The 71,654-nt window shown below is 47.4% G+C and overlaps 3 protein-coding genes across 3 annotated transcripts; 2 read left to right on the plus strand and 1 right to left on the minus strand.

Moving 5' to 3' along the window:
- Positions 1-3,018: 3,018 nt before the first annotated feature.
- MUC4 (mucin 4, cell surface associated) lies at positions 3,019-29,513 on the plus strand (the record flags this gene model as incomplete). The annotated part of the gene is made up of 25 exons (XM_081235361.1): positions 3,019-3,155; positions 4,167-4,217; positions 5,826-5,872; positions 7,217-7,350; positions 8,217-8,381; positions 9,131-9,286; positions 10,397-10,527; positions 12,005-12,093; positions 13,848-14,027; positions 14,211-14,336; positions 15,090-15,209; positions 15,557-15,765; positions 16,507-16,588; positions 17,046-17,213; positions 17,783-17,884; positions 18,283-18,516; positions 19,603-19,740; positions 21,323-21,504; positions 23,071-23,230; positions 24,194-24,373; positions 24,732-24,805; positions 26,125-26,189; positions 26,275-26,507; positions 28,191-28,353; positions 29,321-29,513. 25 exons carry the CDS (start codon positions 3,019-3,021, stop codon positions 29,511-29,513), a joined length of 3,519 nt encoding a protein of 1,172 aa, XP_081091487.1.
- Positions 29,514-38,879: 9,366 nt separating this feature from the next.
- Positions 38,880-44,977, minus strand: MUC20 (mucin 20, cell surface associated; the record flags this gene model as incomplete). Its single annotated transcript, XM_081235362.1, has 3 exons — positions 38,880-39,095; positions 40,601-40,692; positions 43,900-44,977. The coding sequence occupies 3 exons, from the start codon at positions 44,975-44,977 to the stop codon at positions 39,027-39,029; spliced, it is 1,239 nt and encodes a 412-aa protein (XP_081091488.1). The 3' UTR covers positions 38,880-39,026.
- Positions 44,978-50,744: 5,767 nt separating this feature from the next.
- LOC308617610 (bromodomain and WD repeat-containing protein 1-like) lies at positions 50,745-52,703 on the plus strand. Its single transcript, XM_081234829.1, has one exon. It carries the CDS (start codon positions 50,812-50,814, stop codon positions 51,172-51,174), a length of 363 nt encoding a protein of 120 aa, XP_081090955.1. The 5' UTR covers positions 50,745-50,811; the 3' UTR covers positions 51,175-52,703.
- Positions 52,704-71,654: the final 18,951 nt, after the last annotated feature.

Genomic DNA, 71,654 nt, shown 5'->3' on the forward strand with positions numbered 1-71,654 from the left:
AACCACCAGAGAAACTCAAAGCTCCACCGTCACAGATGGGACCACATCCACTCCCTCATCATCCCCACGTGGACCCAATTTTACAGAAGGAACTCCCCAGGAGACATCCGCTTCAGGTGAAACAACCACTTCATCCCCAACCAGTGTGAGCCGCACACCTGCGACAACATCAGAAATGTTGACAGCACCAGCCTCAACAGACAGAAATTTCTCTCCATTTAGTGTAAGCAACACATCTCCTACAACATCACAGATGATGACATCACCAGATTCAACAGTCACCACTGTAAAAAACACAAGGGACACGTGGCCAAATGTAACGACAAATATAACTCCAGTGGTCTCAACGGTCTCAGTGACAACTGGACTAGAGGAACAATCAAGCTTACCCTCTTCCACCACTTCTGCTGAGGAAACATCAGCATCTTCTCAGGACCACCAGACTCAGAGCATAGAAACCACCAGAGAAACTCAAAGCTCCACCATCACAGATGGGACCACATCCACTCCCTCATCATCCCCACGTGGACCCAATTTTACAGAAGGAACTCGCCAGGAGACATCCTCTTCAGGTGAAACAACCACTTCATCCCCAGACAGTGTGAGCCACACACCTGCGACAACATCAGGAATGTTGACAACACCAACCTCAACAGACAGAAATTTCTCTCCATTTACTGTAAGCAACACATCTCCTACAGCATCAGAGATGATGAGTTCATCAGCTTCAACAGACACCACTAGAGAAAACAGAAGGGACACATCACCAACTGTAATGACAAATATCACTTCAGTGGCCTCAGCAGTCTCAATAACAACTGCACTAGAGGAACAATCAAGCTTACCCTCTTCCACCATTTCTGCTGAGGAAACATCAGCATCTTCTCAGGACCACCAGACTCAGAGCATAGAAACCACCAGAGAAACTCAAAGCTCCACCGTCACAGATGGGACCACATCCACTCCCTCATCATCCCCACGTGGACCCAATTTTACAGAAGGAACTCCCCAGGAGACATCCGCTTCAGGTGAAACAACCACTTCATCCCCAACCAGTGTGAGCCGCACACCTGCGACAACATCAGAAATGTTGACAGCACCAGCCTCAACAGACAGAAATTTCTCTCCATTTAGTGTAAGCAACACATCTCCTACAACATCACAGATGATGACATCACCAGATTCAACAGTCACCACTGTAAAAAACACAAGGGACACGTGGCCAAATGTAACGACAAATATCACTCCATTGGTCTCAACAGTCTCAATGACAACTGGACTAGAGGAACAATCAAGCTTACCCTCTTCTACAACTTCTGCTGAGGAAACGTCAGCATCTTCTCAGGACCACCAGACTCAGAGCATAGAAACCACCAGAGAAACTCAAAGTTCCACCATCACAGATGCGACCACATCCACTCCCTCATCATCCCCACGTGGACCCACTCTTACAGAAGGCACTCCCCAGGAGACATCCTCTTCAGGTGAAACAGCTGCTTCTTCCCCGGCCAGCATGAACCACACACCTGTGACAACGTCAGAAATATTGACAGCACGAACCTCAAGAGACAGAAATTTCTCTCCACTTAGTGTAAGCAACACATCTCCTACAACATCAGAGATGAAGAGTTCACCAGCTTCAACAGACACCACTAGAGAAAACAGAAGGGACACATCACCAACTGTAATGACAAATATCACTTCAGTGGCCTCAACAGTCTCAATAACAACTGCACTAGAGGAACAATCAAGCTTACCCTCTTCCACCACTTCTGCTGAGGAAACATCAGCATCTTCTCAGGACCACCAGACTCAGAGCATAGAAACCACCAGAGAAACTCAAAGCTCCACCATCACAGATGGGACCACATCCACTCCCTCATCATCCCCACGTGGACCCAATTTTACAGAAGGAACTCGCCAGGAGACATCCTCTTCAGGTGAAACAACCACTTCATCCCCAGACAGTGTGAGCCACACACCTGCGACAACATCAGAAATGTTGACAACACCAACCTCAACAGACAGAAATTTCTCTCCATTTACTGTAAGCAACACATCTCCTACAGCATCAGAGATGATGAGTTCATCAGCTTCAACAGACACCACTAGAGAAAACAGAAGGGACACATCACCAACTGTAATGACAAATATCACTTCAGTGGCCTCAGCAGTCTCAATAACAACTGCACTAGAGGAACAATCAAGCTTACCCTCTTCCACCACTTCTGCTGAGGAAACATCAGCATCTTCTCAGGACCACCAGACTCAGAGCATAGAAACCACCAGAGAAACTCAAAGCTCCACCATCACAGATGGGACCACATCCACTCCCTCATCATCCCCACGTGGACCCAATTTTACAGAAGGAACTCCCCAGGAGACATCCGCTTCAGGTGAAACAACCACTTCATCCCCAACCAGTGTGAGCCGCACACCTGCGACAACATCAGAAATGTTGACAGCACCAACCTCAACAGACAGAAATTTCTCTCCATTTAGTGTAAGCAACACATCTCCTACAACATCACAGATGATGACATCACCAGATTCAACAGTCACCACTGTAATAAACACAAGGGACACGTGGCCAAATGTAACGACAAATATCACTTCAGTGGCCTCAACAGTCTCAATAACAACTGGACTAGAGGAACAATCAAGCTTACCCTCTTCTACAACTTCTGCTGAGGAAACATCAGGATCTTCTCAGGACCACCAGACTCAGAGCATAGAAACCACCAGAGAAACTCAAAGCTCCACCGTCATAGATGTGACCACATCCACTCCCTCATCATCCCCACATGGACCCACTTTTACAGAAGGAACTCCCCAGGAGACATCCTCCTCAGGTGAAACAACCACTGCATCCCCAGCCAGTGTGAGCCGCACACCTGCGACAACATCAGAAATGTTGACAGCACCAACCTCAACAGACACCACTGTAGGAAGCACAATAGACACATCACCTTCTGTGACTAGCAATTTTCCTCCCTTCAGTTCTAAAGTTTCTATAACATGGCAGTCAGTAGTACAATCAAGTCCACTCTCTACCAGTTCTTCAACTCCAGAAACATCTACAGTTTTTCACACCCACCAGAGCAAAGGCACCGAGACCACGGGGTGGCCCTATACCAGAAGCGCAACCTCTACAGGTGTTTCTGATGAAACATTTACTCGAAGTAAAACAACAACAGTTACTTCCTCATCCTTCAGTGACAGCCACACGACTCAGTCACAAAAAGAACCGTTGTCAACACCAGTAGCTGCCACTACATTAACTGCAGAAAGAACATATACTTCCCCAGCTAGTACTTCTTGGGTTTCGTCTAAGGTCTCAAGAATAGGTGAACAGAAAGAGCCTACCACACACCGCTCTCTGAGCACATCTTCTCAGCAAACAACAGCGGCGTTTTCCCAGCCTCATTGGACACAAGGGACAGAGACCACTGGAGGTACTCACGTCAGCAGCACAAGCTCCAATATGACTCAAACCATTGAAACAGTCACATCCACATCTCCTTCATCCATACTAAGTGGACACACATCTCAACAAACTGTAACAGCAGGCCCAGCAAGGCAGTCAACACCACTCTCTGCCAGCATCTCTCCTCAAGAATCATCAGCTATTTCCCAAATAGGTCCCACTCCAGGCACACAGACCACACAAGAATCCCATACCATGAGTTTATTCTCCCCCGTGATGAACACAGTCAAAACAGGCACGTCTGCAACTTCTTCATTCAAACCAAGTGGACACTCGCTCTCAGAAAGTGTGCCTCAGGACACGTCCACCACAGATGAAGTGAGAACCTTCATCCCAGCACCCCCCAGGGAGAACCACACAACTCAGGCCACTACCACTACCACAGGACTGTGGACAGCACCAACGTGCCCCGACACCACCCTGGGAACCTCAGGCGGCACATCACTTTCCATACCAAACACCATTCGTCAGGCCACCTCTGTGGTCTCAACCGCGGGAGGCCAAGGAGAACAATCAACAGCCCCTGCTACCAGAGCCTCACTTGACACAACATCAGCCATTTCCCAAACCCATCAGACTCAAGGCACGGTGACCACTAGAGAACCACACACCAGTACGTTGGCCTCACTGGTGATGGACACCACCTTGCGGGGCACAGCTCCTGCTTTCTCATCCACAGGAAGCAGCCAAACAACTTCAGGAAGTGCTCCCCCAGAAACATCTACCTCAGGTAAGATCAAGAGTTTCTCACCAACTTCCTCCAGGGAAAGCCACCCAACTCTGTCAACGACCAAACTGTCCACTGCAACCAGTCCTGACACTACTCCAGGAACCACAGGACTGGGGTCCGTTATTGTCTCCAGCACCATTTCAACCATCATCTCTGAGGTCTCAACAACAGGGAGACCTACAGGACAGTCACGCCCAGCTTCTCCCAGCACCTCTCTTCAGGAAATATCAGCCATTTCCCAGATGGCTCAGACTCAAAGTATAGGAACAATCAAAGGACCTGAAACTGTCATTTCAGTCTCCCAGGTGACTGAAACCTTCTCAGCAGTCACATCTCCACCTCCCTCATCCACATCAAATGTACACACACCTCCACAAACTGTTACCCATACACTGTCACCTTCAAGCACCAGCACAACCTTTATCTCAAACCCAGTCAGCGACAGCCACAGGACCCAAACAGCAATGCCAACCATGTCATCTGGGGCAACTGAAGGGACAGCTACAGCCACTTCTATCACCCTGAGAGATGTAGCCTCTCGTTCTCCTTCCACAATTTTGTCCACAAGTGGAGAAGTTCTGACAACGACCCCAGGCTCATTCACCCATGAAAATACGACTGCTGGGGTCATTTCCCCTGTAGGTTCTGACAATAACTCCTTGACAAATACCACACAAGTCCCTACTTCCTCAGTGGGCGAGTCAAGCACACTCACCTCTGAGTATCTTGCAACTGTTCAGACAGTAGCCTCTACTATGCATCCTATTACAAAGCCAACAGATATGGTTTCTACAAGTAATCATAACAGTGTAGCTGGATCCACACCGACTTCACCATTTCCACCGACAAGCTACCTTTCCATCAAGACCACTCCTGATACTTCTTCGGCATGTAAGTATTCTAAGAGTCCATCGCTTACTCTACAGCCATCCACAGACTATTCTTTCTCTGACCCTACTTCTTCTGGTAATGTGGGCACAGCTCAGACCATATCGAGTTTCTATACTTCAACCAGTAATTCTTCATTCTCTCAATCAGCCCCTGGCCCTGCAGTCACCTGGAGCTCCACCACCCTATTCACAGGTCACCCCACTCATCTGTCTGTTACCAGCACTTCTCCACCATCCACAGCATCCTTAAGCTCCACCGTGAAGACTGAGACATCAGGTAGGTGGGGACTCCGGGGTCTTGGTCTCTTACAGTGGCCCAGTTGGCTCAGTTCAGCCTCAAGGAGTGCTTGAGAGAGGAAGGTGAGTTAGCACCGCCAGGCTGGAGTTCAGGTCCACGAGAAGATGAAGTCAGTGGCGGGTATGGTGGGTGAGAAGCTCATCATCCCTTCTACCCCAGGAGATAACTGCTTTTTTGCAGGGAGTGATTTGGGTGTGACCAGAAGACAGACAGGTTTCTAGCTGTCTCTCCCAGCTCTTAAAGTCTCTGACTTGCTTTAACTGGGCTGTTTTCTCTGTAAAGCCCACTCCAGTCTTCTTTCCCTGCCTGCCCAGGAACAATCATAACCTCACAGAAGACAGACAGTGGGAGAAGCACAGCAACATCACTACACTCAACAACCTCCCAGACCCTTACCACGTCCACCGCTGGCACTTCCAGAGGCACCCGTTCAACAGCTGCCCCAGTCCCTATCAAGCCCGAGAAAGGCAAGTGATTCCATAGAGCAGGAGCCTCTCCACCCTGGGAGGGAGAGGATGGAGTTAGATGTGGAGGTTGTAGCTGCGGCAGCTGGATTGGATCTACCAGCGAGGTCCCTCATGGGTCGCTGGGGGAACCAGTTCTGTGGATCTCTCCACTGCCCCACCTGGGCCATTGGAAGTCCAGCCGCTCTCCATACCCCCTTGATAGGGGTGGGTAACTGAGTGCTTAGTCTCAGCCTGCTTGTTCATAGACTGTTGTTTTGAATCAGAAGGGCCTTACAGGGGCAATGCAAGAGCATCAGAGTTGGGTGCTGAGGGCTGGCTTTGCACACGGTGCTGGGCTAGGAGCTAGAGGTACAGAAATGATCAAGGTGCTGTTTAGCAAGAGACAGAGCTGTTGCCTCAGTAGGTGTCATTAGAGGAATAAGCCCAGGATATGAGGTGCACACACTGGAAGGCCCGAGGAAATGTCAGGGGTGGGGGGCGGGGTCAAGGTGAAGAGGAGGCTTCCTGGAAAGAGTGAATAGGAGCTGGGGTAGCGGAAGTGCCCCAGGCAGGCAGGAGGGCCTGAACAGCTGGAATAAAGGCATGGACAGGAAAAGCTGTCCTAGTGTTGCATGGGGAGGAGATCCATAAAGCATTTGGGGTTACCAGAAGCGAGGGGAAGCATGTTGAGAAGCAAGGCTGTCATGTGAGGGAATCTTGTAGATAACAGGCACCAGGGAGGATGTGGCGTGATTTACATTTATGAACAGTGTCATGGTGGCTGGGGTGGGGGATGAATTTGCAGGAGGCCAGGAGAGCAGTGTAGAGACTGCTGCGGTATTCCAAGCAGCACCAGGTGAGGGCTGCCAGTATGGAAAGTAGGAGGCCCATTTGAGAAATGTTTAGGACAAGGTTTCTCAAATTGGAGCCCAAGGACCTCCATGGGGGATCTGATGACAAATTCTACGGGGATGTTAAGTTTATCTAGAGAAATACCACCTTAGGGAACAAGTCTCATTCTGTGCAATGATCTTTCAATGACTCATCTTCACTACATTGGAGGAATTTTGTCTTTTCACCCTTAAAAGAATTTTGAGTACCATAACTGGTACAGAATAATTTGTTGGTATTCTGACAGCAGAACCTGTTTTTCTTCAAACTGGGGAAGGCTGAGCGTACCATTTCAGGGGTAAAATGAGGAGATGGGTTGAATGCAAGTGGAGAGAGGAGTCCTTGATGGCCCCCACTTACGGGAAAAGGGGACAAGGGTAGAGGAGCAGCTTGGGGACACTCTTGGGGGCCCCTACCAGCCCTGATGACATCAGGGCCCATGAGAACTTCCTGCTCCTCTTTGTACCGGCCCAGGCGTTTCCCTCTTCCCTTACGGGCTGCGTGCTGGAGACCAGGAGTTTGTCAAGAGGACTGTGGACTTCACCTCGCCTCTCTTCAAACCCCAGATTGGCTTCCCCCTCGGCTCCTCTCTCCGGGATTCCCTCTATGTGAGTCCCCGACTGCAGCCCAAAGGGCAGGACCCATGACCCACATTCCGCGGGCCTTGCTTCTCCCTCCAAGCCTCAGAGACATCCCTGTGACCATGACCAACCATGACCATGACCGAGCAGGAGAATGGAAGCAACGTTCGTCAGGCACCTACTGTGTCCCTGCCGCTAGCTCAGTTTGCATGCACCGTCTTTAACGATAGGGCACCAGCTGAGGAGGACGGGGAGCTAGGCAAGGCCTCCCCACCCAGGTGGACACTTCAGTAGAGAGGTGCCGGGGCCCAGTAAGCTCTCCACCGTTTTCACGGGCCCTTGTATTGAGTAGGATGCTCTGCTTGGGAAAATTGACTCTTTGATGCTGTTCACATTTTCTATAATTATTTCCTGGTTCCTTGGCCCAAGTATTGATACTTCATGTCTCCTGGAGGAGAGCTGAATGGCAGTCGTGGCCCTCAGTGAGGGGGCTGAGTCAGGACACACTGTGAAAGGGTGACACAGCGATGGGGTCAGGGTATCAATTCTTTTAGCTCTAACGGATATAGCACAAGCTTCAGGGGTAGGGCTAAGGGGATTTACCTGGAGATGTCTGCTCTATGATGATGGGCTGGTCTATAGGTGGGTCTGCCACTGAAGCAGGACTAAACCTACCACCTTAGGAAGGACTTAGGATGTGAGGAATGGCCTAAGGATGACGAGTATTTGTGGGAGAACAATGTATAGGGCCTCTCCCAGCAGGCAGGGAGATAGATGAGACCTTCCAGAGGTTGTTGAAATCTCTGAAGTTCTATCCTCATGCATCCCAGGAGCTGACCCAAGGCTGGGATGCTCCCTCCCTGAATGCTAACCAGAAGAACCTTTGTGCTCAGTTCACAGATAATGGCCAAATCATTTTTCCGGAGTCAGAGTACCAGATTTTCTCCTACCCCAACCCTCCCCTTGGAGGCTTTACAGTCTGGGATCCTGTGGCCCTGGTGGCTCCATTCTGGGACGATGCTGATTTCTCCAGCAGCCGGGGAACCATATTTTACCAGGTGGGCCTTTCAAAGCTCAGCACTCAGGGTCCTGCAGCAGCGAAGGAGAGACAAAAGGCTGTGTGGAAGGCCTTGAAAGTGCTCCAGCTGTCAGAGCCCGGGCTCAATGTGGGCAGGGATTGAAGCTTAAATATGAGGGTGGGAAGGAAGCAGACTAGGACACAACCACGGGAAGACTGCAGGTGACAGAGATGGGGTGCAGCGATCCATGGTTTGATTTTAGAATGAGGTTTTAGGGGTCCATCCTAACGAGGCTGAATCAAGCAGGGACCCTGCGTGTGCTCCTGGGTGGGGCTTATGACTCCAATCAGTGGGAGGTACCAGCTCAATGAAAGCTACCGCAGGCGAATGTGGATCGTGCCCCTGCCACGGACAAGGCACTGTAGAAGGTCCAAAGGTGAAGAAATACATGCCTGTCTTCAAGGAGCCTTCAGCTGGACATAGGGAGGTACAAATGGGCGCAGGTGGTTGCACAGTCGGAGCCAGTTTACGCTAAGAGATGCACAAGTTCAAGTCCAGAAGACTTGGGTTTCTGGGCCTCAACTTTCCACTCCACACACCCCAGGTTTCCCTGTGGCCCGAATTTGGATCTATCTTAAGGTCACAGGCACTAACTGTGAAAATGTAGGCCTGGGAGGGGGAAGGATGGGAGACACAGGTGGACTAAAGTGAGCAGAAAGTGAGGGGTCCCTCAGGAGTATTGAGCTGGGACCCTCATTTCCTTGTCCGTACCTGCCTTCTTTTCCTAGGAATACGAGACTCTCTATGATGAATACAACCTGCTAGTGAGGGACGTGGAGTCTTGGATTAAAAAGTTAACAAACACCTGGAACTACAAAGCCAGGTGGACGCTAAAGGTCACGTGGGTCCAAGTCCCCCGCTATCCTGCCTGGTGGACCATCGGGGTGAGTGGACCAGTGGGCACTTCCCTGTGAACCATCTGGAAGTCAGACATCTTAGAATCCTAGGCGGGACCCACTCTTCTAAACTCCTCTCTGACTCAAGGACAGATGGCTGATTAGAGCATTCCCCTCCCGGCCCACCTCCCCGCCTCCCCATCCCCCATCCCTCCACCTCCACCCCACCCCCCACCCTCTTTCCTGAGCACTTACCATGTGCCAGGTGTGCCTCAGGGCTTCGCTTACATGACATCACACCAGCCCAGAGCACTGGGTATTAGGAGTTGAAACATGGGACATGAAATTTCTGTTAGTCAAAAGTGGCTGCCTATTGGCAATTTTATATGGCTCAACCTAATATTATTATCCACATATTAGAGATGAGGAAGATGATGGCTAGAGAGGTTAAGCAACTTGCTCATGGTCACCCAGCTAGGAAATGAGAAAGCCAGGCCTGGAACTGAGGTTTTTCTGACTCCGCACTCTGGCTCTCAACCGAAATGCATCCAGTGGAAGGGGGCACACCACAGGCTCTCCTTAATCTTCTCTCGGGGGCCTCACCACTCGGACAGTCACAAAGTTATTCCTTGTGTCTGGTCTAAAAAGTCACTCATTTCTTCATTGGCTCAACAAGTTCATTGCTTACCTACTTTGTACAAGCCCAGTGCTTGACACCCACCTTCAGAGAACCTCCAGTCTCACCTGTGTGGTCCTCCACACTATTTAGGGTGAGGGGACGTTGGGACAATATCCTTAAATATCCCAGAGGAAGTTCCTCAGGCCTCTCCCAGCTCTCGCGTGTCTTGGCTAACCTCTCAGTTTGCTGAAGCTTTCTCATACAGACCCTCTTCTAACTGGATTCTAACCCAGAGTCGTCTACCTTCCCTCCCTGGAAAGAAGTCACAAAGAAGGCAAATCCACCATGGCAGGGGCTTTGACAGTTAGGGTGAAATCTGTGCATAATTCCAAACTTGCTTATATTTTAAGCCCATGCCTTTGCTCTGGGTAGGCCAGGAAAACGTGACGTGGGTGTGTGTGGGGGGGGGGTGGGATGGGTGGTGGGACAGCCCAGATCTCTCACATGCATCTCTATGTCTGTCTCCTACCAACCCCCAGACCAACACCTACCAGGCCATCCTTTCCACAGACGGGAGCAGGTCCTACACCATGTTTCTCTACCAAAGCGGCGGTATGCAGTGGGATGTGACCCGGCACCCAGACAACCGCGTCCTGATGGGCTTCTCCAGGTAGGACAGGGAGAGGCTGTCAGCACTGAGCAGATAATTGGAGCCCTGCAGAGCAGGGCTTGCGCTGCACACACACTCCATCCCCCCCAGGACAAGGCAGGATTCCTCCTTGCCAATGCTTCTGACTCACACAGACTCTAGTTCCCACTTTTTGCTGTTTCAGATTAAAAGATCCCTATTCACCCTGCCATTCTCTTTCCTACCCCAATCCCCGTGCACAGTGATAATTATTCCCAGAGTTTTGACTTCTAGGATTTCCACTGACATTAGCTGACCTCTCTCGACTTCTCAAATATCATCACAATAACAGCCAACATTTATTACACCAAGTACTTAATAGGCATTATTTCATATGACTATCACAACAACCTCATGAAGGAGATACTATTTACTACCCATTCTGCAGGTAAGGAAACTGAGGTACAAATAAACAAGTCATTGCCCAAAGTCACAGAGCTGGGAAGTGGCAAAGCAGGAAGTTGAATCCAAAATATAATGCTGAAATCTGCCTTCCTGACTTCTGATGGGCTGAGAGTTAACCTCTCGCCCAGGGGCACCAACAGTTTGTGTGGGGTCAGTGGCAAAGATGGAGAGCAGAGAGGTGGATGGTGCGTGGATGCGGGCGTGGGTTCCCAAGTATGGAGATGGCTCATTCTCTGACACAACAGTTCCGAACCATGGTGTGTGTTCAATCAGTTTTGAAGGTCACATGTAATTTGTTACTGGTAACTGCTGCAAGGGTTTTTCTCCGAGAGTGTGTTCAGGCTCACCCCTAGAATTACATTGCTTTCACCTGCTTTTTGACGTGCCCTGGAGGAGAAAGTAGCGGAATTATCCAACTTAGCTAGGAATTTCACACCATTCTGAGTGCACCCATGGAAGGTGTCATGCCCATGTGCCTCATCTGTCCTGTGTCAAAGGGGAGAAAGGATCCAGAGTCGCTGCTCTGAGGCGTGCACCCAGAGAGGCTGAGGGTTCTGCTCCAGGGTTTCCTCCTTCCTGGAGCAGCGCTTAAACACCACCCCGGGGTGTGTGGCGAGGGGCGGAGCACCCATTGCCCAGGTGCTCCTAACTCAGAGTCTGCTCTTAACCCTCACAACCAGCCGTCCCCTACAGCGCCCCCTCTCCGTCCCCTAGTTGAAGGGAAACTAACAGGAAGGAGGCCTGAGCTGTTTCTTTCACACCCCGTCTCAGGACCAGTTTCCTGCAGTTCTCCGTCTGATGTGGAATAAATTAGGGCCTCCTACCCCTGCCCCATCCGCCTCCTTCCCTCTCCTGCTTAGCGCTGGGAGTCAGTGATTCTGGCTGCCTGACTGACCAACTGACTGAATAGCTGACTGACCAGCTGATAACTAATGACTGGCTGGACCGAGTGGGTGACTGGCGGACTGACCAGCCAGATGAATGAGTAACTTGCCAACTGAGGGGAAAGACTCTGTGTGTGACAGAGGCCAGAGATTCTTTCCTTTGCCTGCAGTGGAGATGGGTATTTCAAAAATAGCCCATTGACATTCCAGCCAGTGTGGGAGAAGTATCGTCCAGACCAATTCCTGGATTCCAACTCAGGTAAACGCGCCACCTTATCACACGAGGGTTTCAAGTCCTCTTCTGTCTCGCACTCCGTGTGCCATGACAGTCCTAGAGGGGCAGCTCCCTTGTATCTCCACCATCCCAAAGGGTGTTTCCAGCACAATCTGACCTCCCACAGGTGGAATCCAGACTTGGCATGGCCCAGGGAGCAGCGTACCTCCTGCACCCTCATGCAGTACAGAGTCTCCTCCCTGGAATGAGCTAAACCCAGGAGGGCTATGAGAGGGGGCCCAGATCCTGAAAGTGAGGATGGGGTACAGCAGGAGGTGGGGACATGAATGAACAGTTAGGACAATTCTCCAAGTGTCCTGTCCCAGAGCTGGAGAGAGAACCCAGGTGAGATCCCTTAATGGATCTACCAAAAAGGTGTTCCAGGGGATCTGACATCCATTCAGTCATCATTTATTGAGTACCTGCTGTATGCTGAACACGGTGCTAAGAGCCACAAGTATGAAAAAAATAAAGACCAACTATGTTGGTCTCAGAGAGCTCTTACTCTGGTAAGAAGGCTGGTACTTTAGGTCCCATGGACCTCCTCCATGACTTGTACTGTCTGGTGGCCCCAAAGGGAAAGAAATTACAGTTTCCAAAATGTGATAGAACAAAAGATATTTTAGCATTAGAAATTAGCCATGTAAACTGTGAAGCATAAATCCAGTTCTACTTGTTCTGTGGCAAGAAATTCTGGTAAACAGAAGCTGAGTCAAATCATGAGTGCCATCTTGTGGAGAAAGCTATCCTATCAGATTAAGTCCCTTCTATCCAGATGCATCTGCTTGTGATGTAGGGGGCGCAATGTGATAGTGGGTGTGTGTGTGTTTTGGGGGAGAGTATCTGGTGTGTTTCCCTTGATACCAGGCCACTGTGGAGAAGATACACGAACAGGTAATCATAAACAATGATCATCTTTTTCAAAACCTTATCAAACTGTAGTTATCTTGATAATTTCTTCTTTTGTGTGGGAACAGGATCAAAATCTAATACATTATGTCCTATTGCATTTTTTTGTACTCTGGAGCCCCATTTCTCACTCATGCAGCTGGGGTGGGTGGTAAGTAACTTACAGTTAATTAAAGGTCTATTTAAATTTCAAACCCCCTTCAGGATTTCTTCTCCCAATTACTTCTCGTTTCCAAGGATGGCATCTGGGCACAGAGGAAGCTTCCTCAGCCTCGTATTGTTGGAGCAAGTGTCTGCTTCATGTGCCACCTTCCCTGTGGCTCCCCAGCTGGCCTCTGAGCCTCAGCCTCCATCCTGGCTGCTTTGGCCACTGGCATGTCTGTGCAAGTGTCTGAGCATGTGGCTGGTGGCTGGTGCCTGGTGGCATCACTCACTGAGATATAGGGTGCATGAGGAGAAACTGGTTTGGGGGGATTGGCAGGTATTGGAGCATAGAGTAGCAGACATGAGGGTAGAGAATGGGATGGACTGAAGCTCAGGGCCAGGGTTTGGCTCTGAGTTGGGTATAGGTGAACTCTCCCTGCCCAGCACTTGTACCAGGGTTTCACCCTAAGATCCAAGATTTGGGATTTTGACTGTCAGTCACATCAAAGGGGTCTTTGGGGAGGAATCCCTGCCAGTCTCAGTTGGGTTCATCCCTCGAAGAGCTGTCCAGAGTTGGGGGAGTGACATACAGAGGGTGTATTTATGAGTTTTGCTTGTCCCTAAAGCTAAATCAGAGCTTGTGGCCCCAGGCCCTGGGATAACCCCTTCTTCCTCTGCTCCCCCAGGCTTCCGAGGGCTGCAAATCTACAAGTTACACAAGGAAGAAAAGCCCAACTACCGTCTCCAGTGCCTGCAGTGGTTGAAGAGACAGTCTCAGTGGCCCAGCTGGGGCTGGAACCAGATCTCCTGCCCGTGTTCCTGGAGGCAGGGACTATGGGACTTGAGATTCCAGCCCATCAACATAGGTGACACCTCCTTCCTGTCTCTCGAGGTACCCCCAGTGTCCCCCACAAGCCCACACCCTCCCTCTGGCCATGCCTGACCTTTCCCTTCCGGGGCACCCTCAGTTCCTCCCTGGAAGCACCCCGACCCCACTGCCGCCACCACCACGGGCATCCTGGGCCTGAGTGTGTCTGGGCTTGTTGCAGCCTGGTCGGGCCTTGGCAGCAGGCACCTGTGCAGCTTCTCCTCCTGGCGAGGGGGCGTGTGCTGCAGCTACGGACCCTGGGGAGAGCTTCTCCAAGGCTGGAGAGTGCAGAGTCCTTGGCAGTTTGGTAAGTGTGTCCACGGAAAACTCAACCCCGCCTTTTCTGGAGCTTTCTGTTCTTCACTGTCAGAGACCAGCTTGGGCTCCACGTCAGCAGTGGGACCCACAGAATGAAGCCTCTTTCCCCATTTCCTCCCAGCTACTTCCCCTCAATTTCCTGATCTTGTAAGATTAGGAAGTTTCCGACATCCCTTCCAGCTGGCATCCTAGGGATTTCTGACTGAGTTCCTCTTGCCCCATCTCCATAGCCCATATCCCCAGCCCAGAGTAGGTGCATCTTTCTAGGGAAGGGGAGGGGCCTGGTCTGACCCAGATTAGCAGGCTGTCTGGGGGAAGACATGGAGTCGTTTCCCACAGAGACCTTCCAAAGGAGCTAGAGAGGAGAGGGTTGGGGGCCCAGGGTAAGCATGTGCTCCCCACCTCCTCCCTGCAATCTCAGCAGCCTCCTTAGTCCCCAGACGACCAGCCACAGCCTCCCATTCCCAGCGCTTGGAGAGTTGTGGGACTCAGCGCTCCGCGCTCCAAGAAAGGAAGGACCCTGTGCCTGCCCACCAGAGGCTTTGCTCCACGTGGCTCTGACAAGCCCACAAGGGAGATAGTAACTGGTCAATGGCCTAAGGTCATTAAGCAGGGTGGGATCTGAACTCACATGGGTCTGATTTGCCAACCATGCCCTTGCCGCCCGCATCAGTCTGCCCAAACCTCCCAGCTGGGCCCTGCAGGTCCCGCATCTCCCCCAACCCGCTGCTCTTCCCCACAGACCAAGAACTGGAGCCACAGAACTGGTGTTGCCGTTTCAACGACAAGCCCTCCTTCTGCACCCTGTACCAGCTCAGGAGGCCCGGCGTCAGCTGCGCTGGATACCAGCCCCCGAGGCCAGGTGAGGCTGCCGGAGCCCAGCCCTGGGGCAGGGCTGAAGTGGAAGATCTGGGGAGGGGTAGCCTCTCGGAGTCTGGACCAGGGTGGCACAAGCTTCCTGGGGCAGCGCTGTGACCACAAGGGAAGGTGGAGGTGTGTGCGGAGTGTGGCATAGGAGGTACTTCACACACAGCCCTGCGGGAGGGGGAGGTGTGGTAGGTGGGGAGGTAATGAGAGGACATGAGGGGGCACACAAGCACAAGACGGCTTTCGGAGAGGGTTAAATGCTCCATGAGCACCTCTCCAGGCTGAAGCCTCCCAGGCCTTTCCCTGGTCTGCCCTGCCAACCTGGTACCTCCTTTGTTCCAGCCTGGATGTTTGGGGACCCCCACATCACCACCTTGGATGGTGCCAATTACACCTTCAATGGGCTGGGAGACTTCTTGCTGGTCCGGACCCGGGATAGAAACTCCTCCTTCCTGCTGCAGGGCCGCACTGCCCAGACCGGCTCGGCCCAGGCCACCAACTTCATTGCCTTCGCTGCTGAATACAACTCCAGCAGCCTGGACCCCCTCATGGTGAGTGGGGCCGGGGCGCTCCGCTCACAGGGAGCCTTTAGCTCAGGGACCTTCAGCTGGAGATTGAGGCCCCGGAGGAGAAAGAGAAGGAAGAAGGGAAGGGAGCAGGAGGGAGGGAGGACGCATCCTGCCAGCGCAGTGGTTCAGATTAGGAGTTTGGGATTAACACACATACACACTACGGTATATAAAATAGATCACCAACAAGGACCTACTATATAGCCCAGGGAACTATACTCAATATTTTGTAATAACCTATAAGGGAAGAGAATCTGAAGAATTATATATATATATTCTTCATATACATATATGTCTGAATTTGTGTGCTGTACACCTGAAACTAACATGGTGTTGTAAATCAACTATACTTCAATAAAAATAAATAAATAATTTAAAAAAGAGTCAACCTGGGAGACACAGGATTAGGGTCCTGGCTGTGAGACTGAAGAAACAGCTTAACTTCCAGTGCCTCTTTTTCCTTAGAGTAAAATGGGGATGATAATATTACCTACCTCACAGGGCCGTTGTGAGATTTAAAAGCTAATCTATGAAACGTGCCTCGCTCAGAGCCTGGCCCATGCCAAGCGCCTCACACATGGTAGCTAGTATCACCTCATGGTCACACTCCCCATCACCTTCACCTTCGTCCAAGCCCCAGGCTCTGAGCTCTCCGCAGCCTCCTTCCTCAGTTTCTGGGCCCACCTGCAGGTCGGGCTTAAGCCTCTGCCAATTCCCTTCCAGGTTCAATGGCTCCTTGAGCCCAGTGACACAATCCACGTTCGGCTCAACAACCAGACTGTAACATTTGAGACTAACCATGAAGGTAGGCTGGGGACAGCCGTCAGCTGCTCTCTCCTGCTACCCTGGGTCAGGATCAGCAGGGTGCCCAGCACCAGGGAGAGGGGAGCTGGGGCGGAGAGGCAGTGGCATCGGGCAGAGCAGCGTGGTCACCACCCCTGCTGTCCCTCCAGCAGCTGGGCCTGAGCACTTTCTTCACCAGAGCTGGGCCTTAAACTTTCCCTCCTCACTTCTCTCCTTCCCCTGAGGCTGTGACAGCCTCTCTACGACAGCCCGTCCTCAGTCCCCAGGGAGAAGGGGGTGGGGTGGGCTGTGAAGGTGTCCTGTGAGTGTGGTTTGGGGCCACTGGAGTAGGACCCTGCAGGGCATCTCCCAGCTGCTCTTAGTCTCCTCTCTGCATCTTGAAATGTCACTACTGCCAAGTCTTGGGTCTCCAGGGCTCCAACGCTGGCTGTTACCTTATTTGTCTCCCAACATTCCAGGCCAGGAGATGTTCAACACCTCTGGGGTTGTAATGACCCGCAATGGCTCCATGGTATCAGCCAACTTTGATGGGGCAGTGACCATCTCAGTGATCGCTCTCTCCAACATCCTCCACGCCTCCTGCAGCCTCCCGGAGGAGTATCAGCACCACACAGAGGGCCTCATGGGTAAGGAACAGGCAGGAGCCTGCCTCTGCAGTAGGAGCTCAGAACCCCCAGCCCGTAAGCAGCTCCACCTCCAGTGGGCCTGTGGACATCACAGGTGGAGTTTCCTTTCTCAGCCTCCTTGGAACAGAGCCTGAGGGTTCAGAGCAGCAGGGAAGGAGAAGGGAGGTAGCTCTTCAGCTACCTCTGAAGCTGACTTCCCGTCCTCCTGAAGCTCCGGGTCCAGGGCAGCAGAGGGGGCATCGAGGATGGGCTCTGGGGAGCATGGGGCCAGCAGCCACCCTTCCCCTCCCTCCCTCCGGCTTCACACCTTCTCACCCTCCCCCATCCCCCACATTCCCTCCCTTCTTCCCCCACTTCCTCCTTCATTTCCTTCTTCCCTGAAGCAGAGAGGCAGGCTCTGAGGCTATAGTCCTCTCCTGGCCTCCCGGAGGACTGAACCGACAACAGATGCAACTGAAGGAGCCTTCGCAGGCCCCCTACTCCCCACATCTCCATGTGACCTGTTGGATGCTCCCCAGGGAAGGGAGGGCCACAGTCCCAGGGTGGCTGACCCCTGCTCTGTCCCTCAGGCTTCTGGAACGGCAACCCAGATGACGACTTCAGGATGCCCAATGGCTCCACCCTTCCCCCAGGGAGCTCCGAGGAGATGCTTTTTCACTATGGAATGGCCTGTGAGTCTGAGCCTCAGGGTCCTCAGGCAGATGGGGTAGGGCCAGGATGAAGGAAGCTGCCGCACTGTCTCCCTCAGGCCTGTGGGGACCAGACCTCTGTCCTCTATGAGAGGGGAGTAGGAAGCAAGAGACCTGAGGATGCTGGTGCCATCCCAGGTTTGTCCCCTCCACTTCCGTCCCACCTGCGTCTCTCTACCTGGAAGAGAGGATGAGGAAGTTGGGTGGCCCTCACTCACGAGAGCGGGGACTTGCAGACTCAGAAGCTGGAAGTCGCTCTGTCCTTCCACATACCCCTCCCCCACCCAAACCATATAAAGTAAGGGTAAGGGGTGGACACAGCAGAAATATAGCTGGAGTCCCACCCTGGTGCCACCACCATCGCACCTTGTGTGTTTTAGGGGAAATCAACGGAACAAGCCTTTTTGGCAAGAGGGACGACCATTTGCCTTCCAACTTCACCCCTGTCTTCTTTTCACAACTGCTGGGAAACAAATCTTTGAATGAAAATTTGACCTCCAAGTGTAATGGAGATAAACAGTGCATCTACGATGCCCTGGCCACAGGAAACAAAAGCCTTGGACTGTACACTGGGATGCTCTTTAGAAGATACCAGCAGATGAACACCACCCTGAGTAAGTGGTATGAGGCCCAGGGAGGCATGTGCAGAGTTAGGGGGCAGATGAGGTGACCCCCTTCCATGAGATTCCTTTAAGCTGCACATTTTTAAAACTTAACAGATTCTTTTGCTCATGTTATTCCTCTGCTCAAACCGTCCCATGATTCCCCAGCCCTGTCCTTATGATAACCTTCAAAGCCTCATCCAATCTGACCCCATTGCCTCTCCTAACTCTTCTCCTAGGACTTCCCCCCTCACTCATTCCACTCCAGCCCCACTGGCTTCTTTGTGTTCTTCAAACATGCCAGGCTCACACCCGAGACACTGCAGTGCTATTCTCTTTGCCTGGAATGCCCTTCCCGCAGAGAGCCACAGGCCCGTCCCTCACCTCCTTCCAGTCTCTATTCAAATGTCACCTTCTCAGCAGTGCCTTTCTTGGCTAGCCTGCCTAAAATTTCACATTCACCCCCACATCCTATTTGCCTTCCCTGCTTTATTTTTTCTCCTTAGTATCTATAACTATCTAACATATTTTCTAATTTTCATAGGCATCTTTTTTATTATTTGTTCATTGCTGCATCCTTACTACCTAGAACAGTTCCAGTCATAGAGTAGATGCTCAGTAAATATTTGTTATGAATGAATAAATAAACAATTGTATGGAAATAGCAGGGCTCCAAAACACAGAGACCAGTGCAAAGGTTTTACTCCCTCTCCATTTCCTGACAAATGCAAAGCCCATCAGACGTTACCCTCATGGTTTACAGCCCTCTTCCAAAGGTAAAACTCCACAATGGTCTGAGCAATGCTGACCTCTGATTCACTTCATACCATGCCCAGAATAGCATTCTGATCAGGAAAGAACTTGAATCCTGCTTGAGGAGAAGATAAAAGAGAGAATAAAGATTTGGGTGTGTGGGCAATACAACCACAAACTTCTCTGCATGTGTCTGAGAGCAGGTACACAGAATAATTCCTTCTTCTGGAGGTAGGTCACAGCCGGGGCAATGCCTCACACAAGAGAGAGGACTGAAGAAACAGGAGGCCCAGAAGGCAAGAGAGTATCTTGCCTCACACCTCGCATTCCTTCTTTGTGTCTCAGATCAGTACCCCCCCTCTATTGAGGGTCCTGACGTGATGGAAGCCTACATGGGACAGGCCAAGCTGTTTAATTACACCAGCAGCACTAAGGACGTCACATTCACTCTCAGAAACAACTACACTGACTTCAAGTTCTTTGGTAAGAATCCTTGGCTGGGGCTGTAGCAGATGAGGTCAGAGTCAAGCTTTGGGTAATTTTGCATTATTATACCCTGTGCAACTTCATGTCACTTTTCCATTGGAATATCCAGGACCCACATTTCTTGGGAATAATCCCTATAATTCAAATAGGTGCCCCCAGTGAATAGTAGTGATGGGCTTATGGAGATTTCGCTGGCTAGCTAGACTGCCTCTGGGCATGTACAACTGATTCCAAGATCATTTCATCTCAGTCTTATAATATGCAATCATCCTTATGCAATCAACAAATTATTAGAATAAATATAACAACTAACAAATACTAATTTAAAACATTTTCATATCTATTGAAAGAAGGATACCATATGGAACGAGATTTAAAGGAATGCAAATAACTTCATTTGGTACCTTTCTCACTATTTTTATGTTTGTCAACCATGTTTACTTCACTTTGCCTCTCTTTATCTGCTTTTCTGCTCTGGGACCAAGCAAAGCTTCATCTTTCCCTCCCAGGAATGGTGTGAAGACCCCGTTTCAGGCCTGTAACCATGGTCTGGGTCAAGAGTCAAAGCCCAGGGAATTCCCTGGCAGTCCAGTCGTTAAGACTCAGCACTTTCACTGCCGTGGACCCGGGCTCAATCCCCGGTTGGGGAACTAAGATCCCACAAACCACGAGGCACCGCCAAAAAAAAAAAAAAGAAAAGTGCAAAAAAAAAAGGAGTCAAAGCCCACAGGATGTAGCTTGGCTTCTGTTGCCAGCACTAATTAAGCTGGTGACTGTTCTTTGCTAAAACCAAAGCCCTTGGGGACATTATTCTGGGCTCTGAGCACCTCTCTGACTCATTGTCTTTCTCTGTGCATAAGAAGGGACTGCTTTGGCTGTACCCTGTTGCTCCATACAGCATCCTCCCAGGTGCCAAATTAATAGTATCAGGAGATTTTCTCCTCCACGGGGCTCCTATCCTGAAGAGTGTTGGCCTGGAAGTTATGCTCGTTTGTTCCCTCCTATCAGCTCTTCTCAATCTACTGTTTTAAGGAGACGTTCTTATTTTCTTGAAAAACATAAGACAGGTTGGATCAGAAGAGTCCTTATTGATAGGTAGCAGTGTTTCACTGTAGTCTGGTGTCTGAAGGTGGCTGGTCAAAAGTCCAGGCAATGAGAGCGGCGGGTGAGAAATCAGGGCAAAGGATGAGGATGCCATGGAGCTGAAGTCAGTTTGGCCTGCAGTGTAGCCTGGGGAAGTGTTGGGAGGATCCTGGCCTTCATCCTCCATCCCCCCTGGATGTCCCATCCTGGTGCAGGCCTAGGCAGCGTTGCCTTTTGGCGTCTCTTCAGGGGGAGCAGCTGCCTCCCCCTCTGTGAGGTTCCACCCTACGATCACTGAGTTGGGCTGGTGCTACCTCCAGGTTGGAGCGTGATCAGGATCACTCCAGGAAACCAGCCTTGCTCAAGGAAATGCCGGAAAATAATTGGAGGAATGTTCTGAGAGGGGTGGGGGAAGTCCAGCATCAGCACTTGGGCTGGCGGAGAGTGGAGCAGTTGAGGCCTCCAGTTCTCAACAGTCTCGTCTTCCCTGGGGCAGAGAATGGGACATTGCTATGGACACCAAAGTTGCTGGGACCATTTACTCTGGAGATTCTAGCAAGAAGTGCCAAGGACAACTTGTCATCTGTACTCAAGCCAAGAACAGTGGTCTGTGCGTGCAAGGCAGAGAGCCAGTGTTTATACAACCAGACCAGCTGGGTGGGTGATTCCTCCCTGGAGGTGAGTGGTGAAGAGGGTTGGGGGGAGGTTTCCAAGTTGAGGGAAAGGAGGTGGGAGCTGAAAAGATGTCGTCCTTCAGCTCCTCTGTGCTAATGTGTGTGATGGGAGGCGGGTGGAGCTGTGGTAGGTGAGTAGAGCAGACACCAATCTCGGGCCACAAACTTACAAGTGTAAGAAATAGAACTTCCTTTACTGCTTATAGCTCAACTGAATTTTTATCTCCCAGCTCCCATTGAGCCAGGCTGGCAGGAAACTTCCACCTCAGTCTTTCTTAGAGTTGCCCAGTGGTTCCCAGCTCCATGGTTCTGGAGTAAGACAGTAAGATGTGGGTAGGAAGGTGCCCGTGTGGTCCCTGGGCCTGAGTCTACACGGATCACAGCTCCACGCACCCTCCTCCCTTCAGACATAGGGGAGTGCTCTCTGGCTTCTGCGCCTTGCTCAGACACAGGAAACCTTGTGCAGAGTGGCTTAGGGTCCCATCTGCCTAGAAGCACTGTGTAGCCATTTCTCTGGGGCTTCATCTTCATGGTGTTGGGAAGAGAAGTACAGATCCCTCTGATCTTGGTCCCCCCAAAACCTTTTTTTCCCCTTTTACTCTCTTCCTCCAACTAAAAGAAGCATCTCTTTTGTAGTTTGAAGAAAATCCTTCTCCATTCAAGTTTCTAGCCACGATACTTGGCCTAAGTCCATGAATCTGGCCCCATCTGCTTTTTTTTTTTTTTTTTTTTTACTTTTTGGAGGAAGTCAGAAAGGAAAGTGTTTGGCTGGCAATACCCCACTACCTCCTTCACCTCTTACACACACACACACACACACACACACACACCCTTCTCCTGAAGCATGAGCAGAGAATTCCTACTTGAAAGGGAGAGAGGTGGAGGAGTCCAGGAGGCAGAAAAGGAAAAGAATACAGAGTGGGGGGGAAAGGGATTAAAATCAATATATTATTTTAGATATCCCAAGATATCCAGTCTTGGCAGTACCAAGTGTTAAAGGGTTCCATTTCGGGGAGCTTTCCAGCGTCATCTCAGTAGGCGAGATAGAAAAGAGAGATGAGGAACTTGATGAGGATCTGGACGATTCCCCTCCCTGTGCCCTTGTTCTGGTTATTGCGCGCTCTCACTGTGCTCAGCAGCGAGCCTCCTTCTTCTTGGTTGGGAGTCAGCAAGGGAAGAGAGAGCAGGAAACTGCAGCTTACGTAGGATCCAGTTTTCCAGAGACTGTAGAATATTTATTTATTTAGCCCCTGTCTTACTCTAGGAAGGGTTTCAGGCAAGGAGATTTGCTGTGAGAGGGAAGAGGCTGGGATCCCGGGGCAGGGGCCAGGCAGAGGGCTCAGGGAAAGGATGGTCCAGGGAGGCCACGTGGCCTGGAGGACAGTCTGCCTTTGACAGGGACGTGCAGGCCCAGGGCCTGTTCAAGAAGCTGCTCAGTGGATACTGGCAGAATTAAGACAAGGACTCAGGGTCCATGGGTTCTCAGACCTGAGGGGTTGGTACAGCAACACCCCAGAAACCCTTAATGGTTCAGCCTCCTGACCGTCCAGTGATCAGCAACCTATTCCAGGTGGCCGACTGCAAGTGTGACGGGAGCACCTTAGGCCGCTACTGCAACCGCTCCAAGGACCCCTGTGACGAGCAGTGCTTCCCGAATGTGAAGTGCATTTCCGGCAAGGGTTGCGAGGCCTGCCCCCCGAACCTGACTGGGGATGGACTTCACTGTGCACGTGAGCTGGGGACCGGGCCTCGGCAGGAGGAGGTTCTGGGGACAGGTGACATCTCGAGGGCCTAAGACAACTGGGCGAACCATTTCTCCCCCCTTTCCAGCAAGTCTTTAGAATGTTCAATACAGGTGGGTATGGTAAGGAGGTAAGGTGGGCATGGCAGGGTGTGAGGCCGAAGGAGAAGAGATTGTACAGGCATGGAGGAGGGGCCAGAGCTGAGCAGCCCTGAGGCACTGTTGGGGGAAACCCAAGGCAAAAGACTGAAGATGGCCTGGAGAGGGGAGGGAACTTTTAGCAGCAGCCAGGGAGCCAGAAGTAAGCTGGGGTGGGGCCCTCAGGCTCCTGGGGGTTTTCAGAGATGCAAGGCCCAGGGTCTCTGCATTTCCCTAGTCAGGACATTGTGTGAGGGGGGGATGGGGGTGGGGGTGCTGCCATGGGCATCTGGTGGCAGGGGTGCCTCGTCTTCCCTTTGGGTCCTCCTTCCACCATCTGTTGCTCGACCTTTGAGCCATCAGAGTCATGAGGGCATCACGGTGAGGCCTCCACTAAGCCCCCTGAAGCGCCCCAGTGCAATCTAGAGACCACTGCATCTTCTGAACAGAGACCAGAGAGGTAGAACCACAGCCTTATAAAGGCAGAAAAGGGGATGGAAGTGAAGAAAACAGGCTGGTGGGCTTTCCTGAAAGAGGGTCCTTTCCTGATGGGAAGGGTCTGATAAACACTCCATTCCCTCAGCAGAATTGGGAGAACGCTTACCTGGCAGGGGAAAAAGGGTCGCCCGGCAAAGAAATGTCTGGAAAAGGAAGAAGGATACTTTGGGGTTCAGAGTGGCCCACAAGCAGAGTGCAGTTTAAGTGGGCTTTGCGGCAAAGAAATCAAGCCTGTCCTGGGAGCAGCTTTCCCTGGTCCAGGGGCCGCCCCTTGCTGCTGAGCGAGGTGTTGCTGACCTCTCTGCTCCCCCTGCAGCTCTGGAGAACCCCTTCCTCTGTCAGAACAAGTCCTGCCCTGAGAATTACTGCTACAACAACGGCCACTGCTACATCTCCCAGACTCTGGCCTGCCAGCCCGCCTGCATCTGTCCCCCAGCCTTCACCGACACCCGCTGCTTCCTGGCTGGGAACAATTTCACTCCAACCGCCCGTCTAGGTACGACCAGATACTCCACCATCCCCACTTCTCTCTCCTTGGGGGATGATATGGGGCTCTGGGGGCCAGACTAAGTCCCTCAAACTCACAGGACACAGCTCCAAATTTCCCTCAGGTGGTGGTAAGTTGTAGGCTGTGGGAGTGAGTGGGGGGCAGCTGGCACAGCATGAACCGCGGGCCTGGGCAGTCTGCTGAGGAAAGACCAAAGGTGACCTCACAGCTCAGCAAGACAAGAGTCAGGGAAGCCTTGACCGTAGTCCAACATGCATTTGTGTGAGGGTCAGCAGACTTGGCCACTTCTGCTGATCCTTCTGGTAAACCTGTGAGGTGATTATGAACCTCCTTCTCCCATCTCCAGAGCTTCCCTTAAGGATCATCCATCTCTCGCTCATTGAAGACGAAGGTGCCTCCCAAGCAGATGTCAATGCCTCGGTCAGTGCTGCAGGCCAGCTCTGGGTGGGAAGACGGGTCTTGGCTGGTTCAGGGAGGGATCTTAGCCATGGCTTGTGCATTCTGCATCTCATAATCTGTCTAGATTCAACTGCCAGAGGAGGCTGGAGCCTCCTGCCCCAGGGAAGGCTGGGGGTGAGGAAAGCAGGAAGACCTAGGACAGAGACCTCCAAGGGGGTTAGAATGACCAACTCGCAATAAATAGGGTCCAGGGTGGCCGAGTCAATGCAGCCTCTCCTTCCGAGCATCCCTTAAGACCTGCCCTTGGATATTATATGGAGGAAACACAAGAAGGCATTTCACCTCCAGGAAGCCTTCCCTGACTTCGCCGAGGAAACTGGGCCTCCCTCTCCTTGGCTCCCATGCCCCTGTCCATTCCCCAATCACAGGCGAAGTAGCAAAGTAGTTGAGTTATTGAGGCTCTAGAATCCTACCCAGGTTCAAATACTGACACTACCACTCACTAAAGCAGGTGTAATAATTAGACAAATTATTTGAACTCCCATCTGTAAAAATAAAAGTAATAACAGTACTTATGTCAATGGTTTGTGTCAAGGTTTAAATGATAATGTAGGTAAAGCACTCAGCACGGTGTCTAAAACACAATGTATTAAAAAAAATTATCCAAATGATTATTGCTACTATTCCTACTACTACTACTACAGCACTCCACACTCTGTATGGTAAAATCTGTTGACATTTGTCTACTGCGCCAGACTATGGGTCTTTGAGAATGGACTGTTCCTAAGTCACACTGACATCCCTCGCACCTGACCATCCCCTAGGACTGGCTAAATATAATCTCTGTTCAATATACACGTGGGGAGAGAATGAGTGGGTAAATCGGGGATCAGAGGCAAGGTAGAAGTCATTCATTTCAGATTCTCCCCTTGTGAGAGGAAGTGGGGGTGAGGATATGTAAAGTTCTTCACTCACCAACAAACTTCTATTAAGCAGGGACCTGTGCCAGTCACCAGGCTAGGCTGGGGTGTGGGGATGCAGAAGTGCATAAGAAACATTCTGGTGTCTTGGGTCCTCATCTTCAAAGAAGGAAACAGGGAGTTCCCTGGTGGCCTAGTGGTTAGGATTCCAGGCTTTCACTGTTGTGGCCCGGGTTCAATCCCTGGTCAGGGAACTGAGATCCCACAAGCCGTGGGGTGTGGCCAGAAAAAAAAAAAAAAAAGGGAAGAAGGAAACAGAAAGGGATGAATATGTGCATTAAAGTGGGAAGGGTCTCCTCTCTGGATTGGGCCTCACCCTCACTTACACCCTCCCACCCCAACTCCCATCCTCTGCACTAGGTGGCCTATAGACTGAGGAACCTGGATGTGCGGGCCTTTCTCTGGAACAGACAAGTGGATCGAATGTAAGTGAGACTGTCCCCACCTGGTCGCCGGGTCCTCCCCCAAACTCCTCACCCCTTGGCCCCTCACTCTGCCCCTCCCATACAGTGAACCCCCAATAGCACTGGCCTCAGGAAGCTCCCTTCACCGCTGGAGCATCATCTCGGAGTTCCAGTACCGCCCTGGGGGCCCTGTCATCCACTTCCTGAATACCCAGCTGCTAGACGCAGTGGTGGAGGCGTTCTTAACTCCATGGAGGAGGTGGAAGAGAAGTGCGGGGCCCAGGAACAACGTGACCTTCCACCCCGTCTTCAGGAGGGACGTGTACAGTATTATGGCTCGTGAGTCACTGTCTTGGGGACAACTACTGGGATAGCTGAGGGGGGAGGTAAGCAGAGGGAGCCTGTCACAGATCTGCAGCCCACACAAATCCATGGCTGAAATGTGTTCTACAGCAAGCCACAGACAAAAATTAAGTTCATTTAGTTTTTTTTATTTGTAATTTTTGAGAGAAATTGTGAACATTTTACCCACCAGCCTTCTAAATTCAAGACCAGGTGCACAAAATACTGCTTGATGAATCCCCACGTGTACAGTTTCACAGAGCAATTACTCCAACTGCTGCTTTCCTGACCATCACTGCTAACGGTTTTCTTTCCACAAAATTGTTAATGATTTGGTTAAAAGACCATTGTACTTTATAAACATAAACAAGGACATTCTTTTTGCCTTTGCCCTCCAGCTGGAGATATTAAGTTGAAGGCTGGAGACCTAGCCCAGGGGCAGAGATATCCCCTCCCTGAAAGAGTGTGACCCCATGCAAAAGCCATCCCCAATCTAGGCCTCCACACTCCCATCTGGAAAATGAGATGGGATTTCTGAGGTCCCTTTCAACTCTGACCGCCCCTAATTATCCCGGAACAGGAATGAGATATGTTGGCAAGCTTGCCAGTGAAGGAAAGGAATAGCCCACCGTATTTTGTGAGTCAGAGAACAGGGCAGTGAGTATGTCAAACCCAACAGAAGCTGCTGCGTTACTTGGGTCCAGGACCAAGCCAGAGCTTCTTTTAGAATCCAGGCTAAGCCTCCTCCGTCCCAGGGGCAACGATGTGAAATTCTCCAAACTACTATGTGTATGGGTGGTAGGGGGGTTGGGTTGGGGTTAAGAGGACACCCCAGACCTGATTGTGCCTTTTGTTAGAGAAAACAAACAAACAAACATCCCACAATTTTTATTATACAAGTACAATGTGTTTATTGTAGAAACTTTAGGAAACACAAATTAACAAAAAGAAAAAAAAATCACTTGTAATCCCTGTCCCCAGAGACAAATCCATTTTGCACCTATTTTTCTGAATTTTCTTTTAGGCATAGGAACCTTCACACATATAAATTTGTTTACAATAAAGGGATCAAATCATGCCGAATGTTTGTTAACCTCCTCATTACTGAAATAATTGTGAACATATTATATTGTATACACGTTCCAATTTCATATATTATTTTACAATATGTCTTAATATAGTGTGCTATAATAGATTTTAAAAAGAATGTTATACTAATAGTGACCATTTAATGAGGGCTTCCTGTGTCAGGCACTGTACTGAATACTCTGCATATACTATCTCATTTAAAATTTACAGCAAGGTAGTTTCCTTTTAAAAATAAGGAAACTGAGGCTGAAGGAGTTAAGAAATTTCCCCTAAACCACACAACCAGTTAGTAGTAGAGTTTGAATTTCAACTGATCGCCTTTTGCTGATTTCAAAGCATATGCTCTTAACCAATGCATTTTTCATACCGTGGTGCTTATCAGTTGCACAATATTTAACAAAACCACTCCTGTTGAACATTATTGCTCTTATTAACCATGCTGCTCTGGTCTTCCATGAACATATGTAGTTTTCATGTGTGTTTCCAATTATTTCTCAGGATAAGTGCCTGAAAATGGAATTCTTGATCCAAAAGGTATAGATCTGGTGTTTATCGGTTGCTTTCTATACTCACTTTTACCCTACCTGACAGTGAATGTGAGCACGCTGGAAACTTACTTCCAATGCAGCGGATACAAGGGCTACCATCTGGTCTTCCACCCCCAGAGCGGCTTCACCTGCGTGTCTCCCTGCAGTGAGGGCTACTGTGAGCACGGAGGCCAGTGCCAGCACCTGCCCGATGGGCCCCGATGCAGGTGGGCGGGGCTGGGGGCAGGAGGCGGAGGGCAGTGCTGGGAATCCAAGCTGCAAGGGGTCCAGAAATGCCATGGTACCTCATGGTGTCTGAAAATTTAGGATGGTTCCGTTTGTAATTAAGAGAAAGGGGATCAGAGGGAAAAGGGACAATGGAAAAGATGTGTGCATGCCTTAACTGTGCAGATGAAAAAGTTGCTATATTACCTATGCAACTCAAACCAGCTACTGGGTAGATATTATGACCACTTTAAAGACGAGAAAACTGCAGCTTAGAGACGATAAGGAGTCTGCCTAAGGTACCCAGCAAGTTAAGTAACAGGATCGGGGTTCCAAAGCCAGACTCTCCCACCTGATTTTGCTTCTTGGGTGGACAGCCTTCTGCCTCGTTGTGGAAAAGGAACCCACTGTCTTGTGTCCAGGCCCGGACCTGCCCCTCCTTAAGAGTAACAGTCAGGGGAGGCCCTCTCTGTCCCACCGGTTCATCAGCAGTCCGAGGGGCTCCCGTGAGGGGAGTGCACTAGGTCGCAGGGCTGCCATGGAGAGGGGCAGCGCCACCTGGGCCCTCTTGTCACATCAGTGCCCTCCGTCTACGCTTGTTCCCACTGCAGTTGCAGATAGGCCCAGCCCTCTCTGCTCCCGGGTCCAAGTAGGGGGCGGGTGGAGCCTAGCACCGGACTCCAGCTCTCCGGGGGCAGGCAGGCTTTGTGACTGCTCATGTTCACCTGCGGCCAGCCCCGCCCCCTCCCCAAGTCCCTGTGGAGGCGACCTTAGATGAATTCACCCCCCCCCCATCCCCGTGCGCCTTGGTAGCCCAGTGGCCTCCCCTCAGCTCCAAGTCAGGGCTGACTCCGCCCCTTCCCTAGAGGGGAGCCGAGCCTGTCGTGGAAAACCTCCTCTGGCCCGACAGAGAGGAGGGATGGGGAGGCTGAGCACCCTGCTGACCGTGTCCCCTCTCTCTGTCCCCAGCTGTGAGCCCTTCTCCATCTACACGCCCTGGGGCAAGCGCTGTGAGCACCTGAGTTTGAAACTCGGCGCCTTCTTCGGGATTCTTTTCGGGGCCTTGGGAGCCCTCCTGCTGCTGGGGGTCGTGCTGTTTGTGCTCCTGCGCTTCTGGGGCTACAGGAGCCGTTTCTCCTACGCGCTGGGCTCCGAAAGCTGAGGCCTTGCCCCAACCGGGCTGCGGTGGCCTATGATACCTCAGGAGCTACCCCAGCCTCACCCGCACACTCTCCCAGGCGTCGTGGTTTAGGGAGACTGGAAAAAGTAAGGTGACTGATGAGGATTCAGGATTCTTTAAGAAGAATGAATAATGGGAATGAATAATAAAGACCACACCGTGTCAGTACAGGAGACACAGAGGCTGGCAGGAAGAGGCCATAAAGGCCTACCATATAAATAGATGGATTCTCACACAGACATACCCACACAGAGGACACTGACCTACAGAAACACTACGTGCACACACCAGAGTTGTTGGGGTGATGGCTCTAAATTAAAAACCAAAATACATTTGCACACAAAAGTCTCCAGTTTACTTCTAATTAAAGTCTATTTAAATAAAATCCCTCTTTTTGTGTTCCCAAAGCCATGGATTTCATTCATGATTTTCCTCTGGTGGCTAAAGGGCCTGATACAGAGGGTGGAAGGAGCAGAGGTCGGTTGGACCCAGTCCTGCTTCAGCCCTCAGTTACTCCATGTTGGGAAGCTCGGTTACTCAAGCCCAGACTTGGATCTTTGCTTCAGTCTCCACATCCCTTTCTTTCCCTCCCCCCAACACAAGCCAAGGCCTGGCCCTCTGAGGAGGATGGTAAGGATACCCCCATATGGAGTATCCCCAACTCTCTCCCAGGACCCCTCCCCGCCTTGCTGGTCTCTGCCCATCAGTTTCAAGAGGATAAGTATGCAGTGCCTTTTCCTGTCTGGAGTGTTCCCTGGAGGAAGGATTAAATCATTTCAGCTCCCTTTCCAGGAACCACCCCATCCTTAGATCTAGGGTACCCAACCCTTGATACATTTTCTCTGTCCTTTCCTGGGCCCCAGTTGGAGTCTTTTGAGCTGCTTCACCCCATAGTCCCTCAGTCCCACTCTCTCTGCTTTTCCCAGGAACCTGATCAGTTTCCACCTCATCCTTCTCTCTTAGCAGGCAGAACTTTACACATATCTGGTATAACAACTCCAGTGACAACTGGTCCACACCTCCTGTGTCCAGAGCACCTCAGTTCCAATCCTGTGCAGAAGCTGGGTAGTTGCCTTTTGGTCCTATATCCCAAATGCATGAAGAGAGAATCTGATTGGTCCAGCTTATGTCAGTTGTCCATCCCTGGTCCAATCAAGTGTAACCACAGAGTAGGAAAAGAGGTCACATGATACAAACCTGGTGATCAGGCTCAGACTTGTAGGTGAGTAAGTGGTGTTGGGAGAAGTTCCAAGAGAAACATGATTTCTGATCTGAGTAGAGACTCCAAACTGTCTGCTTTACATGGAGAATGACTTCTCCCAGCAGGTGAAGTGCCTCCCAATATGTACAAGTCTGTCGTTTTCCCCTCAAATGCCCCAAGTGTAATCAAGTCTCTGTATAGAACCACATTCATTTAATCCCAGCATTCATTCATCAAGAATTAAGCACATGGGAATTCTCTGTTGGTCCAGTGGTTAGGACTCTGTGCTTCCACTGCAGGGGGTAAGGGTTCGATTCCTGGTCGAAGAACTAAGATCCCACGTGCTGGGTGGCGTGGCAAAAAATAAAAAAGAATTAAGCACATAGCCCGAATACGTTCACTGGTGAATTCTATTGATACCTAACATTTCAGGAAGAAATTCTACCAACTCTATAATCTCTTTCAGAAGACTGAAACAGAGGGAAGCTTCCTAAATCGTTCTGTAAGGCCAGCATTTTCCTAATACTAAAACCAGAAAAATACATCACAAGAAAATAAAACTATACACTAATCTCTCATTAGCATAGATACAAAAATCCTCAACAAAATATTGGCAAATCGAATCCAACAATTAATAAAAGGAGTTATACACCACAATAAAGTGGCATTTATCTCAGGTACGCAAGTCTGGTTCTACATTTTAAAATAAATTAATGTAATCTACCATGTCAACAGACTGAAGAAGAAATCACATGATCATATCCATAGATGCAGAAAAAGCATTTGACAAAATTCAACACCCTTTTATGATGAAAACTCTCAACAGACTAGGAATAGAGGGGAACTTCCTTAGCTTGATAAAACACACACACACACACACGCATACACACACTCTACAAAAAAATCCTACAGCTAACATCATACTTAATGGTGAGAAACTCAAAGCTTTCCAGCTAAGATCAGGAATAAGGCAAGGATGTCCCCTCTTACCACTGTTTTTCAACATTGTACTGGAAGTCCTAATTAATTCAATAAGACACACAAAAAATTCTTTTTAAGGTATAAAGATTGGGAAGGAAGAAATGAAACTGTCATTGTTCACAAATGACTTGATTGTCTATGTAAAAAATCTGAAAGAATTGATTCCAAAAATCCCTCCTGAAACTATTAAGCAATTATAACAAGGTTGTAAGATACAAGGTTAATGTACAAAAATCAATTGTTTTCCTATATACCAGCAATGAACAAATAGAATTTGAAATTAAAAGCACGTTACCATGTCCATTAGCAACCAACCAATAGAATTAAATACTTAGGTATAAATCTAACAAAATATATACAAGGTCTATATATGGAAAACCACAAAACTCTGATGAAAGATATCATAGAACTAAATAAATGGAGAGATATTCTATGTCGATGGATAGGAAGCCTCAATACTGTCAAGAAGTTAGTTCTTCCCAGCTTGATCTACAGGTTCAATGCAATTCCAATCAAAACCCCAGCAACATTTTTTATAGATATTCACAAACTGATTCTAAAGTTTCTGTGGAGAGGCAAAAGACCTAGAATAATCAATTCAATATTGAAGGAGAAGAACAAAGTCAGAAGACCTATACACCTAATTCAAGACTTACTTTTAAGCTAGGTACTTTATAAACTATAGTAATCAAGACAGTGTAGTGTTATTAAAAGAGTAAACAGATAGATCCGTGGAACAGAATAAAGAGTCCAGAAATAGACTCACATAAATATAGTCAACTGATCTTTGACCAAGGAGCAAAGGCAACACAATGAAACAAAGACAGCTTTTTCAACAAATGGTACTAGAACAACTGAACATCCACATGCAAAAATATGACTCTAGACACAGACTTTATACCCCTCACAAAAACTAACTCAAAATGGAACAAGATATAAATGTAAAATACAAAACTATAAAACTCCTAAAAGATAACATAGGAGAAAACCTAGATGACCTTGGGTATGGTAATGACTTTTCAGATACAACACCAAAGTCATGATCCATGAAAGAAAGAATTGATAAGCTGGATGTCATTAAAATTAAAAACTTCTTTCAAGAGAATGAGAAGACAAGCCTGGGGGAAAATATTTGCAGAAGATGCATCTGATAAAGGACTGTCATCCAAAATATTCAAAGGACCGTTAAAACTCAACAATAAGAAAACAAACAACCTGATTAAAAAATAGGCAAAAGACCTGAGCATAGACCTCACCGAATAAGATATACAGATGGCAAGTAAGCATATGAAAAAATGTTCAAGGGCTTCCCTGGTGGCGCAGTGGTTGGGGGTCCGCCTGCCGATTCAGGGGACACGGGTTCGTGCCCCGGTCCGGAAGGATCCCACATGCCGCGGAGCGGCTGGGCCCGTGAGCCATGGCCGCTGAGCCTGCGCGTCCAGAACCTGTGCTCTGCAACGGGAGAGGCCACAACAGTGAGAGGCCCGCGTACTGCAAAAAAAAAAAAAAAAAATTCCACATCATACATCATGAGGGAATTGCAAATTAAGATATAAGATTCCACTACACGCCTATGAGAATGGCCAAAACCCAGAACACTGACAACACCAAATGCTATAAGGATGTGGAGCAAAAGCGATTCTCATTCCCTGCTCCTGGGAATTCCAAAATGGTGCAGCCACTTTGGAAGACAGTTTGACAATTTCTTATGGAGCTAAACATACTCTTACCATATAATCCAGCGATTGCACTTCTCGGTATTTACATAAAAGAGACTTACATCCACATAAAAACCTATACACGTATGTTTATAGTAACTTTATTCATAATTGCTAAAATTTGGAAGTCGCCAAGATGTTTTTCAGTAGATGAATAGGTAAATAAAATACGGTACATCCGGACAATGGAATACTACAGAGCACTAAAAGGATATGAGATATCAAGCCATGAGAAGACATGAAGGAAACTTAAATGCATATTATTGCATGAAAGAAGCCAATGTGAAAAGGTTACATAGCTTATGATTCCAAGTATATGACATTCTGGAAAAGGCAAAACTATGGAGATAGTAAAAAGATCAGTGGTTTCTAGGGGCTTAAGAGGGAGGGAAGGATGAATTGGCAGAGCACAGAGGATACTGAGGGCAGTAAAATTATTCTGTACGTCACTACGATGGCAAATGCATGTTATAATACATTTGTTAAAACCCATACAACACCAAGAGTGAACCTTAATGTAAACTATGGACTTTGGATGCTAATGATGTGTCAACCAACATAGGTTCATTGATTGCAACAGATGTAACAGATGCTCTCCGATGGGGGATGTCAATAGTGGGGGAGATTGTAAGTGTGTGTGTGTGGGAGGGGCTATGTGGGAATTCTCTTTTGGCTCAATTTTACTGTGAATGTAAACTACTCTGAAAATAAATTTTATTAACTTAAAAAATAATAAAAATTTAAATCAAAAGAATTAAACACACATGCCACTGAGGAGAGACAGCATGGGGGGTGGGGAGTTGTCCAACAGTTAGAGAGAAGGGAATGTAAAACAAGGAGCGAGGGATGCCAGAAGCATGGTGGACTGGTGAGACTGCCATGTACTGACCATTGCAATCCCAAAACTAAGCTATGCGATGAGGACTTTGTAACGTGACTTGAGGTCAGGTAGGGGAAGGCTCTCTTTTAGGGTAAGGTACAAAATTTATGTCTCATCCTCAACCCAGTGAGGACCCTTGGCAAGGGATTGACCCATGCTGTGCAAGACATGATTATTATAGATACTTTGTGTCATCAAACCTGCTAAAGGGAAACCTGATAGAACAAAAGCAAGGTGGAAATGGGGAGCAAAGCACCCAAACCTGAAGTCCTTCCTCCCCTCATCCATGTTCAGACACTAAGCTTCTTCTCCTCCCACTGAGAAATGGAGGTGGAGCAGAAAGACAGAATGTGTGTCACGGACAATCCTGCCAGAGGCAGTGGAGCTGTCCGTAAGCCTAAGAAAAGCTGGGGGCTTGCCACAGCAGAGGGAAACCCACAGACTGGGAAAAGGGAAGAGGTGGGGACACTGGTGGAAGTGGAGGCATTAAAAGTAGGGTTGTCAGATTTAACAATAAAAATACAGAAAGCCCAGTTAAATTTGAATTTCAGATAAACCACAAACAATTTTTTACTATAAGAATGTCCCATGAAATATTTGGGATATCCATATATTTTAAAAAGCATTCATTGTTTACCTGAAATTCTAATTTAACTGGGTGCCCTGTATTTTATCTGGCAACCTGGTCAGAACGGCTGAGGCGCTGGGCATGTAGAGAGAGGGAGTCATGAGAAAGAGGGACGGCGCCTGAGGGGGACAGCCTCCTGGCTGGGAAGGAAAGGCTTCCTCTGAATGGTACGTTTAGATCAAGGACACAGCTGAACATTTTCATCAACTCCCCGGCTCTGTGATTCTGTCACTTATGCACCTGGAATAAAGAACTGATGGGCTCTGCTTCAGGGTTCCAGGCACGTGTTGGCTTAGCAGAGAGGAAGGAGAGACCACACACCCCTACTCCCGGTTGGTGGTAAGCAGCTGAGACACCCTCAGTGGGCACTGGGGGAGCAAAGGGAGCTGTCTGGGGAGATGCTTGGCCAGAGACACAGATTCCCCTGCCCAACCTTCCCTGCTCTCAAAGGAACCTTTCAGAAACACCCCTGAGCCAGCTTTTTTTTTTTTTTTTTTTTTTTTGCGGTACGCAGGCGTCTCACTGTTGTGGCCTCTCCCGTTGCGGAGTACAGACTCCGGACGCATAGGCTCAGCAGCCATGGCTCACAGGCCCAGCCGCTCCGCGGCATGTGGGATCTTCCCAGACCGGGGCACGAACCCGTGTCCCCTGCATTGGCAGGCGGACTCTCAACCACTGCGCCACCAGGGAAGCCCTGGGCCAGCTTTTAATGACCAGGATGATGCATAATCGATCATTGGTATGATATACCAATGTACTTATTTATTGATACTAAAAAACGTGCCCACTCACTTCAATTTGTGGTGCACCCTCGGGATTAGTTACCATTCACTGCTTTCCACTAACTGGTGGCCAGTCCCGCTCACAAGGGATGAAGGAAGGATGGGCTGTGCAGAAGCTTCACTTGAAGCCTCTTGTCAGAAAAGTTCGACCTCACGCTGTCCTCAACATGGCCTTGTGTTTTTGCCTTCTGAGTCTGTGCTGAGTCACAGGAGACTTTAGACAGGTTGCCTTGTTTAGATCCATGCCCACCTTTGTCTTTATGAAATATGTGGCATTTTCATCTCATATATATACACGTTTGAATCTTAAATAACTGGAGAATTTTCTCCAGGCACTTCTGGTTCTTGCTGGTTTAGTAACATTACTTCTGCTAACTTTGGTCATTTCCAGTAATTCTCTCTCTCTCTCTCTCTTTCTCTCTCTCTCACACACACACACACACAGAGAGAAGCATAATTATACACTTTAATTCCTAAATGCTTTTAATTGGTGTATCCCATATTTTACAGATTTTTTTGGCTTCCAATAATAACAGTAATCAGCACTGTATGTACATGTATGTCTTTATAGGTATGTAATTAAGATTAAATTATCCACTTTATTAGGTATCATCTGTTTGAATAAATGCAAAACAAGAAAAACTATTAAAAAATTGGGTTTCTGTAACAGCAGTGTTATATAAACTTCTCTCAATTCATGCCTAACTCTAGTGCAGCTTAATAATTAAATCATTAAATTTATCTTCTGTTACTTCAACACTGAATGTCATTTTCTTACCTTTCGGAGCTCAGTGCCCATATTTCATGGTCATCTGCTCACATGGCCCGTCCTCTAAGTCATTCAGCAAACATTTGAGTGCCCTCTGTGGCTCTGTGCTAGTTCTGTGGCTACAGGGATGGATACTATATGGTGCTCTCTCCTGATTTAACAAACTTATAATAAATAAATCATGACATAGCATGTTAGCTCCCCTTTAGGGAATTTGAGAAAAGCCACCATGAGGAAGTAGTGGATGACCTGGGCTTCTAAGCATGAGTAGGAGTTTTCCTCCCCCTACTAACTTTAATCCATGCGGGAAGAGACATCTTTGAATCCCCCAAGGCACACAACATAGTCTTTCTTCTGTTGTAGGTACTGAACAAATATGCCGAGATGAATGTTTGAATTATTTTTGTCCAATCTACTTTATAAAACTCATTCTGCTCCACTCTGCAAGAGGAAGGGAGTCAAGTGAAAACACACACTCCCCTTATTCAAAGCAATATCCAAGTTGTCTTGTTGTTTCCTTCTTTTACTCAACAAATATTTACTGAGAGCCTTTTTTGTACCAGGCACTATCCTAGATGCTAGGGATGCTGCAGTGTGTAAACTCTTCCATTCTAGATGAGGGAGACAGATAATAAACAGGACAAATAAAACATGCATTACGTTAGGTTGTGATCAGTGTTATGAAGAAAATCAAAGCAGAGGAGAGTGGTTAGGTAGACCCACTGAGAAGGTGAAGGAGGTGCAGGAGTTAGCCAAGAGGATATCTGGAGGAGAAGAATTCTAAGCAGACTGAGCAATACATACAAAGGTCCTGAAGCAGCAGCATGCATTCAGGGCCTGACACATTTGAGGAATAGCAAGGAAGTCAGTGCGGCTCGTGTGCAGTGAGCAAGTTCAAGAGGCTGATGGAGGAGTGCAGACTGTGAACAGTTTTGCAGAATTGTAGGAACGTGGCTTTTTCTCTGAATGAAATGGGAGGGTTTGGAGAAAAGGAGTGGTACAGTCTGCCTTACATTATAAAAAGACAGCTCTGGGGCTTCCCTGGTGGCGCAGTGGTTGAGAGTCCGCCTGCTGATGCAGGGGACACGGGTTCGTACCCCGGTCCGGGAAGATCCCACATGCCACGGAGCAGCTGGGCCCGTGAGCTATGGCCGCTGAGCCTGCGCGTCTGGAGCCTGTGCTCCGCAACGGGAGAGGCCACAACAGTGAGAGGCCCGCGTACAGCAAAAAAATAAATAAATAAAATAAAAAAATAAATAAAAAGACAGCTCTGGCTGATGTACTGGGACTAGATAGGGAGTGGAGGGGGGGAAGGTAGAGTCAGGGAGGCTTGATAAGAAGATACTAGTCATCCAGGTGAGAGATGATGGCAGCTTGGACCAGGGTGAGAGCAGTCAGTAGAGATGGTGAGGTGGGCTCATGTGCTGGGCATATTTTGATGACAATAGAGCCAACAGAATTTCCTCATGAATTGGATATAACATGTGAAAAAAAAAAGAAACAGAGGAATAAGAAATAGTTCCAAGGATTCGGGGTCGACAAACTGAAGGATGCAACTGACATTAACTGAGATGAGGAAGATGCAGGCAGAGCACGTTTAGGGGTAAGGTTAGTACATTGATCTTGGAAATGTTGAATGTAAGGTACCTCTTGGTGGAGATCCACTCAGACCCACCCACGTGGAGAGGCTGAACATACACATTAACAATGGTTGTATTACGTACAACTAGACAACTCCAGACAACTAGAGGTGGGATTTTAGACATTTCTTTCTTTCTCTTTCCCCCCTTCTCATTTCCTTTCCCCCCACCCCTTGGTTCTTTCGAATTTCTCAATAATTTAAATGCAAGTTTTACTTGTACAATAGAAAAAAAATAAGCCAAGTTTAACTTTTAAAAACAACATGACTTATGAGCTATGGGGGAGGAATAATTGAGTATCGCTTGTGTCGAAAACTTGAAATTCAAGTCCATTCAACAAGCATTCTCTGTGATCCTACTACAGGCCAGGTGTGCTGCTAGGTTCCAGGGATACCGAGATAAACAGACGTGGTTCCTGCTCTGAAGGAACTCACAGTTCAAGAGGCTCCAGGGCCAGCCTCAGTCAGTGCTGTAATCAAGGTCCAAACTGAGAACCTGGGGAGCATGAAGGAGGGAGGTAGCAGTGAGGGTGCACAAAATTCCTGTACCATAAAAACGTGACCCTGGGCCACACTGAGTGTAATTTTAATGTAGGATGGAAGCACACAGCAGGTGACAGATGGGTGATCAGGTCAATCTTTACTGAAACACAGCACACATGCCAGGGGAAGTCCAAGGACATCTCTAGAACAGGCGAAGACCCCACCCCCTCCCTACACACGTACACCCAAGCATATGTGAGCCAGGGTCCCACTGCCATGAATGGGTAAGGCCGTGGCTTGCTGATCTACATGGGAACCTTCCAGGTAACATGGCTCCAGTCGTGCTGAGGCCCAGGCCGCTGGCAGCACTGCCTGCTTTCACACATGGCAGTGCCTGATCACAGCTGATGTTCTTCAGCTCCTCCTTACACGCAGCAGGGAGACTTGGATGGGAGACATAAACACATGCAGTTTATGGTCGAGCTGGTGGACAAAAGGGAACATATTAGGAAGCCAGCAGCACTTTCTGAGCCTCTTGCGGGCTGGGCATAGGCTAGGTCCTTCATGCCATTTAAACCTCACAGTAACCTTAGAAAGCAGGTAGTACCAGCCTCATTTTACAAGGAAGGAAAGTAATACGGAGTTCCTTACCAAAGGTCACACAGTTAGGAACTGGAATTCACACTCAGGTCTACGTGGCGCCAATGCTTGTTGTTTGTCTGACCCCTGAGCCTTTCGCCAGTGGCCAGCTCCCCACGAGAACTGACACCCAACACCTGCATGGCCTGGTTCCTGCACCTCTGCTTCTGATCTGCTCCTATCTCCCTGGCTTCTTTCTGACCCCTGAAATAGTTTCCAGTTTGAGGGGCTCAGATCTGACATATCCTTGGCTTCTTTCTTCAACCAGGATTCACACTTGCTACTTGGATTATCATATGCAGTGGGAATTTGTCACTTATTTGGCTCTCCCACTTAAAAACCCCATGCCATGTTCAGGGACCTCCTTATTATGGGAGTCCTGATAGGCCCCGTTCCACTAAGAGAACTTCTAGGGCCCAAATCTTCCCTCTTCCCATCATCCCCTGGAAGCAAGATGGGGGCACAAGAGTTAGGCTGAGCTGACTCATTCTAACCTTCCAATGACTCACACCATCCCCCAAAACCCTAACCCTAGAATTCCACCACTAGAAGCTTTGTCCAGGGATCTGAGTTTTAGGAGAATTTTCCCAACTTCTACAAATGTCATTTTGGTCCCCATCTAGAGCGTACATCTATGGGGGGTTTTTTGTTTGTTTTTTGTTTTCTGTCTAATATCCCTATTTCCTTTGGGGCCTTTCCTTCCCACTCCATGGGGTTCAGGTCGGGCTGTCAGTCATGGTGGCCCTTCCGGGTCAATGAGATCCGTCCTTCCCTAGTATGATATGCAGATCTTGGGAGAGGTAAGCACCTTGTGAATCTAGGGCTGTCACAGCCACCTTTCCTTACATAAGAAGAGACTCTGAGGAATGAAGGGAGAAGAGCTAAGAGGGGGAGAGAAAGAGAAAATCCTGATGATCCTGTTTGAGCTTCTGGATCCAGCCATAACTGAAGCTGGACAGCCACTTCTAGGTTTCTCAGCCAATACCTTGCCTATTGTATAAGCTACGATGAGTTGGGTTGCTGCCACTTGCAACTAAAGTCCTGCCTATCTGCCCATTTATAACATTGACCTTCCCCCAGGGGCCTGAAAGCCTGATCTTCCTAAAGCCTGAGGAAATTGGGATGAGGGAAAGAATCTTTCTTTACATAGCAGAGAAGGGGAATTCAGAACTCAGGAAAAACAGGCAGAAGCAAAGCCAGACAGGGATTTTTAGATCTCACTCCTAATACTCCAGAAGAAACTGGACCCTCCCAAGTGTACAGTATCTTCTGTATCCTGCAGATCTTCCCCAGGGTCTCCGAGAACCTCTCACTCTCCTCTACCCCCCGGCACAGAAAGTGCCACTCACCTGCTGCATCAACCTCTCTGCCACTCTGGGGGCAGTGAGGTCTTCTGGGGAGGCCACGCTCAGCCTCAGGAGGAGGAAGCCTCCATCCTCACCTGCAAGTTGAGGACAGTAGGAAGATGAAAATATGGGTAAAAAGTCATTTCAGGAATCAAGATGTGAACTGTGCTACCCAGTCTCTGTCCCCACGCTGCATATGTGTACTCACACTCGTGTGTAAATGAGTCTGTGTTCACATAGGATCTTACCTCTACTCACTGCAAAGAGAAAGGAGTCCTCCTCTCCAGTAACTGGACCCATCGTGGAGTCTTCCCAACAAGAGGGAAGGAAATAATGTCTAGAGGCCCCATCCACATTTGGAGAAGTCAAAAGAGTAGTGTGAGGAAGGAGAAATGAAAGTGGATCTAGAAAGTTCTCAAGGCCTGGAGGCCCGGATGGGGCTGTTGGGAAAGGGGCCAGCCTGGGAGAAGGCTGCAGAGAGGCTGGTCTCTGAGGGGATACACTCAGCCAGTGCTTCCAGCTCCAGGTTAGCAAAGGTCTTTCAATCCAGCCTTCCTGACTTAGCAGCTTGTAGGCAACTTCCGTCTTTTCTTGAGCCCTAATCTGCCTGCCTTTACCTGTCACATTTTAGTCGTTTCTTCCTATTAGAATACTATTAGAATTGATCCAGCAATTGCACTCCTAGAAGTTTATCCTACAGAAAATAACACACATGTGAAAAATGTGCTATTTACTGCAGCACCGTTTGTCATAACAAAATACTGGAAAAGACCTAAATGTCCAAAAAGAGTCATGTACCACAATACTCATTGCAGCTCTATTTACAATAGCCAGGACATAGAAGCAACCTAAATGTCCATCGACAGATGAATGGATAAAGAAGATGTGGCACATATATACAATGGAATATTACTCAGCCATAAAAAGAAACGAAATTGAGTTATTTGTAGTGAGGTGGATGGACCTAGAGTCTGTCATACAGAGTGAAGTAAGTCAGAAAGAGAAAAACAAATACCGTATGCTAACACATATATATGGAATCTAAAACAAAGGTCATGAAGAACCTTGGGGCAAGATGGGAATAAAGATGCAGACTTACTAGAGAATGGACTTGAGGACATGGGGAGGGGGAAGGGTAAGCTGGGACAAAGTGAGAGAGTGGCATGGACATATATATACTACCAAATGTAAAATAGATAGCTAGTGGGAAGCAGCCACATAGCACAAGAAGATCAGCTCTGTGCTTTGTGATCTGCTGGAGGGGTGGGATAGGGAGAGTGGGAGGGAGGGAGATGCAAGAGGGAAGAGATATGGGGATATATGTATATGTATAGCTGATTCATTTTGTTATAAAGCAGAAACTAACACATCATTGGAAAGCAATTATACTCCAATAAAGATGTTAAAAAAAAAAGACCTAAATGTCCATCCATAAAACACTGGTTAAATAAATTATGGTAAAACAAAATACTGAGAAGCCATAAAAAAGAATAGCCTTGTCTCAGAGATCTGTGTTTAACACATGCTCCATTTGCATGAAAAGGAAGATGAGAGATATTATTCTATATCTATATGATATAGTATCTATGTCTATATTATATCAATATAATATGTAGAAATCTTTCATCTTCCTTCTTATGCTTCCATATGCATATTTCATGTCCAGAAGAGGATTCACAAGAAAGTGATACCATCAGTTATGTATGTAAGGAAAATTGGGGAGTTGGGGGACAGCAATGGGAGAAAGACATTTTATGGTGTACTCTTTTGTACTTACTGAATTTCAAATCATGTGAATGTATCATCTAATCAACAAATAAAAGCTTTTTAAAATAAAAATATATTAATAAATTGAGCCTTTAAAAATAAAAGCACAACAGGAGACCGAGTTTTGGAATCAAATAGACTTTCACTTGGAATTCCACTACTACTTTTTTACCATCTTTAAATCTATTTCCTCCTCTGTCAGGTGGGGGGTAAGAATACCCACCTCATAAGGTAGTTTTGAAGGTTTAGTTAGAGGAGATAACATGCAAAGCTCATACAGTAGTATACTGCCTGGCATCAGAGAGAAACTTCAGCTGGTGTCAATGCTCACTAGTTGTGAAATATTTTTATATCACCTCTGCCTGGAATACAAAAGATATTCAGTAAGGTGGTTGTGATTAATATTTTTATTTCACCCCCCCAAAAAAGGCAGTGCAAGCTGAGGATACTGCAGGGATGAGGCACGAGGAAAGAGTGATGGGAAGTGGAGGTGAAGGCTATAGGCTGACTGGGACCTGGGCTGACCCAGCAGCCACTGACAAAGCACCTCTTCCCCGAGAAATATCTGTTGTCTTAGAGATGTAGCTTTCTTTCTTTCTTTTTTTTTTAACATCTTTATTGGAGTATAATTGCTTTACATTTTTCTGTTAGTTTCTGCTGTATAACAAAGTGAATCAGCTCTACATATACATATATCCCCATATCTCCTCCCACTGCGTCTCCCTCCCACCCTCCCTATCCCAGCCCTCTAGATGGTCACAGAGCACCAAGCTGATCTCCCTGTGCAATGCAGCTGCTTCCCACTAGCTATCTATTTTACAGTTGGTAGCATATATATGTCCATGTCACTTTCTCACTTTGTCTCAGCTTACCCTTCCCCCTCCCCATGTACTCAGGTCCATTCTCTAGGTCTGCATCTTTATTCCTGTCCTGCCCAGAGATGTAGCTTTAGACTCCCAAACCTTTGCCCTATTTATTTATTTATTTTAAGTCACCATTTATGGCACCAATCCCAGCAAGTGCATCCAGTGAGCTCCATTTTCATGGGGTCCCAGCTGCTCAGAGGGCAGCAATTTGGGCCAGATGCCCACATGGTATGGCCCTGGCTGAATCAGAGGCATTCAGATAATGAGGGCTGTGTCTTTTAAGTAAAATTTGGCTCCTTGCCTGGTGCACAGTAATTACTTAACAGTCAACTCCATAGAATGGCAGAGATGCAAAGGACTTCACTGCAACCTCCTCCAGCAACTGGTGGAGAAACTGAGGCCCAGAGAGGGAGAGGGACCTGTCCTAGGTCACTCAGGTTGTTAAAGGCAGAGACAAGATCCCAAACCATTTCTCCACACTTTTTCCATACACCACCTTAATTCTGCTCATTACTGATTTTGGCAAGAACCACTAGAAGATCATGAAGAGGTGACATCAGAGACAGGGCTCAGAATAGGCCCCCAGATCTTTCCTTTCTCCCTACTCCCTAAACATGCAGACTCCAAACCCCAAATCCCCAAAAATCACACATGGGAGAAGCCGTTCACCTGCAGTAACATCTGTCAGACTTGTCTGAGCACTGGTGGGCGTGGCTGTTGAGGGTTTCCCTCCAGCTGTGCTGGCTGTCTTCAAGGTCTTTGCTGAGGCTGTGGTCTTGGCTAAGGTGATGTTTGTTTCTTGGCTGCTGTTGGCTGTAGCCAGATGGACAGAAGGAAGAGGGCTCCTGCTGTTGGGAACAGGCTCACTGAATGTGATGTCTGTGGTAGAAGTCTCTGAGGGGGTGGAGCTCATGATGGTCGTTACTTCAGACAGGCTGTAGACTGTAGTTGAGAACCCAGCAGGGGAAGTCACCTTGCCTACTGTTGATGCAGTCCCTGTGGAGACTGTAACTGCTCCTGAGACCTTGGTGTGCCTTGTTGTCTCAACAGAGAGGGATGAGTTTTCTTCCAAGAGGTTCATGCTAACTGTCACCAAAGTCCCACTGGGGGCCGTGGCCTTGGCTGCTGTTGTTTCCATTTCTGTGGTGCTACTGATGGTGAGTGTGATGTCAGGTGTGGCTGATTCTGTGGCGCTGGCTGTTGACAAGGTCTCAGCAGAGGTTGTGGTCCTGGCGAGGTGTGATTTTACTTCAGTGGAGTCAGGCAAAGCTGATGTCTCAGGGGTAGGCAGGGCCTTTCCTCCCGTGGGGCTGCGATCTATGTCTGAGGTCCCAGGGATGCTGGCAGTTGCTTCTATTTCTATAACACTGCAGTTGATCACCTCGATGTTGCTGATGTTGTAGGTAACCAAGACTTTAGTCAGAGCAGCGATGTCAAGTGACAGGGCTTGTGAGGCGGTGATGGCTGGAACTGAGCTGTCAGAGGAAGCGCTGCTCTCCGAGGACAAGGTCTCAGCTTCTGTAGAGGTGTGAGCTAATTTCAAGAAGACTACCATTATTCTCCTTGCCTCTTCAGAGCTGTCGAAATTGCAAAGGGTGTCAAAGGCGGCTTTCGAGAGCTCAGTGCCTGTGACGGTCTCAACTGTGGTCATTCCACATCCCGTGGGGCTGCCACTTGTGGCTGATGTCTCCATAGGAGTGGTGATCACAGCCGAGGACTTGGAAGGCATTATTTTTATGAGGGCCATGGTCTTGTTTTCCCTGTTCTCTGTTACTGAAATGGTGCTGCCTGGGAGGAAGGTCCTATCAGAGGTCTGGGTGCTTAGGGTTTGAGTTTCCAAAGAGATATGGTTTGACATAGAGGTCTCGGTGAGGTCAGTGGTCTGGAAGACTCCCTCTGAGCTCGTCCTGACCCCTGGAATCACAGCAGGCACTTCTGTGTAGCCTGATTCACTGGTGCTGGGGCCTGTATTGGGTAAGACCAACTTTGTGAGCTATGAGTCCCAGGGCACTGACTTCACACAAGCTCTTGTGCTTATGCCCAGGGCACTGCTGGGAGGAAGGTGGGGAGGGGGACTGCTTTTACCCTATTTTTCATCTATATATTCAAGGAAGAAGAGGCACTATTGGGAAGACCAGGCCCACGTAGCAGCCATGGAACTGGGATTGCCCTGACTGATGTCCTCTGATGGCCCACATGAGGCAAGCAATCCCCAGAATCTAGTTGATTATTGGTCTGAAACCATCTGAGTGAATGTGTAGGGCCAGGATCCAGCTTCAAGGGGGAGCAAAAAAGGCAGAAGACTCAAGTGAGCCAAGAACTGCAGAGCAGGGACTGCGACTCTTAGAACTTTCTGGAAGAATCTTGTCACTTTTTTTTTTAATGTTTATTTATTTATTTATTTTCTTATTAGTCATCCATTTTAGAGCCCCCCCCCCTTTTTTTTTTTTTGCGGTACGCGGGCCTCTCACTGTTGTGGCCTCTCCCGTTGCGGAGCACAGGCTCCGGACACGCAGGCTCAGCGGCCATGGCTCACGGGCCCAGCCGCTCCGCGGCATGTGGGATCTTCCCGGACCGGGGCACGAACCCACGTCCCCTGCATCGGCAGGCGGACTCTCAACCACTGCGCCACCAGGGAAGACCTAGTCATCCATTTTATACACATCAGTGTATACATGTCAATCCCAATCTCCCAATTCATCATACCACCACCCCCTTGTCACTTTCCTATCAATTCTCTTCTCATCCAGTGACTGTTTCCTCATGGAAGTAAAACACTTCAACCACAAGAAACATCTGTGGTTTTGTGTTGAGAGGTAGCTGTGGGGATTGGAGGAGGGGAATTTCCTGGACAGTGTGGGTGATGGCTGCTGCAAAAAAGGGAAGCAGGCAGAGTCCCCGGGGCTCTAGCAAAGGAAAAGGGCAAGCTGCCCACCTGCTCAAGGCTCTCCTGAACGCGGGCCTTAGACGGCAAGGAGGGACCCCTGGAACTCCGGAAATGATGAACCCAGCGTCTTCCACAGGAAACAGGGAGCCGGTGACGCAAACGTGTACTTTTTAGAAAAATGCGGCTAGCATGTCTCCCCAGGGCAGGATGTCTCTGCTCACTGGACTGACACTCTGAGGTCGTGTGAGTGGAGGGCCAGCAGGCATGCATTGCCCGGGGGAGGCTACAGCAAATATTTAGGAGCTGACACGGGTGCCTCTCCTGTCTACAGAGGGAGAGGGGCTCTCTCTCTTTGTAGGCCATGGTGCCTCTTAAGGAGGGTTGCCAGATTTAGCAAATAAAAATACAGGATGCCCAGTTAAATTTGAATTTGAATTTCAGATAAACAAGGAATTATTTTAATGACAAATTTTTTTCTTTTTTTTTTTTTTTTTTTAACCAGTACGCGGGCATCTCCCTTTGCGGAGCACAGGCTCCGGACGCACAGGCTCAGCGGCTATGGCTCACGGGCCCAACCGCTCCGTGGCATGTGGGATCTTCCCGGACCGGGGCACGAACCCGCGTCCCCTGCATCGGCAGGCGGACTCTCAACCACTGCGCCACCAGGGAAGCCCGACAAATTTTTTTAGTATGTGTAATTTTCCATGTAATATTTAAGACATACTTATACTGATAAACTCATTACCTGAAATTCAAATTTAGGTGGACACCCTGTGTTTTATCTAGTAACCCTACTCTTGGAAGGAAAAGATGAAAATATAAGCATCCTTGTTCGGGGTTCTTATGGTTTAAGATGGTCTTTCCTGACACCTACTGGCCCCAAAGTACCCAAGGACCCAAAGGAGGGCCAGGACCATTTGGTCACCTCTACCCAGGGTGTCAGGACAGGTCCTCGGCTTGACCTCTTGTGTCTCCCATTGGATAATGAAGCATCACTGGGCCAGGAGGCAAGAGACTGGGTTCTACTCCCAGGCGTGTTGCCTACCAGCTCTGGAGTCTGATGATTTACTGGTGCAAATCCTGACTCTGTCCCCTACCAGCGAGGGTCTCATACCTGCCTTGCTATGGGGTGAGGACCAAAGGGGAAGGGGAATGGGGAAGCCCTTACATTCCAAAGCCTGCAGGGGGTTATTAAGTATCCCTCCCTGACCATGTCGTTTCAAGGAGTCACCTGAGAGCACACAACCTACTTTCATATAGCGAGAGTTTCAGGCTGTACCCACATGAGAATTAGGTGGTCATGGCATTCCCTCTCATTACCTGTTCAGTGCGGTCTACCTACACACACAAACCACGATTTTACAGAAATATGCTTGCTTCTCTCCACTTCAAAGCCCGAGATACTTCTCTGAGCCTCTCAGTCCCCACAGGTGGAGGCAGAACCCTTCTGCGGCCGCCCACACAGCCTGAAGCTCAAGCTGTGGGGTCTGGCCACTGACCTCCCCTCACACATTTTCTTCCTTTCTTGGGAGCCTTGTGGGGTCACCCTGCGGTGAAACCTCCTCACGCTTCCCAAACCCATAGCCTCTTCATCTCTGGGGCCCTCACAACCCCCCACCCAACTCTCTTACCCACTGGGGCTCTTCTCAAACAGAGCAAAGCCCACCCTGGCTCTTTACAGCTCTAGAATGCTGCAGCTCTCCTGACCCATTCCTCAAATCAAACTGGTGGAGAGGAAAGCATGTGGACTTTGGACTCTGAGTTCGAGTCCCCTCTCTGCTGCTTGCTCAGCTGCTTACCAACCTTGTGACCCGGCCAATTCTCCCAGCTCCACGCCTACATTTTCCCATCTGTGGAATGGAGCTGGGGTACCTATTTCATAGGATTGTGAACATTACATTAAATTAAATGTCAAATGTGCAGCACAGGACTTCCCTGGTGGCACAGTGGTTAAGAATCCGCCTGCCAATGCAGGGAGCATTGTTTCGAGCCCTGGTCTCGGAAGATCCTACTTGCTTTGAAGCAACTAAGCCCGCAAGCCACAACTACTGAGACCACATGCTACAACTACTGAAGCCCGCACGCCTAGAGCCCGTGCTCAACAACAAGAGAAACCACCGCAGTGAGAAGCCCGCGCACAGCAACGAAGACCCAACGCAGTCCAAAAAAAAATTAGAAAAAAAAATGTGCAGTACAAGCCTGGTATAGATCATGAGTGCATGCAGGAGGCAGTGTGGTCCAGGGGTTAGGTATGTGTGGAATAAAAGCCTGGTTCTGCAGACAAGTTACTTAATCCCGGTAAGAAGACTCAGTCTCCTCACTGCGGGTGGGGGGCTGGACGAGAGTAAGAATGAGAATTGTATCTCTCTCTCACAGGGTTAATGTGAGGATTAAAAGGATAGTGATGGCTGAGTAGAGTTGCCTGTGCTATACAGTGGGTTCTCATTAGTTATCTATTTTATACATAGTATCAGTAGTGTATATATGTCAAAATGTCATCAAACTGTATATATTGTGTTACAACTTTTTTCATTCAATAAAACGTTATGGGTATATCCATGTCAAAAAAAAAAGTGATGATCACAAAGAAAAAAAAAAAAAAAAGATAGTGGTGGGAGTATATGGGAAATCCCTGTACCTTCCTCTCAATTTTGCTGTGAAGCTAAAACTGCTCTGAAAAATAAAGTCTTAAAAGATAACATGGTAATGATGTGTCAGTGTAGCTTCCTCGATTGTAATACATGTACCTCTCTGGTGAGGGATGTTAATAGCACAGGAGGCTGTGGGGAGGTGGGCAGAAGATACATAGGAATGTCTGTACTTTCTGCTCAATTTTGCTGTGAACCTAAAACTGCTCTAAAAAATAAAGTCTATTTTTACAAGAGATAATTCATGTGACAAGCCTCGCACAGTTCCTATTACAGATCAATGTTCATTCTCTTCTTTCATAAAAGCCTGTCTCTCTCAGAATCCACCCTCCACAAGCAGCCTGTGACAGTCACACTTTTCACACAAAAATGGGTTTTTGAAGGAAATTCATGCTAGAAAATTAACTTGGAGGAGAAAGAATCTTGTCAAGCCACATTCTTAGGCTTTAATCAGATTTATCACCAGCCTGCACCTCCCTGACCCCCACAATCTCCCCGCCCCACGTACTCACACCCACACAGGCATAAAGACAAACCCACAGCAACCTCATATTTGTATGGACTGCAGAGTCCCATGTGCTTAAGCTGACCCACTGCCGTTGCCTACTATCAGCCATAGTAATACTTCATGTATAGCTTTATGGTTGACGATAACTAACCCGAGAGAGCTACCCTCACCCACAAAGGGCTGCAGTACAGAAGCTCCCACCCAGAGTTAGAAGAGAAGCCCACAGGCACCCTCTTGCCTCCTTACCTGCAGAGCTCCCAGGAGCCCCAGCCACCCAGCAGAAGAAGAAAAGGGGCAGAGCCAGGCCCCCGAGAAAGCCCATCCTAGCTGGGGCTCCGGCCACCATTGCCCAGCAGATCTGCCCACTGCCTCTTGCTGCCACCTTTTCCTGCTTGCTCAACCCGCGGAGCAGGGGCGGGCCACCTACCTAGGTGTGGCTGGGTAGTTTCCAGGATGCAACCAGGTGATCACAAGTGCACAGGCTGAGAGCTGGCAGGTTGTGTGTCAGGGCTGACAAGGAGCTAACCCTCCTGCCGCCCTTGCCCACTGACAACCCCCTCTCTGAAGTTTGGTTTGAAGCTATGGAATCATTTCCACAGTGATATTCATCCCCTGGGTCCTGTAGGCAGGGAGGCCATGGAAGATGGTGTTTCACATACATTTCCCCCTTCCCACAGCCTTTCCCCTCTCCCTCTCCCCTTGTGCATGGGGCTTTGGCTTCTATTTAGAGAAACATGGGTTTTATTCCTAATTCTAGATTTACTAGCTCTATAATCTAGGGCAAATTGAAGAACTTTCTGAACCTCAACCTCCTGATCTGTAAAATGGGCATAATCCTTACCTCACTGGGCTGTTTCATGAGGCTCACATGAGATAAAAAGGCTCTAACAGTGCCTGCTACATACTTGGTGCTTGTTGAAAACATATACATTTTAGTTGCTCAATAAATGAGTGAAGGCCCTGATGTCCACTCAGATCCTCAAGCAACAGAGAGAAGGAACAGCCCCCTGAAGTCTGCAGGAGACAGCTCTCCAGTGTGGGGCAGGACTCTGATCCCTAACATCCTTCCATCTTTACATCCTGTGATCCAGCATCCCAGCCAGAGGCAGGATCATGTCTTGGGCCAGACTGGAGGTGTGGGGTAGGGAGAGCACAGCTGGGAGAAGGGAAAGTGTAAGTGTGCTGGTCTGTGTCCCCAGGCCTGGGAGGAGGGACACTGAGGGTGATTACTTAGGGAACCTTGGGGATTTGGCCACAAGACGGGGAATGAGGCTGCAGAATGTATTTCCAAATGCCCTAGTGAAGAATCTTATCCCCTCAAAGGGCCAAGGACATAAGCTGTTATGGCCACAGCCAGTGGCCAGACAAGGTATCTTGGGGATTTCAGGGCAAGAGGTTTGTGATGAAAGCAGCTCCAGAGTAGAGGAAAGCTTGCTGAACAGGTGTCAAGAAATCACAAAATCTGGCCGGCCCGGTCAGGCCCCGGCGCGGCCTACACGCTTCGTTCACCCGCTCCCGCCCCGGCTCCGCGCCCGGCCATGGCGGAGTCCTCGCCCGCCCGACGCCCGGTGCCCCTCATCGAGTCGGAGCTGTACTTCCTTATCGCCCGGTACCTATCGGCCGGCCCGTGTCGGAGAGCCACCCAGGTGCTGGTGCAGGAGCTGGAGCAGTACCAGTTGCTGCCGAAGAGGTTGGATTGGGAGGGCAACGAGCACAACAGGAGCTACGAGGAATTGGTCTTGTCCAATAAGCATGTGGCTCCTGATCATCTGTTGCAAATCTGCCAGCGCATCGGTCCCATGTTGGATAAAGAAATTCCACCCAGTATTTCAAGAGTCACTTCTTTACTTGGTGCAGGAAGGCAGTCTTTGCTACGTACAGCAAAAGGTACCTTAATTTGAAGCAGTGTTCTGCTTTGTATTATTAGCTTAATAATTATTATAATTGTGAAGTAATGTAAGCATTGTGGAAGAAAGGTGATATGTAACTAAAAACCATGCTGTGGACTATAAAATTCTCTGCATTTAGCCTAGACGTTGAATTTTATTACATCAGTGTTTAATGGGTCCTTCTGCATTTAAAAAAATGATAAAGGTATAGATGTTAAGCTTAAAAGCTTGAATTTATTCTGAGATGTGTTTGAGGTTTTATCAATGTGAGTTCTTATTTTTCCATTTTGTAGCTCACTTATAACTTCATTGAATGTAATTGTATGTGTCTAATAAACTCTTTAAATGCTAGAAGTATTTCATTTGATATTTAGATTCTGAAGCCCTTTTATAAGGGGAAATGATTTTCTAAATTCGGTAGCAGTTTGAAAATGAGCACCAAAAATGTACAAATGCATGGTTCTTTTTCACCAGTTTAATTTTTTTGCGAAATTATGTGGTAGCAAAATGTTTGGAATTGCTGTTCTTTTTCTGTTAGCTTGGTATAAATTACTTAGACTCAGTATATGTCTGTGATATGATCTTTGTATACAACGTGGCTTGACTGCTAATGGGCAAGAATGTTGGCTCTTCTGATCCTGAGTCTACGACAAGTTCCTCCCTCATGATTATTTTTAAGATCTGTTGCTGATGTGATGCTCCCTCTTAGATGCTCCACCAGTATAAAGTTTGACTGAGAAAGAACAACCCTTCCTCTTGGTTCCATGCCAGACTGGTTTGTCAGCTTTAGTTGTTTCTCGGTGCTCTGTGGTCATGCCACGCTGTGGCTTGAATCAGGAAACTGTTCATATTCTTCCTTTTTCTGTGTCCCTATTCACCTTGTAATTATTCTGTTTTAGGTTGTTACATAGTAGTTGCCTGGGTAGCCTGTTCTCCTGTTTTCTTTACTTGTGTCAAGCTCTATGTCGTTTTGTGATGAGCACTGCTTTAGAACTGGCAGACCTTAGAAGAAACTTCAGCAAGCTGTCCTAGGGTAGGGACCATATTTCTCTGTTTTGTACTAGTGACACAAGAGGATGCCTTGTAACTGCTCTTGGATAATGATAGTGGTGATGAATTCATTCATATAACACATGATATGCCTGTTAGTTTGGGGCACCCGAGGCTCAGTAGAGGGTTTATATGATGCCTTTCTTACCTTCCTCTTTCAGTTGTGAAGAAGCACATTTCTAGCACAGCATAATCTGTGTTCTGCTGCTATCTCCTATAGAGGGGGTAGACAGTTTTTCTTAGTATATTTGCTAAGAGGGGTAGGACTTGAGAATTAGTGTTCAGACTCAAAGATCCTACATATGCCCTTTTGTAAAGGATTATGTATGATCCTAAAACAAGAGGAAAGCCATTTAATTTTGTCAGTACTTTCTAAGGAGATTAAAATCATGGTAATATTGGCCATCATTAGTTTTAAAACTCAGTAACATTTCAGTAAGTTAATTAAGTCAGGATTTTCATATAAACCAAAAAAATTAAATTTTCCTTACAGAAATTTCTGGTTTTGGAAAGTTGGATCAGCTGTGATTAAGACCTTTATCATGAATAATTGTATGGTATAATTCTGCAATGAAAAATAAAAACCTGTTTGGCATTGAGTGGGACTTGGAGTTGAAAGATCTGGTTTTATGGTCCATCTTGACTAATCATTTGCAGTGGATCTCTTTAAAGGTCCTGGAACCTTTGAGCCTCAGTTACCTCACTTGTAAATTGGCAATGATACCTACCTCACAGGGTTGTTGTGAGGATTCAATGAGATAATGTATGTGGAAAGCACTTTGTAAATTGTAAAGTGCTACACAAATGTTAGTTGTTGTTGTTGTATCTGAGATGTCTTAAATTTTTTTTTTCCTTCAGAAATAGTCTAATAAACCTCTAGGGCTTTTCTGTTAAAAAAAAAAAAGAAATCACAAAATCTCACAGCTGGAAGGAAATTTAAAGTGGAATCAGAAGGTCTAGGTTTGGGACTTCCCTGGTGGTGCAGTGGTTAAGAATCCGCCTGCCAGTGCAGGGAACACAGGTTCGAGCCCTGGTCCGGGAAGATCCCACATGCCGCGGAGCAACTAAGCCCGTGCGCCACAACTACTGAGCCTGCGCTCTAGAGCCCGCGAGCCACGGCTACTGAGCCCGCATGCCACAACTACTGAAGCCCGTGCTCCTAGAGCCTGTGCTCCTCAACAAGAGAAGCCACCGCAGTGAGAAGCCCATGCACCACAACGAAGGGTAGCCCCAGCTCACTGCAACTAGAGAAAGCCCGCATACAGCAATGAAGCCAAAAATAAATAAATTTTTTTAAAAAAAGGTCTAGGTTCTGTTTCCAGCTCCTTCATTGGTAGTGGCCCAAGAGCTCTGTGTGATCTTGGACAAGTTATTTGCCTTCTCTGGGCCTCTGTCAATAAGACCTCTGAGGTCCTCTTGGCCATGAAGTCTGAGGTTCTGCGTTTGGTGTGAGCCACTGTCTTCTAGAACTTCACCCTCCGTTGGGATAAAGGGCTCTGTGGCCTGGAAGGAGAAGGGAGTCATTCTAGGGCACGGGGGTGGGATGAGGGGAGGAAGACTCTATGAGAAGGCACTGAGGGGTCCGTCTGGGACACAGCCCAGCACTTGGGTTCAGGGATCTTGGACCCCAGTTCCAACCACACTGTTAATCCGTATAGTACTCCTGCCAGGCTGAGCCCTTCCACCCTCCCATTCAACCTCAGTCCTTCACTTTATAAAATGGGAGAATGGATTTCCCCTTGGGGGGTGGGTAGGTGGGGAGAGGAGGCCCCAGGGCCATACAGTGACCTGAATTCTGTTTGACCCGATCTAGTAATGACTGATCTGGTGTGACTCTTCACCCTTGAGAAGACAGAGGAGAAATCCAGCAAGAATGCAACTCCTTTCAGCCGCCATATACATATGGGAACATATGTATATGTATAACTGATTAAATTTGTTATAAAGCAAAAAAAAAAAAAAAAAAGAATGCAACTCCTTTCAGCCGCCTCCCTCCCCTCCTGGCCCACCTGTCTGCCCCACCCTAGCGGGGAAAGGGACTTCCTCATTCTAGCGGCCAGTGGCTTAATCTACAGACTGAGGTACTCCAGGTGCCCTTGCACTCCCACCACAGACTTCCCTTCTCCATTTCCTTTCTCTTCTCATCCTCTAAGTGATCAACAGCTCAGCTCTAGCCCAGTTGTCTATGATGAGATCTAACCAGGAACCTGCTAGAAGGGAAGCCTGCTGAGTGTTTCCCTGGGTTTTGCTGAATTTTGTCTGGTCCATCTTCCCCTGTATCTGGGGGAATTTCCAAGCCTGGACACATGACTGTTGGCCCTGGGGGCATAATAGTCTTATCCAGAAAGTTCCTGGACATTTTGTTCAGCCCAACTCAGCTCTCACCCTGAATGAGCATAGGAGGCTAGTTTTATTAATTTAGCAGACATATATGGAGCACCTACTAGATGCCAGACACTGTTCTAGGCACCCAGGATACATCACTGAGTAAAACAGATCCCTTCCCTCATGGAAATAACTTCCCAGTGAAAGGAGATGGCAAACATTAATAAGTGAATGATATAGGGATGAATATTATGGAAAAAAGAAAAAAAAAGACAGCTAAGAAGAACCTGGTGTGTGTAGCGTGGAGAGGTGAGGGACAGATTAAAGTATTAAATAGCACCATGGGATCTGAGCAATGACTCCAAGCTGGTGAGAAAGTTAGCCAAGTGGATACGTGGGGAAGAACACTCCAGGCAGCGGAACTGCTAGAGAAAGATCCAGAGACCTAAGGCAGGACCTAGTTCAAGAAGCACAAAAGAGGGCATGTGGCTGGAGCCACGTGAGAGGGCAGAGTTGGGGGGCAGGGGAGCAGGATGATAAGGCATAGGTGACAAAGGGCCTTGCCAGCCTTGGGCGCTGGGTTCTTGGAGTGAGGTGGGAGCAGCCCCTGGGGAGTTTTGAGCGGAGGAGTGATGGGTTCTAACTTGGGTTTTAGAAGGACCACTCTGGCAGCTGTGGTCTGGAATAGAAACTGGAATAGAGTTGGGAGGCTTTTGCCCTAGTCCAGGTAAGAGAGGAGGGTGGCTCTGACCACAGTGGTACCAGAGGAGGTTGGAGTTGGTCAGATTCTGGATATATTTTGAAAGTAGAGCCAACATGACTTCCTACCAGATCGGTGTGGGCTGTCAAAGGAAGAGAAAAGTGAAGAAAACTACAGACTTCTCAGCCTGAACAAATGGAAGGATGGAGGTGTCACCAGCGCCACTTGGGTCTGTGTCTGTTGGGAGGAAAAACTTTTTCCTCTTCCAACCTGGGTCCAGTGACTGGAGGCCTGCAACTTAACAAAGAAAAGACAGATGAACAGGAGAAAAGACAAAGTTTATTTACACGTGCACTAGGGAGCTGCTTAGTAATGAGTAACTCACTGAATAACCAGAGACAAAAGTTTCTACACCACACTTAACAAAGGCATGGGGCTTAGGACCTCTGTGGGAAAATACGGAAGATTCTATTGGCAGTCTGTCTCCATGGCAGCTAAAATTGGCTGGAAAATCCCTTGGAGGGAGATTTGTGGCAGCTGTATTTTTAGAAGGCTCTGTTTTAGTCAGATAAGGGAAGTTCAGATCACACTTCTTTCTGCATCTTCTGTAGGTCAAATGTTCCCTCTTTAAAATAATCTTTATACCAACTCTGGGGGTCTGAGTGGGTCCCCACAGGTTCAACATGTGTAGATAAGGAGAGATGGTGGGAATCATTTAAGTTTGCAAAGCCGGGTGAATGGACCCCTCCATACCCTAGCTCCTATTTCCTTGGGTTGTAGCATAGAAACCTCCAGGGAGCCCTCTCTTCTTTCATTTCTTTTATTAGGGTACAACCAACATATAGGTAACTACGCCAACCTCAAGTAGTATACAGCTTGATGAATTTTTACATGTGCTTACACCCAGGATGTATTCACCACTCAGATCAAGATATAGGACACTTTCAGCATCTCAACAGGTTCCCTTGTGTTCACTTCCAGTCAGTATCCCTCCAAGGACCATCATTCCCACCTCTATCACCATAGACTGGTTCTGCCTATTTTTGAACTTCATATAAATGGGATTATGCATATATAATTTCTTATATCTGGCTTTTTTCTCTTAACATTATGCCTGCGAGACTCACCCATTTTGTTGTATATAACGGTATTTCATTCTTTTTTTATTGTTAGGTAGTATTCCATTGTATAAATATACCACAATTTATTTATCTACTTTCCTAATGATGGACATTTGGATTATTTCTAGTCTTTCACTATTCTGAATAACACTGCTATCAACATTCTTGTATATTTCTTGTATATATATATATATATATATATATATATACATACATATATATATGAGTGGAATTGCTGGGTCATGTGTTTATCTTCAGTATACAGCATCAAACAGTTTTCCAAATTGATTGTGCCTGCTTATACTATACCAGCAATGTATGAGAGTTCCAGTTGCTCCACATTGTCATCAACACTTGGATACCACAGGTCCTTTTAATTTTAGACATTCTTGTGGATTAAAAGAATCACCTGTAGGGGCTTCCCTGGTGGCACAGTTGTTGAGAGTCCGCCTGCTGATGCAGGGGACACGGGTTCGTGCTCTGGTCCGGGAAGATCCCACATGCCGCAGAGCGGCTGGGCCCGTGAGCCATGGCCGCTGGGCCTGCGTGTCCGGAGCCTGTGCTCCACAATGGGAGAGGCCACCACAGTGAGAGGCCCGCGTACCACAAAAAAAAAAAAAAAAGAAAGAAAGAAAGAATCACCTGTTAAAACTGTGATTTTAATTTACATTACAGGAAGCCCTCTGCTTTCTCAGGGCTTTGCCCAGGTGGTATGCCGCTGCCAGGGAAATGACTTTCACAGGGAAGATGTTTGAAGGACACAGGGAGGGAGGATGGAGAGCCAGGTAGAAATAAAATTTGCATGCACATGTGCACACACCTGCACACTTGACTAGCGAGGAATCTGTGCCAGTACTGGAACATCTATGGGGACCCTGGTTGGGATGGGGGATAATGTAGGAGAGACAAGTGAAGGAGGAGATGGAGTTTCTGGGCATTTGGAAGGAGAATGACCACTGACCCAAGAAGAGGAAAGAGCCCACAAATCCGCATCTTTGGGCTCTCTATGAGGCCCACAGGATGATCCCAGCTGGAGAGGCCACATCCCACAGAGCCTCACCTGAAAAACTCCTCCTGGCAAGGAAGGGAGATCTCAGGCTCTGGAGGTAGGAGTGGGGCTTTCCCAAACAGGGCCCCGGGCTGTCTCTCCCTGAGGCTAGCAGGAGATGAGGCCAGAAATGTGCCTTGGGGCTGTGTGGTGGATTCTGCATGCCATGCATGGGAGGTTAGCCTTATTCTAGAGACAATGGGAAGCCAGTGGTGGTTTCTGAATGGAGAGCTGGCAGAACCAGAGCTCTGCTTTGGGCAGTACAATGTGGTACAATGTGAGTTGAGACCAGTTAGGGCAAGAGGACCAGGACTGTGAGGCTGTGACCTAGGACTTCGGCAGTGGGACGTAAAGGGGGCAGATGTGAACTGTGCTGTGAAGTAGAACTAGAAAGACTTGGCACCTTGCAGAAGAAGACCAGGGGCAGAGAGAAGTAAAAGATGACCCTGAGGTTTAGAGTCCAGGAGGCTGGAGGACAGGGGACCATGCACAGGACAGGAGGAAGAGCAGATTTGGGAGGAAAGGATGGGCTTGGCAGACCCTAAAGCCCCTGGCATCATTTTTCTAGTGCTCTGAAATCCTGCACACGAGGAGACCCCAGGGAGGCCGCTCCCGGCACACCAGAGGAAGGTACCCTGCCCCTCCTGTCACAGTGGGAAGAGAAGGGGGTGGGCAAGAGGCCACAGGGCTCAGGCCAGGCTATTTCAGGACTTACAGGCAGTACTATGGAGCCCAGGAAGGAACACTGAGAAGACGGGCAAGACTTACTTAGCCACAGGGCCGCTAGGTTCTTACTTTCTACTTTCAAGAAATGTTTGTGGGCTTCCCTGGTGGTGCAGTGGTTGGGAGTCTGCCTTCCGGTGTGGAGGACGCAGGTTCGTGCCCCGGTCCGGGAAGATCCCACATGCCGCGGAGCGGCTAGGCCCGTGAGCCATGGCCGCTGAGCCTGCGCGTCCGGAGCCTGTGCTCCGCAACGGGAGAGGCCACAACAGTGAGAGGCCCGCGTACCGCAAAAAAAAAAGAAACGTTTGCTGTATTCAGTGTAACCGTCACAAAATAATAAATACTGGGAGCCCAATTTCTGTTTTATAGTTTGTATGGCTGATTCTATGCACATTTAACAGCGTTTATGACAACAGCAGGTTTCCGTTTTTCCTCTGGTTGAACCAATGGGGAAGCACAGAGGGTGGCAGCTGGGAGACAAGCACCTCTGGGCCCAGTGATCATGGCCCCAGGAGGGGAGGCTGAGATTTGTTCCAGGGCTCTGCTGGCACCGAGTGGGGGAGGAGCTTCAGGGAGGCGTCAGGCTGTCTTCCTGAGTCCCTTCATGGAAATGGAGAGGCGCTGGTTTGGAGAAGCTGCCAGACCTAAGTGAGCAGTAAGCGAAGGCCTGTTCCCTCTCCAGCTTATTTACATTTCTCCAAATAACTGCTCTCTCACTGTTCATCCACCAAGAACCAGGCCCTTCCCCAACGGTCCTACAAGGCAAGCTCTAGGACACAGATGAGGAAAGGGAGGCTCGGAAAGGCTCAGAAGACTGAAGGCTTGAGGTCAGCCGGGATTTGAACCCAGGTCTGTCTGGCTCTCAAGTCCAAGCTCTTTCCATTGCGCTATACTTCCTTTCTTTCTGCCCAACGCTGTAATATGCTCGGGTGGGGGCTGAGGGCTCTCCTCCAGTGCTGCACAGAGAGCTGGACAGGTCAGGGCTGAAGCCGGGACACAAAAGGAAAATAAAGAACAGAGGATGATTTAGGGCAGAGAGCAGCAAACCACAGTCTGTGGACCAAATCTGTCTTGCTGCCTGTTTTTGGTATAGATCACAAGTTAAGAATGTTTTTTACATTTGTATATGGTTGAAAAAAGTCAAAAGAAGAATATTACTTCATGACACATGAGAATTATATGAAATTCAGTGTCAGTGTTCATGGGCAGGAACCCTGTCTTCTACCCCCAAACCGTGGCTGCAGCGGTGCTGCGCCCAGCTCAGGCTCTTTGCCCCCTTTGGTAATTGCTCCTTGACTTTGGGGCTTGGAGGCCAGGGAGGCAGGAGCAGGTTGCCAGCCACCCCTTCTAGGAGCATCTCCAGGGCACTCACCATGCTCTGCATCCAGTCTAGATTGCTTCTGGCAGGGCTTGGGCGGGTTCTCCTTCCTCAGCACCACCTGCAGCACCATGCTGATAGTTTGAGGAGAGGAAAAACACAGGTGAAAGCTCCTGTCCTCATCCTTGCCTCCCACCCCCTGCTGCTGCCCAATACCCCCAGCACCTCTCTGCAGACTCCTGTCTGCCCTCAAAAGTCTACATGGGACAGGTCAGGAGGCATCTGTACTGCAAGAGAAGCAGGGACAGTTAGGTGCAACACAGCCATCCTATTTCCCCACCCTATTCCCCAGTCACCAACAGCTGAACCTCTCCTTGTGGGACCAGCAAAAGTGGCTCAGAGGGGAGCAGCAGGTGGCAAGGAGCAGTGGGGAAAGAAAGCGAGGAGGAATGTGTAGGCACTTTTGATATGAAATGGACAGAATGCCAGGATCTTGGGAATGTCAGGGACCTTAGAAGCCATCCAGTCCACACCCTGGCCTTGGCCTGAAGTACATGCAAGGGGCTTGCCTCTGTCAATCACAGCATCCAGCTCTGCTGGGGGTGGAAAGGAGCCTGCATGTGAGTTACCAGTGTTGCAGAGGGCATGGTGATCTGGGCAGCAGTCTGGTACCACATGGCAGAATTCATCACAGTAGCAGCTTCCTCTCTCACAGTGGTGATCCATTCCGAGGCAGCAGAGGGGCTGGGGTTGGGAGCAGCTGCCTGGAGAAAAAGGGACATTAAAAAGAGACAGATTTGGGCTTCCCTGGTGGCGCAGTGGTTGAGAGTCTGCCTGCCGATGCAGTGGACGCGGGTTCATGCCCCGGTTGGGAAGATCCCTCATGCCGCGGAGCGGCTGGGCCCGTGAGCCATGGCCGCTGAGCCTGTGCGTCCGGAGCCTGTGCTCCGTAGCGGGAGAGGCCACAACAGTGAGAGGCCCGCGTACCGCAAAAAAAAAAAAAAAAGAGAGACAGATTTAACACATGGTGCTGGGACAACTAGATATCCATATGCAAAAGAATGAATTTGGACCTCTACCTCACACCATATATAAAAATTAACTGAAAATGGATCACAAATCTAAATGTAAGAGTTAAAACTGTAAAACTCTAGATATTGTCATGACCTTGGATTAAGCAGTAGTTTTTCAGGTATGACACCAAAAGCATAAGTGACAAAAGAAAGAAGAGATAAAGTAGACTTGATCAAAGTTTTGGGCTTCTAAGGATACTATCAAGAAAGTGAAAAGACAACCCATGGGATGGGAAAACATCTGCAAATCATATATGCAATAAGAGAATTTTATTCAGAATATGTAAAGAATTCTCACAAACTCAACAACTTAAAAAGACAAGTAACCCAATTTTAAAATGAGCAAAGAATATATCCAAAGAAGATACACAAATGGCCAATAAGCACATAATAGGGTGCTCAACATCACTAATCATCAGAAAAATGCAAATTAAAATCACAATGAGTTACCACTCCACATCCACTAGGATGGCTAAAATGAAAACAAAAACAAGTGTTGGTGAGGATGTGGAGAAATTGGAACCCCACACATTGCTAGCGGAAATGTAAAATGGTGCAGCCACTTTGAAAAATTGTTTGGCAGTTCCCCAGAATGTTAAATGTAGAGTTACCATATGACCCAGCAAATCCACTTCTGGGTATGTACTTAAAAGAATTGAAAATATATGTTCACATAAAATCCTGTACATAAATGTTCATAGAAACATTATTCATAATAGCAAAAAAGTGGAACTCATTCAAATGTCCATTAACTGATGAGTGGATAAAAGAAAATATGGAATTTCTATACAATGGAATATCATTCAGCCATAAAAATGAATGAAATGCTGATACATGCTACAACATGGATGAACCCTGAAAATATTATGCTAGACGAAAGAAGTCAGCCACAAAAGGCCATGTATTATATGATTCTATTTCTGTGAAATGTCTAGAACAGGCAAATCCATAGAAAGTAGAAAGTAGGCTGCCAGGGGTGGGAGGTGTGGTGAATAAGGGTGTGACTGTTAATGGGTACGGCTTTCTTTGGGAAATGTTCTAAACTTAGGTAATAGTGTTGGTTGCACAACTCTGTGAATATACTAAAAACCATTGAATTACGTATTTTAAAAGGATGACTTTTACGTTATGTGAACTGTATCTCAATAAAGTTGTTATTAAAAGGAGAGAGATGGGCTTCCCTGGTGGCGCAGTGGTTGAGAGTCCGCCTGCCGATGCAGGGGACACGGGTTCGTGCCCCTATCCCGGAAGATCCCACATGCCGCGCAGCGGCTGGGCCCGCGAGCCATGGCCGCGGAGCCTGTGTGTCCGGAGCCTGTGCTCCGCAACGGGAGAGGCCACAGCAGTGAGAGGCCCGCGTACAGCAAAAAAAAAAAAAAAAAAAAAAAAAAAAAAAAAAAAAAAAAAAAAAAGGAGAGAGAGCTAAGAGAGAAGAGTGAGCAAGAAGAGAGACAAAAAGAAGAGTGGGACAGGAAGTGACAGCAAGGAAGACACAGAGGCAATAGAGAAAATGACAGAAGAGTTGTAAGAAGAGGGACGTAGAAAAACCCCACAAAGTTAGAGGAAGTTCTCCAAGGTCGCTATTCACAAAACAGTTTCACCAACCCCAATTCCTACCATTTCCCCAAGGTGCTCAACTCAATTTTTTTTTTCAATTTATTTATCTTACTTATTTTATTTTTGGTTGCATTGGGTCTTCATTGATGCATACGGGGCTTTCTTTAGTTGCAGTGAGACGGGGCTACTCTTCGTTGTGGTGCCTGGGCTTCTCATTGCGGTGGCTTCTCTTGTTGCAGAGCACAGACTCTAGGTGCACAGGCTTCAGTAGTTGTGGCTCACGGGTTCTAGAGCGCAGGCTCAGTAGTTGTGGCGCACGGGCTTAGTTGCCCCACAGCATGTGGGATCTTCCCGGACCAGGGCTCAAACCCGTGTCCCCTGCATTGGCAGGCAGATTCTCAACCACTGCGCCACCAGGGCAGCCCTCAACTCAGTTATTATCTGATCATTCCTTATCCACTACAAGCTGAAGGCATTCATCTTCTTTAAGACATAAGGAAAACAAGACATTGGCAGGTAGGGCTGTGGCCCAGGTAACCTGGTGAGTCTTCGGCTCAGGTCAGAAGGGGCCTCAGGTACTCTCATGCCCAGGACTCTCAATGTTGTTTTCCCTTTACTTTACCTTGACCTTCCCAATTGCCTCCTGTTAGGTTAGCACCTGCCTGGGGCTTTGTTTAGGGATAAGCCTGACGACCTTCCAAAGTTGAAAGGATCAGCAGGGAGCGGGCCTCTGAGGGATGAGGGGCCAGGTGTGGCTAACCCAGCCTGTTGTGGAAACAGGGGCCAGCAGGTAGGTGTCTGGTGTAAGGGGGGCAGTGGCCCAGGGAGGTCAGATCTCTCAAGGTGATGGTGGGCTGGGCTGGAACGGTGGCCCCTGAGTTTGGTCTGGCTTCTGCCTCATGTTCTACTCAGGAGCCTCCTGCAAATGATCAGTTTCCATTCTCATATCATCCCCCTTCCCAAGTGCCTGGTTCAGTGTCAGGTTGTCACCAAGACCAGGAAACGATCAAAGGATTGGAGCCGACAAAGAGCCCCAGGGACCATCCAAATGAGGCCTGTACCCCATTTGGGGGTCAGAGATCAAGTCAGTGGTCATGACCAGCATTTATTTTAACAGTTTGGGATGGAGTGGAATGGAGTGGAGTGGAATAGGATAGGATAGCATAGGATAGGATAGGATACAAAATATCCACATATATTGTATATTGTATATAGAAGTGTAAGTTGCTTGGGGTTCTTTCTGAAATTTTTGTGTTTTTCTGTATATGTATGTAAGTACTGGATCACAGGGTAAAATATCTCTATTAATGTGGACTGTGGCCAGAAAAGTTTGAAAGACACTGATCTAAAAAATGGAAAAGCAGTGTTCCCAAGCAGTGATTGGGTGACAGAGCTGGGAGTGGAACCAGCGATCTTGACTTTCCCCCTGCTTTTTCCACCACATCTGGCTCAGGGCTTTTTCTTTCAAAAAGCCTTTGGTTGCACTTGTCACTGCTCTCTGCCATTCTCTAAACATCCTGCATATTCCTGCTTTTGAGCCTTTAGTCAAGCTGTTTCCTCTGATTGGAAGGCCCTTCCCTCTCATAGCCACTAGAAGAAAACATTCTTATCCTTCAAGGTCATGATTAAATTCAACCTTCCCAGGGTTGCTAACGAACCAGCTCATTATTTTGAGAGTGATAAATGAAGAATCATTTATCCAGTCTTTCCACACAAACCAAATAGTTGACAAGGGAAAGGTCTTCTTTATAGAAGAACTCCAGCTAACAAATGCAGAATCAATGGTAGAATTAGAAAACCACCATATGGCAATCCTTAATGAAAAAATGGATCTAGGTAACAATCATCAGTGGAAGCTAAAACCATTAGAGAAAGGTTGAGGGGGGATTTTTATAATGGACCTACAAACGGGTGCATCTGGCTGATCGAGTTTAACACCAGTAGAAGTGAGATGACTAGACATTGCCTGTGTCCTTCTCCATGCAGTAGGTAGTACATAGCCTCACCTACAGAATATACTTACCAAAATAAATGAACCTTAACTACCAGATTTCAGGGAATGCAGGGAACAGAGGAACACCCACAAGGATCCATTCAGACAGATCCAGAATTCAGAACAGTCTACAGGACAAATGACCTGGTTTCTTCAACAAATAAACAGCATGAAAAAAAAGGAAGAGAGCTGATATAGATTTAAAGCGACTTAAGAACATAACAGCTAAATGTATGTGTGGACCTTGTTTGGATCCTGATTCGAATAAGCCAGTTGCAAAAAGGACTTTTTGATAGTTGGAGAAGTATGCATACTAATAGGTATTAAATGGTAGTAATTATTTTAATTATTTCAGCTCTGATAAGGTATTGTGGTTATATATTTTTTTAATATGGTGGATAAGAATTTGGTGTTGATAATTTTCAAGCTAGCCAATAGGTCCATTGGGTTCATTTAACTATCCCCTCTACTTTTGTGTGTTTCAAATTTTTCATAATAAAAATTTTTTTTATATAAATTTGATCTATCTTGAGAGGCCTTCCTACATCCCCCAGCTGGGACGTAGGTATTAACTACATTTACTGGGATTAACTTTTTCCTCTTACTTTTAAAATCTATTGATTTTAATTTCTAACATAGCATTAATCCCTGTCTCCACTATTGTTACGATCTTCTTTCTGAAGGTGCGTTTATCTGCCTTCCTACCAATTGGTTGAAGGCAGGAAATGTATCTCTGTAGTTCTGGTGTCAAATCATTTATACTTAATTTAATTTAAAAGAGCTGAATTGGACTTGGGCTCACACTTGAGCTCCCAGGGTGTCCATAGGCCAGGACAGATTTACAGTTCCTGACAGCGCTGACTGGTCCCATCAGAAAAATGACAGCGCAATAAGGGAAAGGAAGTCCACCCCATGGTGACCAATCACCCATTCACTCACTCATGCATTCATTCATTTATTCATTTTATTCTACTGAGTGACTCTCTGAGCCAGGTACCATGGTGGATCATGGACATACATTCCACTGCCCTGTCCAACCCAACCCTCCAAAGAAACACCTTCCAAGAGCTCAGTCTAGTGAACAGAGCGTCATCATACTACAAGTAACCAGAATGTCATCATGCTGTACGGTAAGTGCTGCACCTCAGGTAAGAGGAGAGAGCTGTGGGGTTGGTGGAGGGGCAGTGAGCCCACCAGGAAACAGACTCCTGGTGAAGAGGCGGTAGCTCAGGGACTCCTGTGTGACCATCTCGTTGGCTTCAGACTAAAAGGCTTGTACAAGTGACAAGCTGTGAGGCCAGGAACAGCCCCAAACAAGTCTGGGTGAAGAACCCCATGCTAATAGTTGGCACCCCTCCAGAACAGCACTCTTTAAACCTGTTTGACAGTTTTATAGAGAAGAGGGTGAGCGCTGCTGGGGCAGGGTGTGGAAAGGGGGCACTGGGCAGCCTCCTCCTCCCCTTTACAGTTCCCAGTGATACTGCTCCAGCCCCAAAATTTCGAACCCCACTCAGCAAATCTGAAGCCCCGCCCTTCCTCAGAAGTCCTTTTTACAAGCAATTTATTAACACATCTGTTATTACTTAACCACGCACCTTGAGGCTCCCACCCCTGCAAAAAGTATTCCTAGCAATGACATCTATTTTTCTCCCAAAAGAAGTTCTGGTAGATACAGCTTTCTCCATCCCATTGGATTTCCAGGAATATTTTAGCAAACCAAATGGGTTGGTGCCTGGCAGTTGCTCAGTGAGTCTGCCTATTAATCTGGATCTGGGCTTGTCATACCACCTTCCCTCTTGTACCGCCCCCACCCCCTGACAGTGCACATTCTAGAGCCCCCTGCTGCCTCTACTCATAGGCACCTCTTCTGGACATTCCTCTTGATTCCCCAACCAAAACAGACCTTCCCAAGCAAATCAACCAAGGACAACTTATAAATATGAATGTGGGTACATAGAGAAGCCACCTTATGCACTGGTAGATGCTTAGTAAATGTCTGAATAAATGAATTATTTAATTAATGAATTAGTGAACATAAGGAGGTAGATCATGCCAGGGACAAAAATGGTTGATTAAACGAATGAATGAATAAATAAAAGAGACTGGAGGCCAGGTCCCTTCGACCTGCTAGCCTGACTTCTCACCTGTCTCCTGGTTTGGGGCTGCAGGGCTCAGCCACAGCAGGAGGGGGAGAACCAGCCACATGGCTGTAGGCATCAAGCAGAGACAGTGTTTCAGGGACCGAGGCCAGGACTTTTAATACCCACCCATCCCAGTAAGTTCATTTGGTATCTGCATCCCCAGGGAGGAGCCAGCTGGCACCTGGACAGTCACTGGCAGGGGCAGAGGTGGCACCATAACAGGGACACAGGTGTCCCAGTTGCTTGGAGTAGCTTGCCCAAGCAGAGGTAACACAGCAAAAAAACAACTCTCCCATCTGCTGGGGTTTCCAGGCCTTTGGGAAGAGCAGAATCAGAGAAACCAGAGTGACTGCTGTCAGGGATTGCAACCTCATCTTACCTTGATTTCATCTGCAAAGACCCTATTTTCATAAAGGTCACATTCACAGGTACCAAGGATTAGGACTTGAACAGATCTTTTGGGGGGACACAGTTTAAGCCACAACAGTAATAAAATTTTATTTTTCAAATTTAGGTCTTTTCCTAGAGTTATTTTGTGTGTTAACTTGAGGTGTGGATCTAAAATAATTTTTTTTTCATATGGATAACCAGTATTAAATAATCATTTACCAAATAATCTGTCACTGACCTATTGACTTGTGATACCACCTCTGTGGCATATCAAGCTTCCTTATATGTATAGATCTATTTATGGACTTTCCATTTTGTTTTGTTGTTCTAATTTGTCTTTTCCTACACAAGTGCCACACTACCTTAATTATGATAGCCTTAGAACACATTTTGATCTCTGTTAGAGCAAGATTATTCTTCTTAGCATTTCCTTGTCTATTTTTATCCCTTTCCATTTCCATGTAAATTAGTATATTTATTTTAAATTCCCTTTCATATTGCTCTAAATTCTGTAGTTCCTGGAGAATTTTCCTATTACATCTGCTGATTCTTTCTCATGGCAGTTTATAACATCAATTTTTAAAATTAAACTTTTAATTTGAAATAATTGTAGACACACATGCAATTATAAGAAATAATATGGAGACAGTCCACATATCTTTTACCCCATTTCCCTCAATGGTAATATCTTGCAAAACTATAATACAACATCACAAACAGGATGCTACCATTGAAAGAGTAAAGATACAGAATATTGCCAAGGATCCCTCCTGTTGCCCTTTTATAGCCACATTCACTTCCCTCCTGCCCCCATCCTCTCCTTAACCTCTGGAAGCCACTACTCTGTTCTCCATTTCTATACTTTTGTCATTTCAAGGACGTTATATAAATGGAATCATGGAGAATGTTTGGGGATTGACTTTTTTTCACCCAGCATAACTCTCTGGGGATTCATCCAGGTTGTTGCATGTATCAATAGTTTGTTCCTTTTAATTCTGAGTAATGTTTTAAGGTATGGTTGTATTACAGTTTTTTAATTATTCAGCTGTAGAATTATATCTGGGTTGTTTCCAGTTTTTGACTAATAAAGCTGTTATTAGCATCACACATGGATTTTTGTGTGAATATGTATTTTCATTTCTTGGAGATAAATGTGCAAGGGTGAAATTGGTGGGTTGTAGGATAATTGCATGCTTAGTCTTATAAGAAACTGACAAACTGTTTTCCAGGGTGGCTGTATGATTTTATACTCTCACCTGCAATAAACAAATGATACAGTCTCTCTGCATCCTTGCCAACATTTAATATTGTTACTATTTTTAATTTCTGTGATTCTGATAGCTATGTAGTTATATCTTGTGGTTTAAACTTGCATTTCCCTAATGGCTAGTAATATTGAACATGTTTTCATGTGTTTATTTGCGATCTGTATATCTTTTTCAGTGAAATGTCTCTTCATATCTTTTGCTCATATTCTAGTTGGATTGTTTATTACTGTTGAGTTTTTAATTTAATTATTAAAAATTGAGGTATAATTGACATACATTTACTGTTGAGTTTTGAGAGGTCCTTATGTATTTTAGGTACTAGCTCTTGACTGTATGTGTGGTTTGCAATATCTTCTCCCAGTTTGTAGCTTGTGTTTTTGTCCTCCTAACAGGGTCTTTTGCAGAGAAAAAGTTTTTATTTTGATGTGTCCTTAGATAAATCATGCTTTTGGTGTCAAGTCTAAGAATTCTTTGCTTAGCCATAGATCCTGAGATTTTCTTTTTTTTCCTAAAAGTTCTATAATTTTACATTTTACATTTAAGTCTGTGATCCATTTTGAGTTAATTTTTGTATAGCTGTGATACTAAGTCAAGGTTCATTTTTTTTTTTGTCTGTGGATTTCCAATTGTTCCAGCAACATTTGTTGAAAGGGCTATCTTTCTTCCATCAAACTGCTTTTGCTTCTTTGTCAAAAATCAGGTGGGCATAATTTGTGTTGGTCTATTGCTGGGCTCTCTATTCTGTTTCATTGATCTGTATCTATACCTCCACCAGTACCACACGGTTCTTTTTTAAAAAATAAATTTATTTTATTTATTTTTATTTTTGGCTGCATTGGGTCTTCGTTGCTGTGCATGGGCTTTCTCTAGTTGCGGCGAGCGGGGGCTACTCTTCATTGCGGTGTGTGGGCTTCTCATTGTGGTGGCTTCTCTTGTTGCAGAGCACAGGCTCTAGGCTCACGGGCTCAGTATTTGTGGCTCACGGGCTCTAGAGCGCAGGCTCAGTAGTTGTGGCCCACGGGCTTAGCTGCTCTGCGGCATGTGTGATCTTTCCAGACCAGGGCTCAAACCCGTGTCTCCTGCATTGGCAGGAGGATTCTTAACCACTGCATCACCAGGGAAGCCCCTACCACACATTTCTTCATTACTGTAACCATATAATGTCTTGAAATTGGGTAGACTGATTCCTCTTTCTTCTTCTTTTTCAAAATAGTTTGTTATTCTTGTCCTTTGTCTTTTCATATAAATTTTAGAATAACCTTGTCCATAAACCAAAAAATCTTCTTGAAATTTTGATAGGATTTGCATTAAGTCTGTATATAAATTTGGAGATAACTGACATCTTTACTATGTTGACTCTTCCAATCCATGAACATAATATACCTCTCCATTCATTTAGATCTTCTTTGATATCTTTCATCCGAAATTTGTACTTGCTGCGTACAAATCCTGTACATATTTTGTTTGATTTACACCTAAGTGTTTCTTTTCTTTCTTTTTTTAGTAAGTGGTATGGTATTTTTAATTTTGGTGTCCACGTGTTCATTGCTAGTATACAGAAATGCAATTGACTTTTGTATGTTTATCTTATATCCTGCTACATTGCCAAACTCATTAGGAGGGTTTTTAAAAATAGATTCCTTGGGATTTTCTACATATACTGAAGTATGTAGAGATGAATTAATATGTCTGAGATTTGCTTCAAAATAATCTTGATAGGGGTAGAGGGTGGGGATATAGATGAAACACAATTGACTGTGAGCTGGTAATTGCTGAAGCTGCATAAAGGATACATGGGGGTTCAGTATTCTACTCTCAATATCTTTGTGTATGCTTTCAATTTTCTATAACAAAAAAATGTTCCCAAATGTTATTCCCTGTAAAAGCTGCAGGGGCCCTCATTGTAGGGTAAAGTCATAGTGGTTGATCTGTCATTCAAGGCCCTTTATGGTCTGACCTCCCTGCTAACTATCCAGTTGTTCCTTGAACGCTTTCCAAAAGACCCCCTTCTCTGTATGTCTCATAGTTGTCTCATAGTTGTCTAAACAACGTTTTCAGTTTCAGCTTTGTTTTTGCTCCTGCTGCATTGACCCTCCTCTCTGTCCCAAAAGGCCCTTCTCCCTCCTCTCAGATTAAATCCCACGCTGCCTCCCACCCAGCTCCAGAACGAAGAGGCCCTTGAGGCCTCCCCTGATCACTCTGGCCACAATGATCTCCCCCTTCTCTGACCTTCCAGAACTGTCTTTAACATTCATCCCCGTATAACATAGCTGCTAAGAATGGGATTTTTGGAACTAGACTGGCTGTATTTGGATCCAGGCTCCATTGTTTACTAGCTTTGTCACCTTGGGCAAGTTATTTAAACTCTCTGTGCCTCAATTACTTCTTTATAGAATGGAAATGATAATGGTATCTACTTCATAGTGTAGTTGGGAGGATTAAATGAGTCATACATGTAAAAACTTTAGAATAGTGTTCAGCACACAGTAAAAAATCCATATGTAATGATTTCGTTTGTGTACGTCCTATGTTATAACTAAACTGTAAATTCCTAAAGGGCAGGAACTGCATCCAAGCACTGAGTCATTTACATGGTAGATGAAAAGAATCACACATCCATGATCTGGATCAGTTTAAGACAGACAAGTAAAGCCAATATTTAATTGCATAATTTGTCACTGTGGCCCTTTCACTGCCTATACCAAGGTTCTTTGCTTGCCAGCAACAGAAACTGGCTCCTGATAACTTAAGAAAAAGGAATGTACTAAAAAGATTTGAAGGGAAAGCTAAAAAACTGGACTCAGAACAGGATAGGAAACTGGCGGCCCCAGAATCCAGGAGAGAGGAGTGACAGTCTCTTCACCATGCTAGAATGAGAAAGTGCCAGCCCACTTACTTTTTTGGTCATTGTCTTATTTGCTCAGGTTTCCAAGACTAGGGAAAGAGTTCAGGCAATCCAGCTTGATCCATGTGCCCACTCCTTGGTCAGAGGTTTAAAAAAATGAACTTATTTCTGGTAATTTTTTTTGGGGGGTGGGTGGGTGACATTAATTAAGAACTAAAAAGAAGGCTTGCTCTATCTATCTGTTCTCTGGGATCTTTGACTGGCATATTATGGAAAGAAGGTAAGCTGGATAAATATGTCTGACTGGTAAACTCTTTGCCTTTAAAGACTTTACTTCTACTTGGGTCCAAAAGGGGTATGGTATGGGCAAGTAAGTGCAAATGAAGGAATGGTTTCTGTTCACAGGTGCTGATGGGAGCTCCATGCCAGAGTCAAATAGTGCTGTTTGTAGTCTCTGGAATAGCTGGAATCCTAGAAGCCTCTGGAGAACTGTCCAGATGGTCATTATCTGGACCTTCCACTCTAAAACCTCAAGAGGGTTTTCCTGATTCCCACTAGCCTTGTCTCTGTCCCTGGCTCTTATGGAAACTCCAAGGTGTCCTCTCCCTGTGTGCTCTCAGGACAGAAGGGCTGGACAGAGGCACCAGTTCTCAGAGGAACTGCACATGAGGCGGGGAGATAAAGAAGGAAGGACAAAACTGGAAGGAAAAAAAGAAAAAGGAAGAAGGAAGGAGCTCTCCATGTTTTCTGGGCTAACGTGGGTCAGCACATCTTGTGCAGAATAATATTTGGGGGTATTTTAAAGCAATAGCTATCTTGACCCCCCCCTCCAGTATCTATATACTTTTGTACATTCCCTCTGCATTTCAAGGGAAAGAATTTTTTCCCTAAAACCAAAGCAAACCAAAGTGAACTCTTTAAATTATAAAAATTAATATGA

This window comes from Mesoplodon bidens (assembly GCF_964165515.1).
Source record: "Mesoplodon bidens genome assembly, chromosome: 5".
In the NCBI taxonomy this organism is placed as follows: Eukaryota; Metazoa; Chordata; class Mammalia; order Artiodactyla; family Ziphiidae; genus Mesoplodon; species Mesoplodon bidens.

Coding starts and splice junctions, on each gene's coding strand:
- LOC308617610 (XM_081234829.1), top strand. CDS start 50,812: ATGGCGGAGTCCTCGCCCGCCCGACGCCCGGTGCCCCTCATCGAGTCG.